Here is a 69,472-nt window from a genome sequence, read left to right as displayed (position 1 = left end):
AGCATACGAAGGGAAGGCAACTGTCACTAGTTCTGCTACTAGCTTTCATAGGCAACCAGCTGCAAATATTTCTAAGCCATCTGTCGTGCTCAATCTTGAGGCTCCTGTTCCTTCAAAATTGGAGGATACAGTTTCAACTACCATTCCTGGGGAAAAGGTTAGGATGAAAGAGTTGTTGGGTCGTGGTTCAACAACCTCACTTTTGCTGAAGATGTCAGTGATACCGGAGTATGAATATATATGGCAGTAAGATTCTCATTTGAGTTTCCTCATTGATTTTGGTTGATTTGTTTCAGTCTCTTTCTTTAAAAGCATACTACTATAGATTTTATCATCTACTGCGAATCATTGAAACTACCTTTTGTTGTTTTCTTGAAGGGGTGGTTTTGAGTTGCATAGGGGTGGGAAACTTCCAGATTTTTGTGATGGAATTCAGGCTCATCTGTCAACTTGTGCATCATCAAAAGTTATTGAAGTGGCAAACAGACTTCCCCACAATATTTCTTTGAAAGAAGTACCTCGCTTGAGCACATGGCCCTCCCAATTTCATGACTGTGGTGTGAAAGAAGATAATATTGCTCTGTACTTCTTTGCAAGCGATATTCACAGGTGTCACTTTCAACATTTTCCATTCATAATCTTTCCTTTGGCTTTCATGCAAGTCTCTGATCTTTCTTTTGACCGTATTTTTTGTGATTCTAGTTATGAGAGAAATTACAGAAATGTACTGGATCATATGATCAAGAATGATTTAGCACTCAAAGGAAACCTTGATGGTGTCGAGCTCTTGATATTCCCTTCAAATCAGCTCCCTGAAAATTCACAACGTAAGAATTCATTGAGTTCTTTATCATTTCAAAATAAGTGGCTACTTATCAAATTGGTATTTGAAATTGTGTGTCAGATTGTCCCCAAGTTGTCCTTCTTACATGATGTTTGAAGATATCTAGAAAAGGTCTTCTACTTATTATATGAATCCTCATAGATGTGTATAAATTAGAGAGGGAATGTTTGGTTTATTATTTTGTGTATTATGTTTTCTTCAATTGCTTGTGGGTGACATTTTGTTTATCTTTAACATCTCATGGTGTGCCTTCTTCCTCCTATGGAGCCTTCTTGTTCAATGCCCAGGTTTATACAGAGTGAGAACTTTAAGGTGTAGGTCTGTTTTTGTATTTTATAATTTGGGAAAAATAGGAGTTGATGTAGTGCTGTGTAAGTTTGATACCTAAACCAGCTTTTTTAAGATTAGAGAACAGAAAAAGACGCTACAGGATAGAATATGGTAACCTAAGAAGAATATGGTATCTTGAGCAAATCGGAGACTTCCTCCCAATCACATTCTGTTTCATTTCAGGTTTGATAGTTCCTCTCTATCCATATTTCCCAAGCCAAAGCCTCTATTGCATTGATCAATTAAATCCCCACCTTCCCCCTGCACCCGAGTGGCTAGGGCATTTTCCATTTGAATCATTTTAAGTGAATATGGGCAAGTAAAACTCAACTCTAATGAACAGGACATTAATTTGACGAGACGATTTGGATTGGAAGATTGGTTAGGACATTTTACCTTTGTTTTTGTTTTTGTTTTTTTATTTTTTATTTTTATAAGAAAACCGAGCTTTCTCAATGAGCTTTTTCAATAAAAGAATGTACAAAGGTAAACAAAAAGCGAGCTCACCAAAGGAGACCATTGGATTGAACATGGCCTTATTCTTCTTCTTTTGTCCTTCAACTTTATAATCTTTCTTTGGTTAAATTTGTCAGTATTGTCTTTGTGCTTTACTTTGGGGAGATTTCATAACTTTCAGGATGCAAGAATCTTGATCCAAGGGAGATTATTAATATGCTCTTCCTTCTCTTTCTTATCATGGACTTTGCCTTTTTATGGACATAAGAATAGATGTTTGTCTCTTGAGTCCTTAGGAACTTTCTCATGTAATTGTTTTTCTGTCACTTTCGAGCTTCCCTCACTCACTTTTTTACCCCTTTCTTTGTCAGGCTTTGAAGTTCAAAATCCGTAAGAATAGGGTAGATATTTCTTTTAGCTTGTTATTATGCTAGTATTGACATCATCAACTTCATCGAGAGGTCTTCTCTCTGTAATTATTGGACCATAGTGGTGTATCATCTATGTGAAAGCAGGTCTAGAAGAGTTTGCATCTCATTCTTTCGAGTTCTCTTTCATTGAGATGTCTGGAGGAGCTTTTCCCAGATTATTTGGTTGTTACTGAAGTCCTCGGGCACTTTTTTGGTGATAAACCCTAAACCCTTCCCTGCTCCCTCAAAACAAGAATTCTTAATCCTTAAATTAACTAGAGGCTTCTAACCCTTTAGAATTTTTATAATGATTGTATATTTGGTTCTCGAGGCTCTTTTATTCATTTTTTTGCCTTTGTTTCTGTATGTCTTCCTTGCTCTTTCATTCATTTTAATACAAGTTTGATTTTGTTTTAAGAAAAATGTTGCAGAGTATCTATATCTATATATATATATATTTTATCATGAGTATTTAAACCACACACAACATGACTAACTTCATGTATCAATCAATTTGATTGTATCACATTTAGGAATAACTTATTAACATCCTAGGTGGTCAGTGGTCACCCTGAAGTTTGAACAATTTCTCTTCCATAAACTTCTTTTCTTTTTCCTTGAAAAGAGACAATTTCATTGATATTATGAACCAGAGCCAGAGGGGAAGGACCCCAATCCAAGCGAGGTATAAAAAAGTTCTTCAACCAGATAATGAAGAGGATAAGTTATAAATTTAATGATGAAATATGGAAGAATATTTGCACCAAGAAGCCGTAGTGCAGACTGCAGCATCAATTTTTATTCTTTCTATAAAATATAGCAAAAAGAACTTTATTAACTTGCTTCAATCATCAGTAGGTCAAACCACTATGGTTCTATTGCCTAAATATTCAAGAATTCTTGGGAAAAATAACCCTTTTGGTTCTGGAATCTTGAGTTTAGTATCCTTTTGGTTTCTAAGTTTCTAAATCATATACTTCCCCACTATGGTTCCAGTGAGGCTTCCTTTTAGTTCCTGAGTTAACAAGACCATTAGTTACCAAAAAAAAAATACTAATTATGATGCTGATGCGGCAGAAAAGAAAAAAAAAATCTCTCTATTATTGAGAATGTGTGAGAATGTGTATTATTTACCAAAAACGTATACAATGTAACCCGCCTTAGAGTGGAACACAAACAATATACATATGGATAAATTTTGATTAGCTGAAACTGCACTAACACAATGGCAGAGAAGCAAGTCGTTTGGATTTAAGATAACAGGGAGTAGGAGATCTGAAGTCAGAGATTGAAAGCCATAGGAATATGGTCAGGTGGGAAATGGAGAGAAGAATTGCCGAAGGAAAGTCCTAATGGAGTTCTCTGAAATGTATTCACTTAGCACAGTGCAGTTATGACTCTGGTGAAAATGCAGCAAACAGCAATGCGCATAGGAAGCACCTTGATGAAGAGTAGATGAACGAGTAGATGAAGTAAGGAGGCTGAGAGAAGAGGAGAAACCCTAGAAACATCTATCTATTCTTCTTCTCTAGAATTTGAAATTGGAAAAGCAGAGAGCAAGTAAGTGGGTCTGAAAGGGTTTCTTACACCGAATTAGCGAGCCTCTTCTTGAGGTGATGGAACCTTTTACTGCTAGTCAAGTACAATATCTTGAAATGTGAGGCAAAGCTGAGTTTTTGAAATTCCACCTAGCATCACTCCTAGGTTACTTATAGGTCAATCTCTTTTCTTGCCATTCCACATTTGAGCAATTGTCAGATGGCCAAAATCCTTAATAGAGTGAAGTAACAAAACTAGTTTTAGTGGAGTTGAACTGATCCTTAATTTGAAAACGTTTAGAAAAAGGTAACGTCAATTGTAATATAAAATGAAGAGGATCATTATATAATATAGCTTAACATTATTATCTCTAGAAAGCTCACCGTATATACAAACCAGCTTAACTCGATTTGATCTATATGGTCCATGGTTTATAATTCTATTTGGAATGTTTAAAACAATGAAAGGATGGAGTTGTGTTTTACTGGTTTCTTTATTTTCCTAGTATTGTCTTAGATGCACACTTCATGTTTTGGTAGTTATCTATGTGTATACTTCTACTTGGTTGTTTAGAAATTATCGTTTTCGTTGCATGTTTGTAATTTTTTAACTTCTTTGTATGAGCTTGTATATTGATAATATGTTTCAATCTCTCTCTCCTTATGCCCCCTCTTCCTGCAGATTGGAATATGCTGTTTTTCCTATGGGGTGTGTTTAGGGGGAAGAAAGTAAATTGTTCAGATGCATTGAAGACTTCAAATATCCATAGTACAGAAGCCGTGCCTTTAGACAAGAACTTCCCTGATACGACAGCAACAAAGACTGATGATGTTTGTTTGGCCAAGTATGTAGATGAAGAAATATTTGCTTGTAATAGTCCCAAATCAGGCAAAGCATCCAGTTTGGCCGGCCAAACTTCTGACGCAACTCGCGCTGATGGTCACAAATGTGAAACTTCTGTTCACCAGACACAATTAAATTCCCTAGAAAATTCAGGCCATCAGGTTGATCAGTTCGTCGTACCAAAAGCATCGCCATTGTTATCTACTAGTATGGAATTTTGTCAAGGATCCACTAGCTCTGCCCCCATGGTAATGTTTCTTTTTGGATATTTTTTCATATAGCTTTGTGCAAGTGAAATGTTTCTCTCTCTCAAGTATATGGATAGTCATGCACACACAAACTTAGCATAGCAGTCAACAATCATGCAATGATGCCACACACCTGCTATGGTCGTCATTACCCTTGTCTCCCTTCCTTTTTTCTGTTTAACTATTGTTCTTGATGGTATTTTTAATCTACAATCATTACCAATGCTTGCATACACACACGTAGGCTGTTGAATTTGTCAATTGGATGTTCTTCTTAAATGCATGACTACCAACTTACTTTTTATTACACTTTTAGTCATGGAGTTTTTCTGTATTGCATCTATTTGGACATCAGTAGGTTGAAAAAATGGACATTTAGCCTCGAGTTTGTAGAAGTAGCTTAAAGTAGTCCATTTCGTTAATGTGTCACCTACAGTAACATATAGTTTATTTTAAATATATATATATATATATACACACACACACTACTTGTAGAGCTAATGCTTGGTTGCCACGGTAATAGTTAGTTGATTAGGATATTATTTTTAGTCTTGTCTTATAATATTAATTATGCCGATGTTACAAAAAAATATCTATTAATTGTATATGTTATTACGGCTTACCAGTCAGGCATTTCTATTATTTCAATTGAATTCGATTGTTACTTTATTAAAGAAAATTTAATATTAATTACAAAAGTCCAAAGTAAACAAACAGAAACCTCCCAAAATTAATCAGGTTCCTCCAAGGAGTTTTCTGACAACCAGATTTTCATTTGTTAAGAAACCAATACGTTGGTTTCTCTATTTAATGATTTGGTACCACTTTTCTTCTCTTTAGAACTTCCTAATCCATCTTGTGAGCTACGGATCTTTCATCTTTCGTCTTTTTTACATTCCTTTCACCTAAACCACCAATTTCAACTTGCAACAAAGTTGTTTCCCAGTTCACTAAATGGCTCAATGGTGTTTCCTTCCCATACAAAGGATCGCATCTTCCTCTTCCTGTTTTGAGCAATCTCTCTTGGTGTAGGAAAATCGGCATCATCTAGGCTGCTAGGCTGGAAATTCTGGCATGGTTCAAAATTGGTTTGGACAAGCATAACCTTTTCCATAACTCCCATCTTCTTAGCATCCTTCCCTCTACTTCCTTCTAGGTTTTCTCTCATGAGGTACACCTAAATATGTAGGATAAAGGAATTTTGCAAGCTTCACATCCCCTTTCTTCAACAACTTTTTGACTCTGTCAAAAGGATCGAGGATATATTGATGGCAAATTGAAAATGAAATAAAATGAGCTTTTTCTTCACCTTGAACCTCTTGAGGTTACGTTTCTCAATTGCCCAATTGATCATTTGACACGGCCCCTGCTAACACAAAAAGGAAGGGTGATAAAGGGTGACAAAGGATCTTCTTTCCTTCCTCAAGACCCTAGATGCTCAAATCACCCTCTAGGCTTCTCGTTTATGAAACCCGAGAATCTGGTATTCATTGTCTATCCTCTTATGCATTTAAAGCCATCTACTCATGAATCCATACCTTTTCATCACTGCCAACAGAAAACTCCCAATTGACCATATTACGTCTTTTCCCAAATCAATCTCTATGGAATCACCCTCAATTCTTATAAAATCTTCTATTGCCTTATCAGAACTTGAGATTGGATGTAAAATCTAGTTCCCCTTGACAAAAGGTCATTTAGAAATCAGAAATACTACAGAAAGCACCATTTCATTGTCTTTGCAAATTGGAAGCATTTTATGCTTAGTTGTTATCAAACTGATAGGATGAGATTTTCCGACTGGTCTTTCATTGGGATTTAAATGAAGTTTTCTTTAATACAAGAGTTGNAAAAACGAAAAAAAAAAAAAAAAAAGTCCTGGAACATCTCTAAGAAAGCATATTTAAACATGTTTTAGAATTTTCTAAGGCAATCACCCAAACATCCATCTGGACCTGGAACTTTAGAGTTCCCAAGTGCCTGCACTGAAGTACAAGTGAACAATCCTGCTTCTTTGAACCCAGTATATACTGCTTGTGAAAGCTTTGATTATATTGTCTTTCTCCAACTGCATCATTAGATTACTTTCCTTTTTTGGCAAATCTTACACGTTTCTCTTTAATATCCAGGTCCACGGTGCTGCTTTACCACCCTTTTATCCCCTAGATTCTCAACTGCTTTGCTTTAACATCTAATATTCTCCTTCACAAGTTTGAATGTTTTCAATAATTTGAAGCCAAAGCCTTTCATTTTCCCCACACCATTTCACCAATCCTTACAAGTACAGGCTAAAATTAGGATAGTGAATTCCCCCAGTCCCAAAATGAAATGGACAAAATTTTCATTTTATCTTTAAATTTCGAGTAGCAAGGTGAGTGATTGGAAAACTCCCACTTTTGTTTATCTATGAATTATTTTTATTTTTTCCTGTGTGGTTAATTTTTTTTTTAGTTTGTAAATTAATAATTTTGGGTTTAATTAATGATTTTTTTCACAAAAGCAACAAGAATATATGAAAGTTCTCTCTTTTAGTAATTTTTTGTTTTGTTTTTGCAGAATCTTTATTTTTATAATGTTGATATAATTGATATTATGTGCCATTTCCATTTTGTTACTTGTGGTGTTGGAAACTAACAGTAGATATTATTTTGAACTATTTCATGGAACTGAGTCGAGATTAAAATTTTTGGGACTTGCCTCTCTAAATTTTTATGAGTCTTTTGTTGTATAATGATTAACGTGGGATGTTTGTCTTTTGCTCATGTGTCAAGTTTTCTAATTTGTTGTTAGTATTTATAAATTACCTTATGTTTCACCCGTTCTTCATTTTATAATCCTAGTTCCTCCTAACAGATTAGATCGCTATTTTCCATGTTGTTGTTTTGTTTCTTTTGACTAGACCTTGGTTTAGCCTGCCAGAACCAGCAAACTGTGAAGGCTTTCTAGCAGAAGTTTTGGAGGTGCTTGGATGAACTGAAAATCTAATGTGATCCTAAGTTTGCCCATCAGTTATGTGGGTGAATTGATTGATGATTAGGTGGGCTTATTTCGGAGATGAATACAATGTGGATTAGAATGTGTTTTATTGTTGTCCATTGGATATCTGGCTACAACTTGTTGTGAATTGGAATCTCTTTTCTGATTGTAGAAAATATAACTGAATACTGGATTATTTTTTTTTCGTTCCCTTTTCTTTCCTCCAGCCTATTCCTGGTATCACTATTCCTTTTTATTTCTTTGTCATTTCCTTTTTTTTTTGTTGTTGTTGTTGTGGTATACATCTCTATTTCCCATTCCTTTTTTCAATTGGTGTAGTTGTTCCTTTTAGATTCTTAACACGCCTTTTCCCGTTTGATTAATAGATGCACTGATGTTCTACTATGCAGAAGGAATCTGGTCGTTCAGAGAGCATACAAGGCGAGCAATTTGAACCATCCATTCAAGTTAAAGAAATTGTAGGAGTTAATGATACTAAGAACGTGAAGCTGGACTTCGGTGCAGCGGAAGATATGCCAACATTAATCAAGACCATTGATGACGTGAAAAAGACTAGTACTGGAGAGAAATTCTTAGATAGATTGGTTTGTGAAGGAGAGAAAGTTACACTCCAGACAGTAGAAGGGAATTCAGTCTCCGAAGGTCTTTTGAAAAGAGATTTAAATACCGAAGGAATCCATTGTCTAGACTCCCATCTCAGAAAACGCCAACATATCGAAATATTTGAGTCGAGAGCTCCAGTTTCTAGTGGTGCTAGTCAATGTACTTCTTGGGATGAGGTGGATTGTATAGTGCTGGATGAAGAGCATGTAAGCAAAAAGACGAAGACGGGCTTTGGTAAATCGTATGACAATAGTTGTAGTTCAGGTGGTATAATTTCACAATCGGATGCATACGTCTCACCACGGAATGATATTGGTCCCATGTTTCTATTTCAGAAAAAGGGAGGTGATAAAGTTTGTGATATGAATGTTATTCCAGAAGATTTTGAAACTGCTGAAAAGCACTTCTTCCCTGTGGAATCACATCAAATAGAGGATCACCACCTAGATCTTCCATCCAAACCCGAGGACCGATATCACGATGCAGTGCCGAACCTTGAGCTTGCATTGGGGGCAGAAACTAAACTACAAAAGAAGAGTATGATCCCTTTCTTTATGGATTTAGTAGATGAGAAACATAACCACTGCGAGTCCTCGGAAAAGATGATTGATGGTGAAGAAGAAGAAGAAGACGACTCTGCATCCCTAACATTGTCTTTGTCATTCCCATTCCCAGAGAAGCAACAATCGACAAAAAACGTTATGAAATCAGAACAGCTCCTACCCGATCGGCGGCATGTGAACACTTCACTGATTCTCTTCGGGGGTTTGTCAGAGAAATAGGCATATGATGTTGTAGTTACGCTCGTGTTTGTGTTGTCGAATTTGGATTCGATCGACAAAATGTATACCAGGTTAGTTGATCTTTCAAGGGCTTTCTTATGCAAGAACCCGCTTTCCCATCTGTTCATATTCCTCTCCTCAAAAGTATATACCAGTAATTATTTCACCTTGTTCTGTTTCTGGGTTATGCTGTTAGTTATTCACATCATACTTGAGCACTTTTGAGTTTAAGATCAGAATTGCGGCCGTTTGTATATATAAGTAGAATACAAACAGAAATAATATTTGCTTGTTAACAGTCGCGGGTGTCAGAGACCCATATATTCACCTTAACACTACTCTGGTTTCCATCTTTTTCTAATGGATTTGACATGTCTAAGCTTTTGTTCATATGCTTTGATCATATTAAGGACCAATCTTCTCAAGTTTACTGGGAAAATATCGCGATGGGTTCGTGAAGCTTCGAATTTAATACAATTCATGGTAAGGGTAGATCGTCTAGATCACCGACCGTAATCTCTCTATTCCCATGATTTAGAAGCTTATATTTGAATCTTAAGCTTTATTCATATTCGAGTTTGATGACAACCATTCTATTTATTTAAGAGTGTTTACCTTTTTAAAAAATCGTATATGGTCGAGCAAAGTTTGAAGAAACGCTTTTCAAATCGTGAAGTTAGATGTTATTAAAGCCTATTAGTAAGACTTTTACGATTTGTGAAGTTTATTAATAAGAAAGTTGTGCAAAACATTCTTCAAAGTTGAAGAAAATTTTTTCCTTGAACTTATGAAGTCTCGTTTCGGTAGTAGACCAATTTGTTAACATCCCCCGAGCTGTTTTTTATTAACATAATGACACCGAGCTCTTGTTGCAGTCCGGGCTACTGAATCTGCTGCTTTATTTTTGGTACCAATAATTAAGAATTGTTTGCCCCTACTTAACTTAACTAAATCACAAATTTCTGATAAAAAAAAGTGCAAAATTCTCAATTTTGTAGAAATTTTTATAAAAACATCGATCTTAAAGGTAATATCGAAAAATATTTTTTTAAAAATAAAATAAGTATTGTAATTAATATATAAATGTTTTTTTTTTAATTTGTTTTTATTCTTTTATGTTATAATAGAAACGCCAATTTTAAATTTTAAATTCTGTATTGAAAGAAAATCACTATAATATTAGGTTTAACATTGGCATAAGGCATTTAAAAAGTATAAATTATCTATTTATTAATGTAAATAATTTTAATTTGTTTTTTTCTAGAAATTGCATAATATTTACATAAAATTCATCGACAATTTAACTCAGAAAAAATTGGAAGGAAAAGTCAAATATTATATAAATTGTAATTGAGGCGAACAATGAGGCGATTATCTCCAACACACTCTCCTGTTCCTTCTTCTTCCTCTCTCTCTCTCTAGATCTCTACCCTTCTTCTTCCAACCACATGGCTGCCTGCTTTGCTCCCTCGCTGTCCCTGTCTGGTAAATTTTTTCTTTTCTCTTTATCATAGTAGTTCCATGATTTGTTTCCGCATGCGTATTCACATGATTGTGTGTTTGTGTTCAGTGATTGAGTAGATCGAAATTTTTTTCCTAGTAATTATCGCCTGTTAGGTTGCATTGAAAAGCTCTGGAAACGGACGGTTTTTATGAAGCAAAATACTTCGTATTCAATGTCTCTGGAAACTTTATTAGGCATGCCCCCCGGTGATGGCTTTTGCATTTAACTTAAAACTTTGAGTTCGATAACGGTTGCTGTGTAGACGTTTCGTAGTCTCGAGGTGGTTTGTTGAATGTTTGATTGTTGGTTTTTTTGTCGCTCGAGAAAATTATGGACTTTTCGGATTTGTTGTGTGAATTTCTGGACGAAAATTGGAGGTGGTTATCTCGATTGGTTTATGAAATTCGATCGTTTCAAATTTTAGTTCTGTTTCTCTTTGCTTAGCTCGTTTCTGTTCACAGGGTATCAGTTGTATTTGGGCTTAGTTCTTTTTATCGTTTTTTTCTTCTGTGGTTAGGGGGATTGATCAAGGCCTCAGATCTCTCCTCTAAGTCCATTTCCTTTGGGCATGCACCAAAACTCTCAGTTCAGAAGTGCTTCAAAACCAACCACAAGTTATCCGTACGTGCTGAATACAAGTACGTTATGTTGCTTTATGCAATGAACGAAGTTATTAACATCATTTTGTTTAAATGTTTTTCTCTTATTGAAGTCTCACGTCAGATATATTTTATCATGAATTATAACTGAGGTAGATATGAAAGGATTTGTTCTTATAATGTTGTACTTATATTGTTACATGATTCTGAAATTGTTTAAGATATAGCTGACTTTTTGGAGCGATTTTATTTACTAAAAATTTAAGTTAGCAAAAGAATCGTATTATACAGTTGCAATACTAATCATGTATCCTTATCAGGAAAGGGGGTGCTGGGTGAGTATAGGATTGAGCGGGCAGGGAATATATAAAATAGGAAAGGAAGGAAGAGTCTGAAAACTTCATTGCTTGATTGCTTGCTTGGATTGTTTTGTGGGTGGATTCATTGCTTGAGGATTTTTACTCTAATGCATTCATAGTAGTTTGTTATAAGTCATACCTATCTATAGTTCTAATGAGAATACAGTTTTCAAATTGAACTCTACTGCGTACCTTGAGGGATCCATCTCTAGTGAAGCATGCCTCATTTATTTCTGAGGCAAGAGCCACCTTTCTTTTCCATAGATACTCCAGCACAAGACCACCCATTTGCTTACTTTAAAGAGATTATGTTGCAGTTCTTATAAAAAAAATAAAAATAAATAAATAAAGAAATAAAGAAAGAAAAGAAATTATGTTGCAGTTGAAAATATGAACTCCTTCCTCCTTTACCTTACCAGCGGCCCAAATTAGATGGTTGAAAAAGAGAAGTAAATTGGAAAGATTTTATTTTTTCTCCCCATCTACAAATCCTTTGTTTCAAACATGCACTATTTTATTATGTTTTAGGGAGAAAACTGTACTTTCCATTAAGAGATAGAAGGAACAATATGGAAAGAACACAAGGCACCTTGAGATGTTAAAGGAGATTTCCAGAATCTACTCTGCATTTGAGATATTCCACTACATATATAGATGTACTTTATGTTTTCAATTGTCTACAACACATAGAAATAATGGTTCATTTTATTCATTTTTTGCTCCTTGTAGTAGTTCTTCCCTCCGGATACTTGAAAGTTCAAGCTTTGGATGTTGTTTGACCTGGTTGCTCTTGCTACTAGTTTCTTAGTGTTTCACATGAATAGCAAAACTCTACTGATGAGAATAGCATCAAATTAAGAACCTAACAAGACATCCTCAAGCCATAAAGAAAATAATTTCATGAAATATCTCGATGTATATTGCGAGTTAACAAAGAGAGAAACGAGAATGGTAGTCCACTCCCAATATTTCAGGATTAACTGGTATGCCTATGGGTTAGTCTTATATATATTGACTTTGACATCTCTCTTGGATTGGTATTCTGGGGAAAAAATGGTTAACACGTCCACTTTACTTCGTCATTCTAACAATATCAAACTTCTTTGTAAATCTTTATTGTTTCTTCCCTATAGTTCTACTAGATTTTTGGACAGACAAATTCCATTCTTAAAATTTTAATTTTGTTACTTAGATGAAGATGCGTTTAATGACCCATTTGATACATTATAAAAGCAGCACATTTCTATTTACGCCAGGAATGAATTTCCAATGGTTCCTTTATTTTTTTCCGTAAGGACAGTTGGACTAATAGATACAAGTTTGTTTTTCTGTTACAGTGATGGTGGTAGAAGTGGAGGTGGGGATTTTGTTGCTGGGTTTCTTCTTGGGGGTGCCGTATTTGGAACCTTAGCTTACGTTTTCGCACCGCAGGTGAAGTCAATGTTTTGTTGTTTTGTTCTAATATCTTACATATCATCTCTGGCAAATAAGATTTTAACATTAAACATTTGGATTTCATATCATCATTGTTGTTCTGATTCAGCTAGGGTATATTTTAAATATTCACATAAACATGCATCTGTTTAGATGATTTCATGAAGTTAAAATGAAAATGGATAGGGGACGAATGCACTTACACTCCTTTATAGTTCTTCTAATCTTTATATGCAAATTCAGAAGGCTTATTTTTTATTTGCCCCGCATATGTCATTGTTACATACGAATTTCAGAATGTGTGTCAAGTGGTTTTAATAGTTTGGAAATTCTATTTATTGCCTTTCTGCTTGTATGCACGTAATGCAGATCAGGAGATCTCTTCTAAATGAAAATGAGTACGGTTTTAAGAGGGCAAAGCGTCCAATCTACTACGATGAAGGTTTAGAGGTAATTATGATGATATACTCTTTTTGTAGATTATTTTTTTTTTTTTTAGTACAATTTGGTTTCCTTTATACAAGTTAAGTTATGGCTTGGAAATCCAGTCCTTGAACTCTGATAGTTCTGTCTGTTCTATCTTTAGATTTCCAAAAATTCAATTAGATCTCTACTTAACTTAGTTCATGGTCTGTAAAAGAGAGTATGACATAGTGTTATATATTAAGTTCAGTGGCTTGCTTTTTGTTTCTTCGTCTCAAATCAGCCTAGATTTGTTGAATAGGAATAAGCATATCACAGTATCATTTAGTTACAGTAGAGACTATAGTCTTACCATTCAAAATTTAGGGACATAACAAATTGAGAAGTGTGTCGCCAAGGTGATGGCTAACAGATTGAGAAGGGTGCTTCCTTTGGTAATAGCATATTCTCAGGATGCTTTTATTGCTGGTACACAAATTTTAGGTCTGGCCCTTATTGAATTTTAGTCTGGCCCTTATTGCGAATGAGATTATTAAGTACAGATTTCACAATTAGGAAGGGGTCATCTTCAAGATTGACTTTGAAGAGGCATATAGCCACGTGGGTTAGAATTTCTTGTATGAAGTCCTAGCCAAGAAGGTTTCTAGGTATAAATAGAAATCTTGGATTTGGAGTTGTGTTAGATCGGTTAAGTACTCAATCCTTCCGAATGGGAGACCGAAGGGTAGGATTTGTGCTTCAAGAGGGTTTCAGCAGGAATCCTCTTTCATGTTCTCGTGGTGGATGTTTTGAGTAGGATCTTTTTGTGAGAGGTTGAATATAATGCTATCGAGGGTTTTAAAGTCGGGAAGGATAAGTCGCCCCTCTCTCATCTCTAGTTTGCTGATGATACTACCTTTTTTTGCTCAGGTAATGAAGAGTCGTTCTTCAATCTGAATAAGTTTTTAGCTTTCTTTGAACCCATTTATGGTTGAAGATTAATAGAGGTAAGTGTCAATGGTTGGGTTTGAATTGTGAGCCGCGGAAGATGAGTAGGTGGGCTGCCTTGGTTGGATGTGAAGTTGGTTCGTTTCCTTTTGAGTAGGTGGGATTTCCTTTTGAGTGGACCTTGTATGGAGGTTGAGGCACATATAGAAACCCCTGGAAAGACATTACTGAGGAGTACACCTTTTCCTGCTTTGTTCATTGTTCTGTGGGGATGGAAGAGAGTTTTTGGTCAGAAGATAAGTGGTTCGGAGATAGATCCCACTGCTTTGTGTTTCCTCATCTTTATCATTTATTTATGATGAATAATCATTTGATAGCCGATTTTCTATCACATCCTAGGTATTTTCCCTCGCCTTTGTTGGGCTTCCAGCATCCTTTGTCCAATATGGGGGAAACGTTGGACATTGTCGACCTCCCTTCTTTGTAGGGGGAATTCCGTTGTTTTTTGAGGAGGGATGCTTATTGTTGGAGACCTAGCCCGACCTGAGGTTTTTCGTGTAGGTCCTTTGTTAATTTGCATGGTTAATCCCTCTTCCTCCTCTCCTTCGGGGATTTTGTTTTTGCCTCATTGTGGAAGGTGAAAATCTCAAAGAAGGTTAAGTATTTTGCTTGGTATGTTATTCACGGTAGAGTTAATACCTTAGATAGGATGGTGAGGAAGTTTCCTACCTTGGTAGGACATTCCTTATAAGAGATTTATTAGGGTCTTGATCACATGCTTTGGAGCTGCGATGTAGCTTATGATGTTTGGGGTCGGTTCTTTGTAGAGTTTGGTCTCGCTCTTGCAACACAGAGTTATTGTAGAACGATGATCAAGGAGTTTATCCTTCATCCTCCCTCTCGCGAGAGGAAAGTTTCTGACAAGCTGGGGTGTGTAAAATAACATGTGGAGGCTGTGGGGACAATAGAATCTTTTGAGGGCTTGAGAGGTCTCCTTGTGACCTTTGACCCCCTTAAGATTTTATGTTTCTGTTTGAGCTTTGGTGACAAAACTTCTTCATAACTTATCTTTTATGTCTTATTTTGTTTGATTGGAGGCCTTTCATGTAGGTTCCCTCATTTTGTATGCTCTTGTATTCTTTTATTCTTTCTGAATAAAATCTCGGTTTCTTATTAAAAAGATAAGGAACATAACTGATTTTGTGACTTATCAATGTTTAATATCTTAATGAACCCTAATTTTTCTGAGAAGCAGAAAACCAGAGAGACGTTGAATGCAAAAATAGGGCAATTGAATTCTGCCATTGACAATGTATCTTCACGTCTGAGAGGTGGAAAGAACACTCCAAATGTGCCAGTTGAAGCTGATCCTGAGGTTGAAGCTACCTTTTAAATTCCTGCTTAAACATGGACTGCTCAAGGTTTGAAGTTTGTACATCTTAGACACCATATCATCTCATCTGACAATTTGCCTCAATTTTTATTCCAAAGTTTTTTGGATTTGATCAAAATGAGAATTGGATGTTGCAGTTTCATTGTTGGAATGTTCTTTAAGGTTATTACCACTTTTAGAACTTTTTAAATCACTACTGAATTCCAATGTAGTTTTTGTTGTCCATATTAATATAAGAACATAGTCTAAATAGCCAAATTTTGTCATACATTTTGAAAAATGGCCATTAGTTTCATAAATTGTAAATTTGTCTACTCAAGGAAGATTTCAAGTAAGTGGCAACCAAGGAATTGACTATTTTAAATAGTATAGAATGTGTGTGTGTGTTTTTTTTTTAAAAACTTAATCTTCAAAATTGTCTAAGATCATGGATAATGTAAAAATAATGAATAAAAATAAATAAAAAAAAGTAAATAGGAGTGACGATAGACTCACATAAACACGTTCACTACCGAGCCTTGACATTGGTTGCAATTTGAACATTGATCTATCTTTATGCCTCCTAGCTGTTAGCCTTGACACTGAGTTGCAATTTGAAGAGTGATCTATATTTATGCTTTCTAAACGAAAGACCAATTGGGGAGGGGCACCCCGTAATTTGAACAGTGATCTATCTTTCTGCTTCCTAACAGTTATACTTCCTAACATTTGAACATTGATCTATCTTTATGCCTCCTAGCTGTTAGCCTTGACACTGAGTTGCAATTTGAAGAGTGATCTATATTTATGCTTTCTAAACGAAAGACCAATTGGGGAGGGGCACCCCGTAATTTGAACAGTGATCTATCTTTCTGCTTCCTAACAGTTATACTTCCTAACATTTGAACATTGATCTATCTTTATGCCTCCTAGCTGTTAGCCTTGACACTGAGTTGCAATTTGAAGAGTGATCTATATTTATGCTTTCTAAACGAAAGACCAATTGGGGAGGGGCACCCCGTAATTTGAACAGTGATCTATCTTTCTGCTTCCTAACGGTTATACTTCCTAACAGTTATACCCTGTGTAATTGAACAATCTTTATGCTTCCTAACAGTTATACAACTATAAATACCAATTGGGGAGGGGCACTCCTAGTGCTAGGATTTCTAACTATATTAAGAGAGGAAGGTGATCATCAATTAAAAACTAAATATTTATAACAAAATAATCTCGGGAAGAAATACATAATAAAATAAATGAAATTTGAATCCGTCCTGTGCTATTGATGACTTTTTAGGTTAAATATTGAGAATACCTAATATGTAACTTTCTGTTGAGGGTTACGACCTTTTTTGAAAAGGTTGAATATTAAGAATACCTCATATGTAACTTTCGGGTGAAGATTAAATGTATATATACAATTCAAAACCTAAAACGTATAAATGTGCTAATTTTTTTAAGGTACACATGTAGGAGTCTTTGGTAGGCTTTGCCCCAACTAGGAATTGACTTTGTAAACTCGAGGCACTATGAAAGTGCCAATTCCATGAGGTACATGTGTGTGAAGAGACTTGGTGGGCCTTACTTCAATTAATGGGAATTGACACCGAGCTAGAGAAGTCAAGCCATTTCGACACACGATAAAAATACAATACAGGTAATTGCCACAATCATATCATTTCACATGTCAAATAGTACATACATGAGGTCCCATAACTAGCTTTTTAATAACATAACACGCATGGTCAATTATCATTTAAAATCCATACAACACGATATATAATAGTTATATACAGCTAATCTATGCTTAAGGTCGTCCTACTTACATCAATTACAAAAATCTGTAATGAAAAGTCTCTTTCACCCGTCCCTTGTTGGCTCACATATTTTTTGTTCATTTCCTAGAAACACCCCAAATCAATACTAGTTAGAATAGACTCAAATGAAAGGATAGAAAACCAAAACCAAACGGAACTAGATGAACTGAACTGAATCGAGTTGAACCAAACTGATTGAACCATTATAACTAATTTCAACACACAATCAATGTGCAAACTCGAAGGATGTGATTGGAAGGGTACTTCCTTCTTGCATGTACTGCCTTCTTACATGTACCAAAATCGATCTTGGTCGGGATAGTATCTTAAGACTACTATTACCTTTTATCCTTTCGTTATATTGTTATATGCTTCACTATTTGTTTCCCGAAGCTTATTTAATGTAGTGGTCTTATTATCGTTTCGAAGCTGTGTTTAACTCTTTACTTAAGGCCATATCATTAGCTCTATGAGCTTAACCCTATATTTAAGTTCGTATTATTACTATTAGGACATTATCTTAATCAAATCAAGTCCTATACATGCAAGGAGTAACCTTTCGACTATTAAGACACTATCCTAATCAACGCACGTATGGTGCAAAGAGTGACCTTGCAATTATTAGGACACCCCTGAACAAAAGTTCTAATTAACTACTTATCTCGATTCAAACTCAGTATAAGCGAAATCAGTATCTCAAAATCTCTAAGTTTGAAAAACGATAAAAAGGTGAAACTGGCCAAACTAAGATAAATCGGTCCAAATGGATTGGTCCAACCGAGTCCGTTCATCCCTACACTTACGCATGTCTCCAGCTCGACATCTTATCCATTGGAGATAAATTTTTTTTTCCTATTTTGTACTCATGAAGACGATTTTAATGAAAAGATAAGTTTTTTTTTTTGTTCTTCATATTTTTAAGCCAAAAACTGACTTCATACTCCGACGAGTTTAATCGATATCTACCGTGGTTCTTCTCCAAAATTGTCTCCACAATTCTATTATCAAATGTTTATGAACGAAAACCCTTAATTAGTTCTCACAAACTCCGTCCAAATCTTCACGAAAATCCTTCGATTTCCCTTCAATTTTTCCTCCTAAGTCATCCTAAAACATAGAAAACACGCACCTCATCTTCATTTTACCACATTCTTTTTCATCGATGGTCCAATCCAGTGAGTGATCGTCGAAGGTGGAAGGGGCACGATCGACCGTAAAGAGCGAGACCGAATGTTAGGGAGGCCACAATCAGGTCTCGCTATTTGCCCAAATGTTATTTTAAATGGACGATAAAATTAAAAGTAAAAAATGAGATAGACCATAAGTTTTAATGTAATAACCACCACCAATATCACAAGTCAAGTTCTACTTAATTATTTTATTCGAGTTTTTTTTCTCGATCAAATGGTAAAGATTTGAACCTCAAACACTATTTCTTCTTCAAAATCCACTTGAGTGCTCTTATGCTCGTTGTCCGTGGATTTCTCCTGAATAAGACGTGTGAGGTGCCCTATGCATGTGGCCAAGCTATCATAAACATGATAGAACCCTATTGAATATGTGGTACTTCGCATACAACTTGCAACACACGAAAGTTTCTAGCATTCAACTTCCAGACGTTTAAAATTCTCACTATCTTTCAAGTGTTTCAACACTTTCATCATTAAATTAATTGTTAGGGTGTTTAAAAAATTCAATGACCTGAAAAAATCAATCAACCTAACCCAAATCGTACCGTTTGAATTGGGTTACGAACATTTTTAAATCGTCCCTTCAATTTCAACACACTATTAATACAACTTTATTTTAATTTTCAAAATTAAAAATAAGTTCACACAAGATCCACGAAAATTGGGCCAAAGTTGGTTTCACATTTATGAGTTTGGAAAGTACAATAATAATAATAATAATAATAATAATAATAATAATAAATAATAATTGAGTATATAATGGAAAGAAAAAAGAATAAGCAGGGCTACTGTTTTAGCAGGTCACCTTTGTGGTTGATAAATGTCTTTTTCTCCCTTTTATTAATACCGGTATTTACCGGTTGAGTTTGTATATTATGACGACATAATCACGTGTCACATCTACAGAGCATTCATATCCATCCACTAGCTTTCTCATTTTTCATATTTATTAATTAAAATAAGAGAAAATAGTACCATTTAATTTCACCTTATTAATACATAAAATAATCTTAAATTAAGCCTCAATTGGTTTATTATCCTGCAATTTATTTTTAAAATTGTATCTATCATTTTTTAATTATTTCTCTATAATGGGTTTGGAAAACATTTCAATTCTCAATCAAATTATTATTATTTTTTTAATTTTCAAAACTTCATTAATTTTTGAAAATTTAAGTTAAGAAAAACAAAATGATTAGGGAACGGAGTTTAAATAAAAAGGAAATAATTATGTTTTAAATTTTAAACATGTTTATTAGAACGGAGTTTAAATAAAAAGGAAATAATTATGTTTTAAATTTTAAACATGTTTATCAGATAAATGTGAGTTAATTTAGCACAAAGAAAAATATAAATGGCTAAAGAAAGTAATTTAAATGTAATGCTACTTTAATTATTTCAATTAAATTCTTACAAATCAGATAAACATTTAACATTGAATATACACAACCATATCATTATTCTTTTATTTTGCCCACCTCTATTTTTCTCTCTTAATTTAATTTGTGTTTAATTATTAAATTACAATAAAAATACTTTTTTTTTTTATTTTTAATTTTTATTTTTTATGCACTCTACATCACAGAGCTGTAACTTTCACAGCAACGGCCTCCGTTGACCGTTGGAGGCCAAACTCCAAAGGCTCAGATGGCTGCAATGATAGAAATAATCTGGGTTTCTGTGTCGGTGGCTGTAGGGGGGTATTTTCGTCATTTTAAGTGTTTTAATTTAATGCTTTTCTTTTTTGAAAAAATAAATATTTAGAATTCTAAGAGGAGTCCTCCCATCGGAGACCTGTGTGGAGTTCCCTTCCTTCTCTTGGCGGTTCTGTGAATCGCCGCCGTTGGCGGTGGCGTCGACGGCGAGAAGCTTTGGATTTTGCTCCTAAGTCTTCTTCTGTTGTTGCTCTTTGTAGTCTTTGATTTCTCTGTGTCAGAGCTTTCGTTTTCCACCACTTGGACCCTTTTGTCCAAACTCTTTGATGTGCCAATTAACTGTATTTATGACAAATAAATTCCGTTAAAATTGTCAAACCAATATACTTCAATCCTTCCAATAATCATACGTTAGATCATCTACCACAGTTAAAAGCTACTAAATATTTTTGTTTTATAATTAAAATTATTTTTCCTTCATTGACCAACTTAATTAATCTTTAATTACACCATGATTTTGATATCAAAATTATATTTTTATTATATCTCTATAGATTTATAAGTTTTTACTTCATAGAGATCCGATTAAAGGGTAGATTTTGTAATTTTCTTCAACACATTTAAGCATGTCGTAATCTTTTTTTAAAAAAAATTAGTTTCTTCGTAATGGTTACGGCTAAACACATAATAAAAACATCATTTTAGACAATTGGAAAGTAATTCCATTAGTTAAGACACATATCATCCACTAAATCTTAGCAATTTAGATGCTACCCAATATTAAACTAAAAGAAAATCACACTATTTATAAATAGATTATGAAACGAATTAGAACCTGACCTAAAATTCAAATTATAAGATTGAAGAGGATGCTTAAATTTCAGAAATGAGGAGCATAAAGAGAGATGATTTTGCAGAGTAGATGAACCATAACTTGCAATTAAATAAGGAAAGGTGGAAAGAAAAACCTTGCAACCAAGAGAGCAGAAATGGAAAGAATCAAGGAGGGCACGGCGGCAGACATGGCAGGTATTGGTGAGAGCTTTGGCAGGGCGTGGCTGAGGGCGCTCGTTCAAGAACACAATCCTGGCACTGTTAATGATGTAAGTCTGAACTCCTGTTATGTCCACAAATCTCTGTATCTCAGACACTCTTATCACATCATGGTAGGATGATCTTCTTATCTATATATAATACATAATGATTCTATTTTAGCTCATATTAGAACAACATTAACAAAATGAGCAAAGTTCTAACTCAATGTACTTGTTAGATCCAATTTGATATCCAAATGAAAACTTAAACGTGTTTTTTACGAGACATTGAAGTTGTTTGGTCTCCTGAAAACATTTTTTTATTTTTTCAATCAAAAGTAATTTTCTAAAATCTACCAACCATACCAAACTTGGCTTTTAGCATTTGAAAGGGAAAAATAAAACAATAAAATAGCGAAATAAAGATAAAGATAGAGAGAGTCTTCACAGTTTATATAGTTATGATTTGGCATCTTGTTGCTTTTAGTAGGTAACAAACAGTAATTTCCAAATTTGCTTCATCCAAAAATTAAGAAAACTAAATGAGTATTTCCAATAATTAGAAGTTTAAACATAAATTTCAGCCAATCCAATAATGAACAAGTTCTTCATGATGACGAAGATGAACAGAATTCGATCGAAGAATCAAAGAATCTAGAGAAAAGAAGAACAGGAAGTACCTGAATGGCTCTGTGATCTTTATGAGAATTAAGGCAGAGCGAACAGAGAGCTCCGTTCACGCAATCCAAGCAATACATATTGCATTCGCTTTTGTGCGAATCGGCGTGGTGATTGCATTGGACGAAGAAGCTCGTGCTGAGAAGAGGTTCCAGCCATGGCGGCCATTCGATTTCTCCTTCTCCTTCTCCTTCTCCTTCTTCTTCTTCTTCTTCCTCTTCTCCTTTCTCCTCGTTCTCACCGTCTTCACCGATTCGCTCCTAATTCAACACAGAACCACAAGAAATTTCAGAAAAGGAAACAGAAAGAGCGGAATCGATCAGAGAATCCGGAAACGGAATCGATTTCATTCAATCGAATGCTCACCATGATTTTTCTCTATTGCGGCTGGATTTTTGTAGTCGATCACATCTACGGCCGGTGGAACTGCGGCCGTTAGCAAATCGGAGATTGGAGGTTGTTTTCTGGCTCTCCGATCACTTTTCCTCTCTGTGGAATTTTCAGGGAGAAAGTGAGAGAGAATATGGAGAAGAGAAAAAGGTAGGGCTATGGAGAAAAATGCCTTTCAGCTTTGGTTGGTGCTGCCGAATCTCCATCTATCTTTTTGCTTCAAAGCCTAACCCCGAACCTCACTCCGACCCCAAACCAAAACGGGACCCGTTTACTTCAAGCAACTCACCACTATTTATTATTATTATTATTATTTTCATCAAAATTAGAAGAATTCGTATAACTAGATTTTTTTTTTTTTTTNTAAATATCATTTGATATAATTTAATTTGAGTATTCGTTTTTGGTCTGGTAGCCTAACTTAGTAATATGTTGTGACTTTTAAATATTTGATATTTGAATTTTATGAGATTTTAATTATCACTGTATGGTTGATGAATAGAATTTTTTAAATAATTTAAAAAAAAAACAACCCGACAACCTAACTCAATCCAACTCGAAAATAGAGGGTTGGTTTGGGTTAGAAATTTTATTTCGGTTGCATGTTAACTCGACCATTTCCAGCCCAACCCATATACATCCTAATCAAAGTTTTAGTAAACCATTATATTATAGAATTTTATTAAAAACATATCAAAATTATCACTTCCAAAATAACCTAAGGAAGTAATTTAATTAGCTTACTTCTCAAGTAAGAAATATTAATTTTTTTGGACAACGTGTTCGAGTTAATCTCATTTAAGTATAATTAACTAAATAAAACGTTATTAAGAAATTTAATCCCATTTTTACGTTCTATCTTGATTGATCGGGAATCACTTTATAATTTATAATCATTTTTAAATTGGTTTACGAGAATGATTATTAATGAATAACTTATAATTTAACCTTCTCTATTCCACAAAAAGCTTGTTTGAGATAGAAGAACTTAGTTTATGATTAGATTATTAAAAATTTATTAATTCGAGAATCAATAAATAAAAAATTAAATATCGGTTGTCTGAGGTCTCTTTCTTTGGTCACGTGGTGTCAAGAGATGGGGTTCGTAGACCCATCTAAGAAAATTTGTTACACTACTATTACTAAAGTACACAATATCTTGGGATTGACAAGATATTTTAGATATTTCATGCAAGACTTTTTTCAAGATAGACTCGTTATTACCACAGTTGATTCGAAATGGAAATCCGTTTGTGTGGAACGAGTCATGTGAGGTGAGTTTTCAAGATCTCAAACGTAGGCTTGTTTCAGCCCTAGTGCTCATACCAATCCTTGGAGAAGTCAGTTCATGGTCTATAGTGATGTTAGTACACATTTCGAGAAGCAAAAGGTATGAAATGTTTAAAATATTTGTGCATCATATTTCTGAAACTGATAACTTAAACGTGGGACATCATGCATGTCGTATGCTTGCATAGTCATAGATTACTTATTCAGGTATGTATCGTACACATGTGTATGCTCACAATATATTATTTTTGTCTCCCTTTTTGCCTAATTTCATCTGCATGAGTGTGCGTTGATCCATAGTTAATGCATACATATCTAGTAATTGAAAAGCATTTAAAGTCATGGATGGAATGGTTAAGTCAGACTAGTTAGACTAGTTCAATTGAACCGAATCGTTGGCGGTTGATCGAAGGGTTGCCTATTGACCAAGTCGAGTTGAGCTAAGCCATACGCGATCGAGCTAAGCTGCACGCACAGACGCGAGCCACACGACTGACCTGCCGGGCTGGGTGAACTGAATGGGCTGAGTTGAGTTTTAGAGTTGGGCTGACTAGGCTTGGGCTGAAGCTGAAGGCTACTGAGTTAGATGAATTAGACCGTGGGTTTGGACGTTTGTCTATTTGAATTGATTTTTAGTACAATATATATGATTTCATGCACTATGGAAAAAGATATTTGCATATAAAGTAGGGCAAAAATCTAGAAATTTATCGATCGAGGTCGAACGAAACTCCATCTTTTGAATGGTTTCTCTCCTAGACCTCTTCATGAAACTCATTCAAAATAGCCTTTTAGCTCATATCGAACCATTTACAAAAACTATTATTCTTCAGAAACCACAAATTTAAAGCTAGACTTATATCGTTCGACATCCTTAGGACTTCCATGAAGGATGCTCAACCAGAAAACATCTCCAGGTCATCGGGTCGGAAGCCCCTAGGAGGTTATTTATTATTATTTTTCGAACTCACTCCTTTTTTTTTTTCTTTTCTTCATCCTAATCTCTTTAGTTAGTCAAATGTCTAAAATACCCCTTGTGTTGACTTTTGACTTTTTTTTCCCTCTCGGAATATTTTAAACATTTTTCTCTTTCTAGTAGGAGAATTCGTACTTGTTACAATATTTTAGTCTTAATTATTAGTATTTTTAGAAAAAAAATTATTCTTCCTTTAAACATTTATATTTAAAATATTTTAAAATATTGAAAGTCGGGTAAAAGTTAAATTAAATTTATGGATAAAATTGGAACGCTATAAGTTTGTGCCTTATGATTTGTTCGAATAATCGGTATCATGTGGACTAGATTATTTAACTACATGGGCAAGAAATGGGTTAGCACTATGTTAAATGTTCTATGAAAGAACCAAAATAGTTTGCTTATAAAAAATTGAAATACTAAAATAAAACAATAAATATTTCACGCTTTAGTAGTTGGAAAACGCTAAATGAGAGGAGGAACAATGACTTAAGAATTGACTCGATACGTGCAACCTCATGGAGCTGTTGCTTGAGTTATTATAGAATGAGAGGCGACTTTGTTAGGATTGCACAACAACGTACCACACACGATTTAGATGAAAACAAAAAGAAATATATAGAAAATGCGAGGAATATTGGCTAAAGATTTATATTTATGACTCAAGAATGTACGAGAGAATTCATAGAATATCTTCACAGCGCTGACTAAGGATATATATCCCTACTGGCTCTTCTGTGTTTTATCTTTGAATGATCACCAATTGTATTGACATTCTGAGTATTTGTAGAAAGAATATTTTCGTGTTACTTATTGCCCAATTCTTCTAGATAGTTTGTCATCCATATCATCTTCTTTTCAACTTCAGCTATGGACAGATACTCAACCTAAGTAGATGAAAGAGCGACACATTTCTGAAGCCTAGACATCCCATCCTCCATGGCTTGCTCTCACTTAGTTGAATCCTCTAACTGTAGGGCCTCATCAAAAGGCTCTGGTTCCCTTCATCAGTCAGCAACAAATAATGTAATGAAGGTACATACCTATCTAGTACTCTAGTAGTTCTGGATGATCTTTTCAACACCTGCTCAGGTGTCATTTGCTCCACCTTTGGTACCTCACCAACCGTCTCATGAGTTTCTTGAATATTTGCTACAATATCACTAAATGAATTTTTTCGCAACTCAACCTCAACTTTCACTTTCTTCGTTGTCCCAGAACCTTTATTCTTTATGTTCTTGTATAGGATATTTTCATTAAAAGTCACGTCATAATGTCTCAGGATTCTCTTGTTCTTAACATCCCAAAACTTATACTTGAACATGTCAGAATCATAGCCTATGAGGTAGCACTTCACAGGCTCGACGTCAAGCTTGTCACTCTTCTCTAAATCAACACAAACACACATAGTACAACCAAAATTTCTCAAGCGAGAGTACTTGAGTTCTATTCTTGTCCATGCTTCTTTTGGTAACATGAACTCTAAGGGTACTAACGACCCTCTATTGATCAAGTAGACTGTTGTATTTACAACATCAGCCCAAAATATCTTTTGGCAATCAAGAATGAATCCTCATACTTCTTGCCCACTCATTCAATGTTCTGTTTATCCTTTCAGCAACACCATTTTGCTTTGAATACTGACTTGTCATACTCTCCTTCTTTGTCACACCTCAAATATTTGATTTTCAAGTCTGTATGATTTTCAACTTTAGCTTTACACTTCTTGAAGATGGCAAACACATCTGACTTGTGTTTCAGGAAATAAATCCACACATTTCTACTGAAATCATCGATGAATGCGACATAGAACTTTGATCTGCCAAGTGATGGAACTGGAGATGGTCTCCAAATGTCTATATGAACCATTTTCAACCGCACTTTTTTCAATTCTCTTACAGCCTTTGTGAAGCTAACTCGTTTCTATTTGATCATAACGCATTTCTCATAAAGACCCATATCAACAGATTTCAGACCTTCTAAAACTCTTTTCGCAACCAACATCTTCATTCCTTTGCTCATATGTCCAAGTTTATTATGCCATAGACTTGAATTTGAAACACTCTCAGCAACAACAATTATATTCATACACCCTCCAGTGATGTATAAGGTTCCAAATTCATATTCAGATATTTGTAGATTGAACAATCTTCAGATCAAATACACCTTGTTCATAATCGACGTTTTTTGTACATATTCGACAACGCCTTCAATAGGTCCGACGTCGTCTTCTCCTTGACGATGTTTAACGCCACATTTCTGGATAGCGTCAATCGGATCAATCCTAAAGCTTGACGATCCTTTAACTTCCACTACTTTGGTGTCATGGTATCCGACTTCATCACCAACAAGGGTTCGTGAAGATCTTTCTGGTACAAATAATCTTCAATCTACATTTTCTAGAAACTAAAATTGGATCCATTGAACTTCTCAATTCCAATCTTTGAGCTTTCCATTTTCACAGATCGTGGTGAATCTAGCCTAGCTCTTATACCAGTTGTTAGGATCGCACAACAATGCACACACTTAATCTCGATGAACACAAAAATCTAGATGAACACAAAGAACAAGAGAGAGAAATTACAAGGAGGAATATTTAGGAATGTACAATATGAGAGAATACAGAGAATGCACAAAATAATCTTCAAAGCCGTGCCTAATAGTATATATATATATATAGTTTCAATTTACTATCTATAACAGATATAACTACTGCTATATATAAATATGTACTATAATATCTCCATCAATTGATTAAGACATAAGTAGGCAGTAGACTCCATATCCCAACGGACTTTTCGAAAACCACTCACCTTGAGGGTGGGAGTTACTTGGTTGAAGTCCGCAAATATCTCTAGGTTCACGTTGATTGGCTACAAGACGGATAAAACTATGTCTCGACAGAAAGGCACCTCTACCCTTCTTATCTTATCCTTTTTAATAATGTAAAAAATCTTCTAAGGTCAACGATAAACAAATAATGAGATAACGTGTAAGATCATTAATATTTTCATATAATTGAGTAATAAAATAGTACCATTTTCCTTGGGGAAGTTGAAACTTTAGATATAAGCATTTTAAAATTAAATTAAAAATTAAAATCTTTGAATCTATACTTGAAAAACAATTTAGTTTCTTTGATATATTTAGGGATAAGCTCTTGATGTTTTCTGTCCTCAAGCCAGAGCCCACATGGCTACTTCCTCGCATGTGTTTTCAATGTCATGTCGTCTCCTTTTGGTTGTCGTTCTTCTTCTTTACTTTCTTGTTGGCTCTATCGACTCGGTTTCTTTCAAAATCGATCGGTTTAAAACCAATGAAACTGATACTCTTTACCAAGGAGATGCTATGCCATCGGTTGGAGCTGTTGAATTCAACGATGTTGAGTATCTTTGTCATGTTGGTTGGGCTATCTATGAAGACATTGTCCCAATTTGGGACTCAAAAACAGGACAAGCCACTGATTTCTCCACCCATTTTAGCTTCATTATTGATACCACAATTGTGCAAAATTATGGCAATGGATTAGCTTTCTTTTTAGCTCCACCAGGGTTTCAAATCCCTCCAAACTCAGCTGGTGGGTTTCTTGGCCTTTACAACACAACAAATAGTGATTCAACCCTCAACCAAATTGTTCATGTTGAATTTGATTCTTTCTCCAATGAAGAATGGGATCCTCCATTTGAACATGTGGGTATCAACGTTAACTCCATTCATTCTTCGAATTCCACGCGTTGGAATGCTAGTTTGCATAGTGGGGATATGGCTGATGTGTGGATCTCCTACAATTCAACCACCAAGAACTTGAGCGTGTCCTGGAAATACCAAAATTCTTCGTCTACTTCCTTTGAAAATACCACCTTGAGCTACCATATTGATCTTACGAAGGTTCTTCCTCAATGGGCTACCGTGGGGTTTTCAGCTGCAACGGGCTTGAATGTAGAGAGACACACATTATTCTCTTGGGAGTTCAATTCAAGCTTGGATTTAGAGAAAGGAAGTGAAGATAACGGGAATAAAGTCGATATAATTGTCGGTGTAACCGTGTCGATAGGAGTATCAATCATCATGGGAATTGTAGCATTTGTTGTAGTTTGGAGATTGAAACAAAAGAAACGAAAATTAGAAGAAGAAAATGGGAACGAGGTGAACTTGACATCGATTAACGATGATTTGGAGAGAGGAGCTGGACCGAGGCGGTTTTCTCGCAAGCTTCTCGCCATGGCTACCAACAATTTCTCGAACGAAAGGAAGTTGGGTGAGGGAGGGTTTGGTGCAGTGTATAGAGGATATATTCCTGATCTTGGTTTGACGATCGCGGTGAAGAAGATCTCGAGGGGTTCGAGACAGGGACGAAAAGAATACATAACGGAGGTGAAGATCATTAGTAGGCTTCGCCATCGAAATTTAGTGCAACTTATTGGTTGGTGTCATGATAAAGGTGAGTTCTTGTTAGTTTATGAGTTCATGCATAATGGTAGCCTTGATTCTCACCTCTTTGGAAGGAAAAGCCCTCTTGTATGGGGTGTGAGGTATAAAATTGCATTGGGTTTAGCCTCCGCGTTGCTATATCTTCATGAAGAATGGGAGCAATGCGTAGTTCATAGAGATATTAAGTCGAGCAATGTCATGTTGGATTCGAACTTCAATGTTAAGCTTGGAGATTTCGGGTTGGCTCGATTGATGGACCATGAGATGGGTGCGCAGACTACGGGATTGGTAGGGACTTTGGGGTACTTGGCTCCGGAATACATAAGCACGGGTCGAGCGAGTAAAGAATCAGATGTGTTTAGTTTTGGGGTCGTTGCTTTGGAGATAGCAACGGGAAGGATGTCGAGGAACGCCATGGAAACGGGTTCTCATAAGGGTTTGGTGGAATGGGTTTGGGATCTTTATGGGAATGGAAAGGTTCTTATGGGTGTGGATGAGAAATTGCAAAGTGATTACGATAGAAAACAAATGGAGTGTTTGATGATTGTTGGGCTTTGGAGTGCTTATCCGGACCCTAATCTTAGACCTTCAATACGACAAGTGATTCAAGCTCTTAACTTTGAGACGACAATGCCAAGTCTTCCAGATAAAATGCCAGTTGCTGTGTATTATGCTCCTTCCACATCGATGAGCTCAAATGAGCCTCCAATTACATCGAGTCTTGACATGGGTCGTTGAACAACGATGATTCCATTGTAGTTGGATTCTAGTATATTATTGTCCTTGTGTGTATTCTGTGTGTATTCTGTGTGTAAAACGAGGTCTAAGATACTATCATATAGAGTATCTTGTAATCTCTTCTCGATTGGTGTTAATAAAAAGGTATGAGTGTTTCCCAGAATGAAGTTGGTGTCGGTTGTCGATCTCTTGGAACTCTTTGTATACTTTATAGTTAAGATCATTAGTGAGTGAGTTAAGAATCAAAGTAGACAAAGCATTGGTTGCCTTGAAGACCACAATTGAATAAGAGATGTTAGAACACATTTGGGATGACAAGACACCAAAAGAAGCATGAGACGTATTCATGACGTTGTTCTCAAAGAAGCACGATACAAGGCTACAACTTATGGAGAACGAGTTGTTATCAATTTCACAACGTGACATGATAATTGCTTAGTACTTCCACAAGGTCAAGTCGATCTGCTGGGAGATTACTAAACTAGACTTGAAGTCCACCATTGGAGAAGCTCGAATGAAGAGGATCATTATCCATGGATTTTGTTAAAGATCACGTATTTGTTTAGATTCCTGTCATTAGTATCTAACTAAATCTATGAATTAGATTTAGTTTTTGATTTGATTTAGTTTTGATTAGATTAGATTTTGTTTTGATTTGTTGACTGGTTTGTTATCAGATTCTCTGCACATTTTTAGGTAGATTTTCTAAATATCTTTTTGTATTCCCAGTATATATATAGAGCATTCTTGCTCTTCATAATTCAATCTTCTCATCAATTATTCAATCAATCCGTCTTTCACTAACAATTGGTATCAGAGCTATCTTCTTAAGGGATATGTGAGATCAAAATGGGAGGAGAATCCAGTTTTTCCGCTGTTGCACCACCAGTTTTCGATGGAGACAATTATCAAATGTGGGCAGTTCGTATGGAGACTTATTGGAAATCAAAGGCGAAAGCTTGCCTATTTGCCGCTGTATCACAAATGATCTTCATGCGAATAATGTCCCTCAAAACAGCAAAGGAAATCTGGGATTATCTCAAGGCCGAATATGAAGGAGATGAGAGGATTCGTGGAATGAAAGCCCTAAATTTGATTAGGGATTTCGAGTTGCAGAAGATGAAGGAGTCAGAGTCGGTGAAAGAGTACTCTGACAGACTTCTCAGCATTGCCAACAAGGTGAGATTGCTTGGTTCTGTTTTAAATGATTCAAGGATCGTTGAAAAGCTGCTAGTCACTGTTCCAGAGAAGTTTGAAGCCACCATTACTACTCTGGAGAACACCAAAGACTTGTCAAAGATTTCTCTTACAGAGCTCTTGAATGCTTTACAAGCACAAGAGCAAAAGAGGTCTATGAGGCAAGAAGGGGTGATTGAAGGTGCCTTACGTGTTAAGCATCAAGACAGCAGCAGGTATAAAAACAATAAAAATTTCAAAAATCAATTGACGTATGGAGATTCATCTGCCAATTATCAGAAGATAAAAGGAGGAGGTTTCAAAAAATCCGATCCACCTTGCCGCCATTGTGAGAAGAAAGGTCATCCACCATACAAGTGTTGGAGAAGACCTGACACCTTCTGCTCCAAATGCAATCAACTTGGACATGAAGCTGTGATCTACAAAGCCAAAGATCTGGTGAAAGAAGTAGATGCACAGGTAGTTGATCAAGAAGAAGAAGAAGAAGAAGATCAATTGTGTATGGTCACTTCTTCCTCAAGCAAAGAATCAAGATGTCACCCGAAATAAGAATTCATCTGCCAAGAATTCAAACTATCCCTACAGACCAACACCGATCCTTTCAAAATACTTCGTTCTCACTCACATATTTTTTAGTAAAATTCTCGAGAAGTCACCACGAAATAAGAATTCAAACTCTCTCACATGCTTTCTTTGTTCTCCTTCACACCCTTCCTAAGAAAGTTCATATGTTAAACCACCTAAAAGATATATGCATCTTGCTAGCATAGGTAGTAACTTTCAATTCTTTTAAGTCTTTCTTAGTCATACTATCTTTAGGATCGCTTTCATTCATTATGATCTCGATTCATTCATGTACCTTACTCAGACTTCATATATAAATTAAAATTAGAATATATAATTACTATAAGTTCAACTAGTAACATGTCTTGTTTGAGACTAACAACACTTTAGAGAGACAACCTAACAAAAACATACATTAACTAAAACAAAACAACATAATTGAACCATAAACATGTTCATAGGACAATAATGTACTAGAATCCAGCTACAACGATCATCGTTGTTCAACGACCCATGTCAAGACTCGATGTAATTGGAGGCTCATTTGAGCTCATCGATGTGGAAGGAGCATAATACACAGCAACTGGCATTTTATCTGGAAGACTTGGCATTGTCGTCTCAAAGTTAAGAGCTTGAATCACTTGTCGTATTGAAGGTCTAAGATTAGGGTCCGGATAAGCACTCCAAAGCCCAACAATCATCAAACACTCCATTTGTTTTCTATCGTAATCACTTTGCAATTTCTCATCCACACCCATAAGAACCTTTCCATTCCCATAAAGATCCCAAACCCATTCCACCAAACCCTTATGAGAACCCGTTTCCATGGCGTTCCTCGACATCCTTCCCGTTGCTATCTCCAAAGCAACGACCCCAAAACTAAACACATCTGATTCTTTACTCGCTCGACCCGTGCTTATGTATTCCGGAGCCAAGTACCCCAAAGTCCCTACCAATCCCGTAGTCTGCGCACCCATCTCATGGTCCATCAATCGAGCCAACCCGAAATCTCCAAGCTTAACATTGAAGTTCGAATCCAACATGACATTGCTCGACTTAATATCTCTATGAACTACGCATTGCTCCCATTCTTCATGAAGATATAGCAACGCGGAGGCTAAACCCAATGCAATTTTATACCTCACACCCCATACAAGAGGGCTTTTCCTTCCAAAGAGGTGAGAATCAAGGCTACCATTATGCATGAACTCATAAACTAACAAGAACTCACCTTTATCATGACACCAACCAATAAGTTGCACTAAATTTCGATGGCGAAGCCTACTAATGATCTTCACCTCCGTTATGTATTCTTTTCGTCCCTGTCTCGAACCCCTCGAGATCTTCTTCACCGCGATCGTCAAACCAAGATCAGGAATATATCCTCTATACACTGCACCAAACCCTCCCTCACCCAACTTCCTTTCGTTCGAGAAATTGTTGGTAGCCATGGCGAGAAGCTTGCGAGAAAACCGCCTCGGTCCAGCTCCTCTCTCCAAATCATCGTTAATCGATGTCAAGTTCACCTCGTTCCCATTTTCTTCTTCTAATTTTCGTTTCTTTTGTTTCAATCTCCAAACTACAACAAATGCTACAATTCCCATGATGATTGATACTCCTATCGACACGGTTACACCGACAATTATATCGACTTTATTCCCGTTATCTTCACTTCCTTTCTCTAAATCCAAGCTTGAATTGAACTCCCAAGAGAATAATGTGTGTCTCTCTACATTCAAGCCCGTTGCAGCTGAAAACCCCACGGTAGCCCATTGAGGAAGAACCTTCGTAAGATCAATATGGTAGCTCAAGGTGGTATTTTCAAAGGAAGTAGACGAAGAATTTTGGTATTTCCAGGACACGCTCAAGTTCTTGGTGGTTGAATTGTAGGAGATCCACACATCAGCCATATCCCCACTATGCAAACTAGCATTCCAACGCGTGGAATTCGAAGAATGAATGGAGTTAACGTTGATACCCACATGTTCAAATGGAGGATCCCATTCTTCATTGGAGAAAGAATCAAATTCAACATGAACAATTTGGTTGAGGGTTGAATCACTATTTGTTGTGTTGTAAAGGCCAAGAAACCCACCAGCTGAGTTTGGAGGGATTTGAAACCCTGGTGGAGCTAAAAAGAAAGCTAATCCATTGCCATAATTTTGCACAATTGTGGTATCAATAATGAAGCTAAAATGGGTGGAGAAATCAGTGGCTTGTCCTGTTTTTGAGTCCCAAATTGGGACAATGTCTTCATAGATAACCCAACCAACGCGACAAAGATACTTAACATTGTTGAATTCAACAGCTCCAACAGATGGCATAGCATCTCCTTGGTAAAGAGTATCACTTTCATTGGTTTTAAACCGATCGATTTTGAAAGAAACCGAGTCAATAGAGCCAACAAGAAAGTAAAGAAGAAGAACGACAACAAAAAGGAAACGACATGACATTGAAAACACATGCGAGGAAGTAGCCATGTGGGCTCTGGCTTGAGGACAGAAAACATCAAGAGCTTATCCCTAATTATATCGAAACTCTTATCAATAATTTTCACGATAGAGACAAAATCGTTGCATATTTTAAAATCAACTTAGAAAAATATTTGGTAGCGTGGTCATGGCCGGACATACAATTGATAGTATAATGTTACCAAATGTTGAAGTACGATATAGTATACTATAATCTTTTCATTAAACAAATTATATGAAAATAATTATTGTCTCAAACGTTATCTCATTAGTTGTAAATCGTTGACTTTGGAAGATTTTTGCATTATTATAAAGATTATTTGCCTTAATTTTTCATATTTGTTGTGATTAGTTTAAGATAATTATATGGTTAGTCTATTCTCATCTTGTTTATGAGCTTAATTATAAAATTTAAGCTGACCTGTCCCATGTGTTACTCTATTGACTAATTAAGCTCGACATATTTTATGTTGTTTTTATAGAATTTATCGATCATTTGAATTCGGTCAAAGGCTTGATTTGTTTTACCTAAGTGCTACACCTCCAAGCGTAATCCGATCTAAAACAAACTCAAAACTAGAAAAGTAATTTCTTGCGTCCCAGCGACCGTCTTTAAAGTGAAGTTATTTCGTAAGCTAAGAGAGACAAACCTTCATATTTTACGATAATCCAAGCTACATTTTCATGAGTCCGCTCGAAATAAGTCAATTCTTGAGTCATTTGTTCTTCCCTCTTATTTGACGTTTTTTAGCACTAGAGCATGAAATATTTATTATGAGCGTTAAAAGAAACCTGATGACCTGAAAAACGACAATCCAGAAAACCTGATCAACCTAACCCAATCTGTATGATTTGGGTTGAATTATGAACTTATTTGAGTCGGATTGAGAATTCAAATGAGTAAATTTTTTACGGATTTGGTTGATTCATAGGTTCTCTAAAATTAGATTGAGTTGAATCGAACCAATATAAATATATATATATATATATATATATATATATATATATATACTTATTATTATTGTTATTTATTATATATATAATCTTTATCTTCATTTATATATATTCTAAGATGTATTTGAATTTTAAATGGTTTTCAACTCCTCTTTCAAGATAGTATTATTTAATTTACAATTGACTTTTGCAAATTTATTTATAAAACTTTTTATTATATAACTTTGTAATCTAAAATTAAAAAATAAAAGCTATTGTTAAAATAAAATATTTGTATAACGACCCAAATTTCTAAAGCTCTAGTTTGATTCGGACTAGTTATCATATGTATTTTTAACCTAATTTATAGTGAAAAAACAAAAAACAAACTCGAGGTAGTAAACTAATACTGAAAATTGAACTTACCTAAATATCGTTTTGAAAATCAAACATAAACATATTTTATTCTATTAAAAATCAACCAGGCTCGAATCATATAATTTCTTACACCTTGTCGTGTGTATATATATATATATATTTATTTTTAAAACTATACATCGTCACACCAAGTTCCAGGTGCAACTCAAATCTTACAACTTCTAATTCTCGAAGTTCTTACACGTTTTAAGACTATTTCAAGTGCAAGTCAGAATTTGATATCTTTCTACGTGACTTAAGCATTAGAGTACACTGGACAAACATCACACGTCTCCGTAGCTTTCTTTACGTGTTGGCTCAAATCCTTTCCATTAGAGAAGCAGTCGGTTTAGCTTGACTAACGAGGCAAAGAAACTTGTAAAGTGGATCAAATGTTTGGGTGTAGAATTATTCAAAACGTCCAATAACCCAGAAAATTTGATCTAACTCAAAAACTTTATGAACTTGATTGGTTCATGGTTCTTATTGAATATAATCCATCCAAGTTTATTGTTAATTTTAAAAAAAGAAATATTTGTGCATATAGTACAATTATATATACTTTTTTTAACTCTATAATTATTTTTTATTATTTGTTCTTTCACCACTCTTAAAAATAATTTTTAACTATTTAGAAAGTAATTTTCAAGAGTATATATTGAAATTGTGAGATCCCACGTCGGTTGGGGAGGAGAATGAAACATCCTTTATAACGGTATGAAAACTTTTCCCTAGCAGACACGTTTTAAAAATTTTGAGGGGAAGCCTGAGAGGGAAAGCCTAGAGAGAACAATATTTGTTAGCGGTGGGCTTGGGCTATTACAAATGGTATCAGAACTAGACACCGGGTGATGTGTCAGTAAGGACTCTAGGCCCCAAAGCGAGATAGATTTGGTAGGAGTCCCACATCGATTGGAGAAATGAACGAGTGCCGGCAAGTACCATGTGTCCCGAAGGGAGTGGATTGTGAGATCAATCCACAAATATTCATAGTAAAATTTAAACGATGAAAACAAGAAAGAATCCAATGTCCCATCCAACGCTCACATTGACTATTGAAGGCAATGATGTCACCTTGCGAAGACATTGTTAGATTTTAGGAATAGATAATATATGCTTTTCTTAATATCAAAAGCTCCTATAGCTTTAGCTATCAATATAATATTTATGCAATTGATCGGTGGTGACATCCGAATAAAAAAAAAGGTACATAAATAAACTGAGACTACATCCGAACAAATTTAGTGACTAAGAAATATATTATCTATATGGATAATGTGCACCTTTCTTTTCTGTTTTGCTTGAAGCAATTTTATTTAGTGATTTCATACAATTTTTTCTTGAAAGCATGTGAGTGAGAACAAAGTACGTTCAAGTGACTTTTTTTTTAGGATGGTCTTCTTTCTTAGAACCGATGAGTACAAATGCTGTAAACAGATGATATAAGAGAATGTCGAAGTCATTAGGTGATGAATCCAACAAGAAGTAACGAGATCATGTTACAGGTGATATAAAAGAATGTCGGGGCCATTAGATGACGAATCCAAATACCAAATTTTGGGCACGATATGTTACAAAAATTTTAAATCTCCACAAAAGATAATAAGAGTATGATCTAGAGAATCGAATCTTTGACCTCTTAATTCAGACCTAAATATATACGTAAACTCGAATTTTTTTTTACTTAAAATGATTTATAAAATGTATTTAAAGTGGTTCTAGAAGACTTATTAGAAAATGTGGAATGTTTTGGATATCTAATAATACAATTTTCAGAAAATGGTATGATTTTCCACAACGACTTAGGAACTTGAGGAAATTTGTTTGACTGTCTTTGTAATGTCCAAAATCTATTTGATCTCTCTTCATTTAATTTATTTAAATTTCTAAATGATTTGGTATCTATCAATTTTCTTCATCTCCACCAAACAATAATGTTAAGCCATCTCTTGCAATGCAAGTAAAACAATAATAGCAACAATTTCTTTTAAAGAGAAGTACTGATATGAACCAAGAGACATCAATCATACAATATACTTTAATGAAGATCTGAAGAAAATATTGTTGAAATTATCAAAAGATGTTTCAATTCATGCCACATTGAAGAAGAATGAAGTTTGATTGTTACAAATTTTGGGTGGGTTACAGAGTAATTTAGAGTTATTGTATTTTAAGACATTTTATTTACTTTAGGTTATATTTACATAAGGGCTAATTATGATCCTTAAGTATGAATGTTACAACTCTTGGAATGCCTTTAATAGTTTCATTTTGAGGCTTTTATATAAAGTGATGTATGTTGTATTTGTAAGCACGGAAAATATAGTAAAAGAAGCATTTGTGCTATTCTTTAGCCAATGACTAAGTTTCTTTGCAATTCTACATAGTTTAGGTTGCATGTAGAATTATTCAAGCTCGACATGATCAATCTTGCTTGTGGAGTGATTCGAATCTCAAACAATGTTCTTGTCTTGAGATATTCGATCAACAAGGTAATCCGAATGTTATTCCCCTTGTAGTTGATTCCTTATCTTATCAAGTACATTAACTCGTTTTTTTAAAAAGAAACAAACCCTAATTCTACATTCGAGGTGTTTATATAACCCGATAACTCAATCAACCTGCACTAACTCAACCTAAACCATAAAAATTGGGTTAAATTTGGTTCAGTGTACAGGTTGACATTTTTTTAGTCAGGTCAACTTAATCAACTCGATCAACTCGAAAATAGTTGAAAAAACGTTTGTAGGAATATTCTACGTTTGTAAGAAATGTTAGTGATGCATTGTGACTTTTATTAGTTATTAATGTAATATGTTGTGATATCCCACATGGTCGGGGAGGAAAACGAAACACCCTTTATAAGGGCGTGGAAACCTTTCATTAGCAGACGCGTTTTAAAACCTTGAGGAGAAGCCCGAAAGGAAAAACTTAAAGATGGCAATATCTGCTAGCGGTGGGCTTGAGCTTGGGCTTGGGCCGTTACATATTTATTATGAATAAGTAAGATCTTTTTAAAATAATTAAAAAAAAACAACCCGACAATCCAACCTAACCCAAGTTGAATATAGAGGGTTGGATTGTGTTGAATTGTGAACCATTTTTCTGTTGTTCGTGTCACACAATATCATGTTATATTAAAAAATTAGAATAATGAGGTAAGTGTTAGATTAAATTTACATCATATGCATAAGATTGCTTGAGAAGTAATTGTGAACTTATGAGATTATTGTAAGAACAAAAATAAAAATGAAGCATATAATATATATATATATATATATATTATATAATAAAGTTCGTATTAAAGTGTGTGAGAATTAGGTAGGCTCCGACCAAAGAAAAATATTAGTAATTTTATGCGTGTACAAATCACTAATCATCAATTCATAAACTAACCTACCCCATATGCTTTTCAATAATATCATAATTTTCTTTTTCTTCAAATTATAAAATATATATATGGGAAAAAAATGGCTCTTAGAAATTAAATTAGAAAACTATACCCTTTTACTTCATTATATAACAAAAGTATCCCGTTTCAGAAGTATTTTCGATCGAGTTGAGGCTAGAAAATGTTAGTATAACTATTGTTTTGAACAATTTATAATATCTAGCACGTTTTAGGATTAATTTTAAGATAATTAAGTGATGTTGGCTCATTGATAGACCGTAAGCTCGATTTTATGAACTAATGAAATATCGAAGGTGAAATTAGATCACGTGAAACTGAATCTAGGAACATTCGGCCTAGCAAGCTTAGATACACCAAGTTGAGCCTGAAATTATAAGTGAGATTATTGTTGGAGTGCATCTTGGTTAGGTTGGATGAGTTGATTAATGCATAAATAATATGTAACTTGATATTCTAATGAATTGTCGTGATGTATGTACTTTCTATTTGTCGATTCATGTTTGTTATGTTAACACGATCACGTTATGCTCTGCGGGACACTATGATATACTATGCATGAATTAAATATCACAAATATAATGCATACGTCTTCTAAAAAGATTGTGTTATGAAAAGTAAGGAAATATTATGTGCATCATATCATTGAATCATGATTTCTTAATACTAGACCTCATGCATGTTCTATGTCACACGAGCATGAACTACTCCTCTAGTATATTACATATGAACATGTACGCGACGATAGTATACATGCTCCTTTCTTTTATATTAGTTTACAGCAACGTAAGCATGCACTAGCTCATAGTCAGGTCTAGAGGATACATATATACGTCCACCTCATGTGCTTACGTGAACCAATTTACACCATTAGTGTAAATGAGAATAGAGATTAAAAGTGAGATAATTTCCAAAATGATAAACAAATCCCATAATTAGAAACAATTAGTCAAAACAAAAAGGACAAAATTAATCAAAAACATCAAATGTCAAACCACTTTTTCCCTTCTACACTATAAAAACAGGCACTTTCCTAGTCATTTTTCTAACATATAGTCAATTTCTAATCTTCCAAAGCTCAAAATCATTCAAAGGGTCATGATGTCGAGGTCGCCAACGCTCGAGAATGGTGTAAAGAAGGGGCCATGGACGCCAGAAGAAGATCGAAAACTAGTGGATTACATTGAGAAACATGGACACGGGAGCTGGAGATCTCTTCCAAACCTTGCGGGTTTGAACAGGTGTGGTAAGAGTTGTAGATTAAGATGGACGAACTATCTTAGACCTGATATCATTAGAGGAAACTTCTCTGATCAAGAAGAACAAATTATCATCAATCTTCATGGAGCTCTCGGAAACAAGTAAGCTTTTTTTTTAAAATCGGATCTTGAAATGTATATATGAACTCCTATTGATTTCGAGATCAAAAGAACTTTCCGTTTCTGTTTTTGTTTTGTGTTGCATAGATGGTCGATAATAGCAAGACATCTCCCGGGACGAACGGATAACGAGATTAAGAACTTTTGGAACACTAACTTAAAGAAGAAGCTTCAACGAATGGGCATTGATCCTATCACCCACATGCCAAGAACTAACCCTTATCTCAACAATCTCTCAAATCTTCATCACTTGCTTTCTTTTTCCACAGCTCCTTGGGACAATCCATTAGGGCTACACGCACAAATCACTCAACTAGCAAGGGCTCAGCTCCTACAAAATCTATGGCAACTTCCAAGCCCTTCTTCTCCCTCCCTTTACAATAGCCTCTTCAATGCACAACAAATCTCTTCTTTACAAACCTTACCGATTAGCGTTGAGCCCTCTGAGAAGCCGCTATCGTGTGAAGACTACGACGGGGCGATGGATGACACGTTAGGGTTCCGAAACGATAGTAATCAATCGGAGACTCCTTATGGCATGAGTCAAAGTTCAAGCTCACTTCCAAACTTGATTCCAATTTCTCTTGAATGCTCGAAAATACCGACCGTGGTAGAAGATAAATGGGAAGATAAATGGGAAGATCTTATAAACGGTGAAGAGTCAAATTCTTACTGGAAACATGTGGTCAAGTAAGTTTTAAGATTATGAATAAATAATTAATTTTTGAGTTCTATAGTAATTTGACCGTACGTACTTTAACTTATATTGAGTTTAAAGCCATATTTGCTAAGTTGACGTTTTCTGTTTTCGCGCTTCCGCCATGAACGGTGCCATGGAAGATGCCTCTCGTGAGATGATTCCATCTTTTTATTTAATATTCACTCTCAATGCCTAAGATTTTGATCAAGATTTAGAATTTAGATTGAGTGTCTGATAATCCTAAAATTTCTGTATCTCCATCACCACATGATCACATTATCTACTTGTCTTAAGTGTTCTAAAAATGAAAACTATACGTGCACGCCAATACAAATTCTTAGCTTTTAACATGTTTTGTTAAGTATTTTTTAGGAAAATTCATAAAATGTCACATTGCTCTAACCTAACCACAATTAATTTTAAAATTTCTATGATTGAGTAACAAAAAACTAAATTGTACTTTGTTAGTATAGAGAGTGTAACAGTCCAAGTCCACAACTAACCGATATTATCCACTTTGACCCATTACGTATCAGCCTCATGATTCTAAAACGTGTCTACTAGGGAGAGGTTTCTACACTCTTATAAGGAATGCTTCGTTCTCCTCTCCAACCGATGTGGGATCTCACAATCCACCGCCCTTGAAAGGCCAACTTCCTCACTGACACAACGCTCGATGTCTGGCTCCGATACCATTTGTAACAATCCAAGTCCATCACTAGCAGATATTGTCCGCTTTGGCCCGTTACGTATCGCCATTAGCCTCACGATTTTAAAACGCGTCTAGTAGAGAGAGGTTTCCACACCCTTATAAGAAATGCTTCGTTTCCCTCTCCAACCGGTATAGGATCTCACAGATAGCAACTATCAATTATTTGAAGTCTTTCTTAACCACAATTTCATATCATCGATATTACTCTCATCTAAATGTGGTCTCATTTACTCATACGTCATATGGTAGCTCGTTTAAGGCATCACACGAACAATGAAGATAGCTCATAATGTATTGGCCTTATTTTTAAAGCATTCAAAGAATTGATGATACCCATGTGTTGAACAATATGAAATTATTGATTCTTGTACTCCTAACAATGGTAAAGAGTGAAATGAGCTTCCATTATTACAAAATTGACAAGTTTATTGAGGCAGCTTCATTAAAGGACTCCATGAATTGAATCAGTAGGTAGCTTGTTGACCTTTAAATCTAACTAATCCACCTACTTTCCCAAGTTTGATGTTGTTTAATATATGATGTTTTCCCAAATCTAGCCTACCTATCAATTTCAATATATGTCTTTATCATTTGTTTTTCCTCGTTAAATTTATCGAAGAAATCAAAGTGTCCAACATATGCCTGATACGGTAGACGATTATCCCTACCCTCCATAGCTTTGGAGTTTACGTCCATTCCTAACCGGGTGCAATTTCCTTTTACTTTCCCACTTGTAGTTGTTACCCGAATTCATGCAACCATCCACACCCTCCAACTGACTTGAAGAGGAATCCAATGTGAGATCCCACATTGGTTGGAGAAGGAAACGAAGCATTTCTTATAAGGGTGTGGAAATCTCTCCCTAACAGACGCATTTTAAAAACGTGAGACTGACGACAATACATAATGAGCTAAAGTTGACAATATTTGCTAATGATGAGTTTGGACTGTTACAAATGATATCAGAGCCAGACACAAGACGTTGTGTCAGCGAGAATGTAGGGCCCTAAGGAGGGTGGATTGCGAGATCCCACACCAATTGAAGAGAAGAACGAAACATGTCTTATAAAGGTGTGGAACCCTCTCCCTAACAGACGCATTTTAAAAACGTAAGGCTGACGACAATACATAACGTGCTAAAGTGGACAATATTTGCTAATGATGGGTTTGGGCTGTTACAAATGGTATCAGACCCAGACACAAGACGGTGTGCCAGCGAGAATGTTGGGCCCTAAGGGGGTTGGATTGTGAGATCCCACATCAGTTGAAGAGAAGAACGAAGCATTTCTTATAAAGGTGAGGAAACCTCTCCCTAACAGAAGCGTTCTAAAAACGTGAGGCTGACGACAATACATAAAGAGCTAAAGTGGACAATATTTGCTAATGATGGGTTTGGACTGTTACAAATGGTATCAGAGCCAGACACAAAATAGTGTGCCAGCGAGAATGTTGGGCTCTAAGGAAGTGGATTGTGAGATCTCACATTAGTTGAAAAGAAGAACAAAACATTTCTTATAAAGGTGTGGAAACCTCTCCCTAACAAACGCGTTTTAAAAACAGTGAGGCTGACGACAATACATAACGAGCTAAAACAAACAATATCTACTAGCGATGGGTTTAAGCGGTTAGAAATGGTATCAGAGCCAGACACAAGACGGTGTGCCACTGAGAATGTTGGGCTCTAAGGGAGGTGGATTGTGAGATCCCACATCAGTTGAAGAGAAGAACCAAACATTTCTTATAAAATAAAGGTGTGGAAACCTCTCCCTAACAGACGCGTTTTAAAAACCGTGAGGCTAACGACAATACATAACGAGCTAAAACGAACAAGATCTACTAGCAATGAGTTTGAGCGGTTAGAAATGATATTAGAGCCACACACCAAACGTCAGCCTCACGGTTTAGGGTTAGAATGCTGGGCCCTAAGGGGGGTGGATTGTGAGATCCCACATCGATTGGAGAGGAAAACGAAACATTCCTTATAAGGGTGTGGAAATCTCTCCCTAACAGATACATTATAAGAACTGTGAAGCTGACGACAATATGTAACGAATTAAAGCGAACAGTATCTACTAACAATGAGTTTAGGCTGTTACATCCATTCTCATAAACAAACACGACCCATATAATTATTATATGAGAAGAAAGCAATGAAACTAAAGTGAGTTTAGAATGAAGCACTACAACTTTCAAGAATCAATGATAGTGGTAAGCTTCCCTAGATTTGGAAATGGCAATCAAATCTGTAATAAAGGGTAGGCACAGATTCCACGCATTTTTCCATAAACAAACAATCATCATCATTCATTTCTGAAAAATTAATGTTATTTGTACATATGAATAAGGTAAAGGGAATTTGTCAAACTTACAGTAAGTGATATCTGATCTCATCCTCCAGCTCATCCTCTCCTTGCTGATCTGGCATGAATATTGGAAACCACACAACTATGCTTTAGTTCTATCAGTCATCTCCATGTTGTCACCTATCTTTTCTTTGTAAATGATTTCTTTCTGCCAGAGTGGCAAGATTTTGATGCCCACTAATCTGTCTGCTTCTTTTGTACATTTACTTGAACAAACGAAGATGCTGGTATTTCTAGGGAACTAACAACTTCCCGTTAGGGAGCGGTTTTGGTCGATCGAAGAAATAAACAAAAATGTGGGTAATATTCTCGACAGGAAAGAATGAACCGGGTAAACAGCATGGTGAGCACATTCTGGATTAAGGATTTCATTTTCGACTAATCTTATTGAACAACAGTCGTCTGATCCTACTATATTTGATTGTGAGAAAACACATCAGATATTAAATGTTAGGTAGGTGGCCACACCATGGATTGACCGATAGATTATGACTGACCACGAGGCTAACCTATGCTGGTTGATAAGGAGGTAAATTCGTGGAAGAGGATATGTTATGGGCTGCCAAAAGCATTTTTCCCTTGAAATCATCCGGTTTGGGAGTGGGATAAAAAGTTCTACTTAGAGAAGTCAAAAGACGGTTTTTGGGAAAGGCACTTGTAATTTGCTTATGAGAGCACAAACAGTGAGATCCCACGTTGGTTGGAGGAGGTCTTAAGGACGTGGAAACCTCTCTCCCTACTAGAAGCATTTTAAAACTGTGAGACTGACGACGATACGTAACGAGCTAAAGCGGACAATATCTACCGGTGGTGGGCTTGAGCTGTTATAAATGATATTAGAGCCAGACACTGGGCCATAGTTTTAAAGTGCGTCTACTAGGGAGAGGTTTTCACACCCTTATAAGACCTGTCTCCAACCGATATGAGATCTCACAATCCACCCCCTTGGGGCCAGCGTTCTCGCTAGCACACCGTCCGGTGTCTGGCTCTGATACCATTTGTAACAGTTCAAGCCCACTACTAGTAGATATTGTCTGTTTTAGCCCGTTATGTATTGTCGTCAGCAAGCGAGGTGGATTGTGAAATCTCACATTGGTTGGAGAGGGGTCTCATAAGAGTGTGGAAACTTCTCCTTAGTAGGAGTGTTTTAAAACCGTAAGGCTAACGACAATACATAACAGGCTAAAGCAAACAATATCTACTAACAGTGGACTTGAACCGTTACAAATGGTATCAGAACTAGACACCAAGCGGTGTGCCTACGAGGACACTAGTCCCAAGGGGGGTGGATTGTGAGATCTCACATCAGTTGGAGAAGGGCGTTATAAGGGTGTGGAAACCTCTCCCTTTTAAAACCGTGAGGCTAATAATGATACGTAACAAGTTAAAGCAGACAATATCTACTGGCGGTGGGCTTGGGCATACAAACACACAGTCGAAAATTTCGTAGAATGTTACAGCTACTATAATATTATATATTGCAGTCAGCTAACAAGATTCACTAGAAAATTTCAGAACACTAAATGAAATGAAAGCAAAAGTGATACTTTTATTTTGGTTACTGCATTCATTCCCATTCAACAGAACATGACCACATTTTCATTTACATTGGAAGAACTAAAGGCTACCCCATCACTCGGTTTATGAACAATATCCAAGAAAAATTTGGTCAAGAAAGGCTCATAGTTAGGCATTTTGGCATACCCAGGTAAGTAATTAATATCAATCACAAGATATCTATTCAGATCATTACTATCTCTAATCATATCAAAGTTAAAAAGCCTAAGCCCTGTTGCTTCCCTTAACCCAGCAGCCACATGCATCACAAAATCCAAAGATGGCATTACAACATTACCCTCGTCGTCCCCTTGAGCCCCTGAATTTGATATCTGCGAGAACCTCGAAACCGCTTCCAATTTCTCCACCTCCTCCGCCGAAATGTCCTGCAAAGATTTCCTCGTTACGCACACCACGCACTCCCCGACGACATACACTTTGAAAACAACACCGCCGTGATTGACGAATTCTTGCAGCACGATTGGTGTGTTTAATCCCTTTAATCCGTTATCGTTCGACACCAAGCTCAATTGATGCGATTTTGCAGAGCCATCGGACTCCAAGGGCTTGGCGATTACAGGGTATTTGAGCCCCAAATCGCGAAATGCATTCAACCCATCTTTGATTATGATATCCAAATCATTCACCACGACTTGTCTGGGTGTCTCAATTCGCTCAACCCCTTTAGGGATTTTGACGTCATTGACAACTTGAAGCATGGAGTCACGATTGAGGAGGCGGGAGATTAGCTCAGGTGGGTCGATGATGATGACATCAGGGAAGTGGGAAGTGAAATCGTGTAATTTTTGAACCCAGGAGGGGTCGTAGAGCTTGTGGATGATGCAGTGAAAGGGGGGCTGATGAACAAGAGGGAGAAGAGGGTCGATGCGGACAAGGTCTACGCCATGGAGTTTGGCGTAGTCGATGAGTGAAGGGAGGATGAATGAACGCTCCTTTTTGGGGGAAAAGGCGTAGCCGATTCGGAAGCGAGGTGAAGACATGGAGGGAGGGAGGGAGGGATTGAAGAAAGGGGAAAAGGGTGTTTGGGAATTGGGAAAATGGAGGGAAAAGTTGAAAGAAATTGGCGGAGGGAGGAAGAGCGAAGTGGAGGTTTATATTGTGAAAGTTGGAAGACAAGTGTATGGCAGTGGCAGTGTCGATTAGTGATCGGTTTCTCCGTTTACGTCATCCACGATGTCATAATCGATGATATGATTATGCTCCGAGAAAGTTATCGAGGACAATAGTAGGTTTAGTGGGAGAGAGTGTCACAACATCACTGAGTGGAGAGAAAGTAGATTGTGACCACACATGCAAGATAGACCAAGGGGGCAAAAATTAAGGAGTGTCATGTTGCGATCCAACGGGACTGTCCATCATCCAACACACCAAGAGTGTGCATTAAGTTAAGTCGAGTCATATACAAGGTTTGAAAGAACGAGGTCACGCGAGTGTTGAAGACAAGCTCGAAGAGGGCTGGGTAGAGTCTTGGGCCATAACCTCGAGTTTTGATATGAGTTTCAACATGCAGTTCTGGAGTTAAGTCCGTCTGTATAAAAGATGAAAGCTCACCAAATTTCGTATCAATTAGATACTCGACAAATGATATACGAGGACGTATGACCGCTAGCCAAAATGACGTTTATTGTAGGAGGATTGGAAATTGCTCAAAATGTACCATAGTAAGAGATATGGTGTTAACTCTCTACAACTCCTGGACCCTATGGCCTAAGTGAGCTACTAAAAGAATATCATATTAGCATAATTTTTTTTATTAAATATACATTTTTACTAGATTATATGAAATTGAAGAATGAAAATAATAATAATAATAATTAGACTATCCAAACCCGTGCTACACGTACCCAAACATAAGCTATAAAGCTCGGGCTACAAATCCAAGCTACATTATGCTCTCAAGTCTTGTAAGGACCCGATTTTTCTATTAAAAATAAGGTTGTCACTGATTCACTACATGCATGGCATGATTGTTAGGTGTGGAATCGGTCAGTATTTAAAAAACAATTTCATAGACTTAAATGTCCATAATAAAAGGTTTAAAACAAAACAATGAAAAATAAATAAAGTAAAATTTAAATAAAACAATGTTGTGACGGACAAAATGCAACTACTCTAACCTTGGTTTCATGGCTTTCATCACGACGCCGTTGTCATCCGTACGAGGGTAGGGTGTGGGTGTTTTACATTTATCTGAAATATAATAACTTGACTTGAATATTTTAAGAAATAATCAGTAAATAACCCGGGTTAGGAAATGCAAACACGACCACATGGGACCATTTTTATTTTATTTTATTTTAAAATTTAATTTTGAATTATTACAAGTCTACTCTACCGATATAGAAATTCAAGCTTTAAATACTGAACGTACGTGCCATCTAATCTCTAAGTTACAGTAATGCAAGCTTTAAATATTGAACGTGCGTGTCATTTACTCTCGAGTCTATAGAAACTCGGGCTTTAAATATTAAACCTACGTGCCAAACAAACCCTAAACGATATAGTCACCATACGTGATACAAAAAACTTCTTTGACCTCTAGTACACAAACCAAAAGACCACAATATGAAATCAGAATCAGATAAAGACGGGAGCTAGATGAAGGATTACGCTATGGCAAAAGTCAAAGAGATAAGAGAAATTGTTCATACCTCACGTTCGAAACACGCTACAAATATTGATTAAGACTACGATAACACAATAAAGTTTTATTCATCGTTTCTTAAACTAAAATACAAAATATTGTAGAGGATCAAAATAAATTTTTTTGATATGAATGAGGAATCTTGTTTGTATTGGATTTAGTCTCAATTTTCCAAACAAGGAAAAGGTTGGGGTTTGGTCTATGATTCCCTCCATTTTTGTTCCATCTCATCTCTTGGAAATCCTCCTTGTGTTGTGCCAAATATTTTGTGTCGATCGAGTTAATAGCTTTAGGATGCCTTTCATACTTATCTCTCGTAAAGTGATATCAACGTCGGTTGGGTGAATGATGATCGTGGATTAAATTGAGTTGGATTTAAAGATTAGGTTGTAGATCAACTTAAACGACTCAACCCAACTCAATCATAAGAATCCATGAACCAACTAAATTCATAAACTACCTCTCCTGTATACTCACGTGCTTCCTTAGAAAATTTTCAAGAGGTCACCTAACTTAAACTTATTCAAACCAAAGCACGTTTCACGTAGGAGTTCCTATGATTGAACCACAAAAAATGAAGGTTCACTTTATTGATATACGTAATAATTTTCAATTCTTATGAGTCTTTGTTAGTTATCATATTCTCAAGATTGCTTACGGGACGATTCTACGTCATAATGACTAAGCCATTTGAAGTGTATATGGCCTTGGGTGTGCCTTAGCCGCAAAGAAGCGGCCTGCTCCATCTCTGCGAATGGACGACCCAAAGGCCCAAGCCCAACTCCAGACGCATGCGACCCACGCCTCGACCAACCAACAACCCACGAACCGCACGCTAACCCAAGCCGCGACCTGCCTCGTGTGTCCTACAATAGCGCACGCATGCCCGAACACTCCCCAAATTGCGGCTCGCATTCCGGCTTGAATTCTTGCACTCGACTTGTAGTCGCCTTTGCATGCTCTGGCGGCCCCAAACTGCTTATCAGGCTTGGGTGGACTATTTGGACTCATTTTCTATATTTTCAATCGGATCCATATGCCCGTGCCTAGTATATAAGAAAGTACTACACATCAAACTCTGTACCAACTAGAAAGCCACCTAAAGTTATGCCATATTATTTTCAAAATGATAGGTCCTCACCATATTGCATGTGTTTTTTTTTTTTTTTTTTTTTTTTTACTCCTACCATGCTGTTTGAAATACTCAAACTACCTGTTATTTTTTATTTTTTAGATAAAAGCAAGACACAGGTGATGACTTCGCGACAAAGGTCATGAAACGAGAGTTTACATCAGTGTCGTCTAGGCAAGATTTGGCACATCATCTTTGGCGCGTTTATGTGTATTTAAGGTGACCTCTAGTCTTTCTACCTCGTAAAACGAACCTAATTTACCTTTGATATTGTAAAGCTTGATGGATGGTGGCTCTAAGGTTAAACTATTCCATCAAGCTTTTGTCCATACTTGGATTGCTAATTCAGCACACGTGAACAAAAGTCGTTTTCAAACGTGGAAGCTTGACTTTCACGTTCATGGAAACAGCAGCACCGTGGTTTTGCTTTCTCCTCTTCAATGGCGGAATTCTCCTCTTCCTCCACCTTCTTCTGCATAACTTCGTTGAAGAATTTCGTCAGAAATGCCTCGTAATCCGGCAGCACTGCAAATCCTGGTAAGTAATTTATGTCGATCACGTAGTACGTTCCATTCCGATCCCTAATCATGTCGAAATTGAACAGCCTAATCCCCATGGCTTCCCTCAGCCCTCTCGACACCTCCGTCACTACCTTCTCCGGCGGCATTTCGATCTCCTCCTCCGCCGCCGCCTCCTCCTTCTTTCCGCTGCAATTGCATTTTTCTCTCTTCTCCTCTGCCCTAGATATCTGCGAAAACTTCATCGCGCCGTCTGTTTTCTTCTCCAATTCCTCCTCTGTTTCCACCACATCCGGCAGCGATTTCCTCTTCACGCACACCGATTGCTCTCCAGCAACATAAACCTTGAACATTACCCCGCCGTGGTTCACAAATTCCTGCAGAAGCACTGGCGTTTCCAAATCCTTGAATCCGCGTCGATCGTAAACCAGAGACATTTCGTGCGATTTCGCGCTTCCATTCGATTCCAACGGCTTCGCAATCACTGGAAATTTCACCTCCAAATCCCTAATCAAATCGATTACTCCATCCTTCCGATTCAAAACGACCTGTTTCGGCACCTCGATCTTCACGCCGCTGTCTGAAACCTTCACCTGACTCACCACATCCAGCATCGATACTCTGTTGTAGAGTCGCTCGATCCGGTCCGGCCGATCCACAACAACAACGTCCGGATTCTTCAAGGCGAAATCCTGAAGTTTCTCCACCCAAGCATCGTCGTACATCTTGTGTATGATACAATGAAACGGACCTTGGTGGAGAATCGGCGTTTGGAGGTCGATGCGGACCAGGTCGACACCATGGAGCTTTGCGTAGTCAATCAGAGATGGACGAATCACATTACGCTCTTTGTTTGGGGGAAAAGCGTAGCCTACACGAAAGCCATCCGAAGAAGACGACGACGACGAGGAAGAAGAAGAAGACGAAGAAGAAGAAGAAGCCATGGCTGCTGCTGCTGCTGCTGCTGCTGCAGATATGCTGTTTGGAAGTCGAGAAAATGAACAACTCCGGTGATAAAAAACGCTCCGAGTTTGCGTAATTTATACGGTAGAGCGCGGGTGCATGGAGTCTGTTTGGATGCTCAGTTGGAAAATATTTTAAAATTTCAATTATTTTTTATTTTCAATTATTTATATATATATCTTAAAGTCAATAAAAATGAAATGGGAATAAAAAATGGGATCCCTATCCACTCGTGGTATTTTTAGATTCCTTCGAATATAATTAATTTTCAACGTTCAATTGTATAAATAATATTATTTTTTATCGACCTGTTCGTGAGATAATAAGATCAAATCATTAATTTTTTGTAACGATATCGAGTGATTTAGTGTATTATGAAAATATAAAATCATATAAAAAATTAATTTTTTTTCCACCACTAAAATTCAAAAAGTAAATAATTAAATAGTGAAACCACTAAAAATTGTTGAAGTAATTGGCTTTTAACTTAAAACATGAATGTTATTTTTTGAATGGGTTTTGTGGTCATTATTTCAACTTTTTCGTACAACCAAATAATTCTTTTTCCGACTTCATTTTATCTTAATTGTAATAATTTTCTCGGGATATTTCACACCTTTAAAAATTTTCCGTCCCTAATTTTAAATCATTTTTAATAAATTTCTAAACTTTCCATTGTATCTAATAATTACGTCCTTACATATTAAAAATATGGAAACTAAAACAGAATGAAATTGTCTTTGATTGAGACTGCAGATATATAGAAAGTGTTTCGTGATTGTAGAAGGTTTAAGGAAACGTTCATTCTCCTTCACTCTCGAACCTCCTCCTTTCTTTGGGGATTTCTTGAACGAGGGTTGAACCATCTTTTTTCTTTCACGAGGGAAATAGGTTAAAGTTTCTTTCTCCTTCACCCAATTGAACTCTAAAGTGGTTTCGCTCCTCTCCCTATTGAATGAGTGGTTTCGTTCCGTCTCTTTCCTTTCGATTTTGATGATGTGATTTCATTAATGGATGAACGATTTTTTTATGAGAAGAGAACAATACTTGACAGTGTCTAATTACTGTTCAACAAAATCAGGCAAATGAGTATACCGTTGATTCTTTTGACCGTTTTTTCAATTTCGATTATTATAGGAATCGAACAAGAGCGGCTAGAATTTACTTTTGAAATAAAGGTTTTTTTGATGCAGTTGTGCACGTTCTTACTTGTATTTGGTTCTTAGAGCTTTTTAAACTTTTATCTAAAATATGTTAAAAGTATAAAATTTGTCAAAATTGTGAAAAAAGGCTAAATAAAAGTGACCATCTCTTTACCAAAATGTTATTCTTGAGTTACGTAAAATGTTATTCTTGAGATACGTGTGTGGTGAACTAGCTCGAGTATGATCGAGTATGATCATATTAATACTTATCATCTTTATTCGCTATCCACGTCTAGCATAATATTTAAGTAGAGGTTATTTCAAGTAGATTCCTCGTATAGTCTCACTATTTCGACATGTGGTGTTCAACGTAAGTTTAATGTCTTATTTGATGCATGAAACCGTTTGAATAGATTGTTTTATAACATATCGGATGTGAAATGGATTGGTATGACCCAGAAGAGATTGATACAGAAGGACGATAGTCTTTTAATAATCTAGCTACTCATATTCATCACTTTCTTATTGAACCACATACTTTTAGAGTATGAATTGATGTATCCAAAAAATCCAATGCCTATTTGTGAACGGTAACTACCTACCTCGAAAATGACACGTATCGAAAAAGCTACCCAATTGCTTGCCACTAACAAATTGAATACTATAAACTACAAGAAAGGAATGCGATGGTCACCTTCAGAAGGAAAAATCCTCAGGCAATTGTTGATATTTTTCACTTACAAAGCTTTTGTACCTTCTCTTAAGTTCACCACCTGAAAATATGAAATAGCATAACTTAGACGACGACGACGACGCCACAACGGACGAGGTAAAGTATTGGTGAGCTACCTTCAGTTTGAAAGGGTGGGATGTTCATGGATAGAGCTGACTCCACTAGAGTGACAAGATCCTTTCCTGCTTCAAGAATGTCAAGTTTTTTCTGGTAAATTCAGAGTGATATCCAATAAAATTATGAACAGAAAGAACAAGAGAAAATATATAAGGTTTCTCCATACCACTTTCCATTCCTTTGGCATTGACTAGAAAGGATGGGATTTGCTGCTCTTTTAACTGCACCGTAGTAATGTAGGCAGATGAAATCGTTGTGTAAAAAAAGAGAATCAAGAAATTACTAATTGATTTCAATTTTTACCATGCACAGTAAAGCCTTGGCCAGTTCCAATGGGTCAATAGATGAAGGGCCTTTGTGGAATGCTGCCACAAATTTACCATTCTGATACCCAGCCAGAAAGTGATATGCAGCCTGACCAGGACAGAGCTTTGAAGCAGAAGGAATAGTTCTAGAGCTGCTAACACAAACCACTGCATCATTTTCATTTTGTATGCCTTACTTAACTAACCAAACTAATAGACACCATGAATGTTCTGATTTGCAACACAGTCAATATCAAAAGGAATGAAATATAAGGAATGTTCCGTTCCTCTCTCAGTTGGAGATGGGATCTCACAATCCACCCCCTTGGGGACCCAGCATCCTTGCTGACACATTGTCTTTTGTCTAGCTATGATACCATTTGTAATGGCCCAAGCCCNGTTTTTTTTTTTTTTTTTTTTTTTTTACTCCTACCATGCTGTTTGAAATACTCAAACTACCTGTTATTTTTTATTTTTTAGATAAAAGCAAGACACAGGTGATGACTTCGCGACAAAGGTCATGAAACGAGAGTTTACATCAGTGTCGTCTAGGCAAGATTTGGCACATCATCTTTGGCGCGTTTATGTGTATTTAAGGTGACCTCTAGTCTTTCTACCTCGTAAAACGAACCTAATTTACCTTTGATATTGTAAAGCTTGATGGATGGTGGCTCTAAGGTTAAACTATTCCATCAAGCTTTTGTCCATACTTGGATTGCTAATTCAGCACACGTGAACAAAAGTCGTTTTCAAACGTGGAAGCTTGACTTTCACGTTCATGGAAACAGCAGCACCGTGGTTTTGCTTTCTCCTCTTCAATGGCGGAATTCTCCTCTTCCTCCACCTTCTTCTGCATAACTTCGTTGAAGAATTTCGTCAGAAATGCCTCGTAATCCGGCAGCACTGCAAATCCTGGTAAGTAATTTATGTCGATCACGTAGTACGTTCCATTCCGATCCCTAATCATGTCGAAATTGAACAGCCTAATCCCCATGGCTTCCCTCAGCCCTCTCGACACCTCCGTCACTACCTTCTCCGGCGGCATTTCGATCTCCTCCTCCGCCGCCGCCTCCTCCTTCTTTCCGCTGCAATTGCATTTTTCTCTCTTCTCCTCTGCCCTAGATATCTGCGAAAACTTCATCGCGCCGTCTGTTTTCTTCTCCAATTCCTCCTCTGTTTCCACCACATCCGGCAGCGATTTCCTCTTCACGCACACCGATTGCTCTCCAGCAACATAAACCTTGAACATTACCCCGCCGTGGTTCACAAATTCCTGCAGAAGCACTGGCGTTTCCAAATCCTTGAATCCGCGTCGATCGTAAACCAGAGACATTTCGTGCGATTTCGCGCTTCCATTCGATTCCAACGGCTTCGCAATCACTGGAAATTTCACCTCCAAATCCCTAATCAAATCGATTACTCCATCCTTCCGATTCAAAACGACCTGTTTCGGCACCTCGATCTTCACGCCGCTGTCTGAAACCTTCACCTGACTCACCACATCCAGCATCGATACTCTGTTGTAGAGTCGCTCGATCCGGTCCGGCCGATCCACAACAACAACGTCCGGATTCTTCAAGGCGAAATCCTGAAGTTTCTCCACCCAAGCATCGTCGTACATCTTGTGTATGATACAATGAAACGGACCTTGGTGGAGAATCGGCGTTTGGAGGTCGATGCGGACCAGGTCGACACCATGGAGCTTTGCGTAGTCAATCAGAGATGGACGAATCACATTACGCTCTTTGTTTGGGGGAAAAGCGTAGCCTACACGAAAGCCATCCGAAGAAGACGACGACGACGAGGAAGAAGAAGAAGACGAAGAAGAAGAAGAAGCCATGGCTGCTGCTGCTGCTGCTGCTGCTGCAGATATGCTGTTTGGAAGTCGAGAAAATGAACAACTCCGGTGATAAAAAACGCTCCGAGTTTGCGTAATTTATACGGTAGAGCGCGGGTGCATGGAGTCTGTTTGGATGCTCAGTTGGAAAATATTTTAAAATTTCAATTATTTTTTATTTTCAATTATTTATATATATATCTTAAAGTCAATAAAAATGAAATGGGAATAAAAAATGGGATCCCTATCCACTCGTGGTATTTTTAGATTCCTTCGAATATAATTAATTTTCAACGTTCAATTGTATAAATAATATTATTTTTTATCGACCTGTTCGTGAGATAATAAGATCAAATCATTAATTTTTTGTAACGATATCGAGTGATTTAGTGTATTATGAAAATATAAAATCATATAAAAAATTAATTTTTTTTCCACCACTAAAATTCAAAAAGTAAATAATTAAATAGTGAAACCACTAAAAATTGTTGAAGTAATTGGCTTTTAACTTAAAACATGAATGTTATTTTTTGAATGGGTTTTGTGGTCATTATTTCAACTTTTTCGTACAACCAAATAATTCTTTTTCCGACTTCATTTTATCTTAATTGTAATAATTTTCTCGGGATATTTCACACCTTTAAAAATTTTCCGTCCCTAATTTTAAATCATTTTTAATAAATTTCTAAACTTTCCATTGTATCTAATAATTACGTCCTTACATATTAAAAATATGGAAACTAAAACAGAATGAAATTGTCTTTGATTGAGACTGCAGATATATAGAAAGTGTTTCGTGATTGTAGAAGGTTTAAGGAAACGTTCATTCTCCTTCACTCTCGAACCTCCTCCTTTCTTTGGGGATTTCTTGAACGAGGGTTGAACCATCTTTTTTCTTTCACGAGGGAAATAGGTTAAAGTTTCTTTCTCCTTCACCCAATTGAACTCTAAAGTGGTTTCGCTCCTCTCCCTATTGAATGAGTGGTTTCGTTCCGTCTCTTTCCTTTCGATTTTGATGATGTGATTTCATTAATGGATGAACGATTTTTTTATGAGAAGAGAACAATACTTGACAGTGTCTAATTACTGTTCAACAAAATCAGGCAAATGAGTATACCGTTGATTCTTTTGACCGTTTTTTCAATTTCGATTATTATAGGAATCGAACAAGAGCGGCTAGAATTTACTTTTGAAATAAAGGTTTTTTTGATGCAGTTGTGCACGTTCTTACTTGTATTTGGTTCTTAGAGCTTTTTAAACTTTTATCTAAAATATGTTAAAAGTATAAAATTTGTCAAAATTGTGAAAAAAGGCTAAATAAAAGTGACCATCTCTTTACCAAAATGTTATTCTTGAGTTACGTAAAATGTTATTCTTGAGATACGTGTGTGGTGAACTAGCTCGAGTATGATCGAGTATGATCATATTAATACTTATCATCTTTATTCGCTATCCACGTCTAGCATAATATTTAAGTAGAGGTTATTTCAAGTAGATTCCTCGTATAGTCTCACTATTTCGACATGTGGTGTTCAACGTAAGTTTAATGTCTTATTTGATGCATGAAACCGTTTGAATAGATTGTTTTATAACATATCGGATGTGAAATGGATTGGTATGACCCAGAAGAGATTGATACAGAAGGACGATAGTCTTTTAATAATCTAGCTACTCATATTCATCACTTTCTTATTGAACCACATACTTTTAGAGTATGAATTGATGTATCCAAAAAATCCAATGCCTATTTGTGAACGGTAACTACCTACCTCGAAAATGACACGTATCGAAAAAGCTACCCAATTGCTTGCCACTAACAAATTGAATACTATAAACTACAAGAAAGGAATGCGATGGTCACCTTCAGAAGGAAAAATCCTCAGGCAATTGTTGATATTTTTCACTTACAAAGCTTTTGTACCTTCTCTTAAGTTCACCACCTGAAAATATGAAATAGCATAACTTAGACGACGACGACGACGCCACAACGGACGAGGTAAAGTATTGGTGAGCTACCTTCAGTTTGAAAGGGTGGGATGTTCATGGATAGAGCTGACTCCACTAGAGTGACAAGATCCTTTCCTGCTTCAAGAATGTCAAGTTTTTTCTGGTAAATTCAGAGTGATATCCAATAAAATTATGAACAGAAAGAACAAGAGAAAATATATAAGGTTTCTCCATACCACTTTCCATTCCTTTGGCATTGACTAGAAAGGATGGGATTTGCTGCTCTTTTAACTGCACCGTAGTAATGTAGGCAGATGAAATCGTTGTGTAAAAAAAGAGAATCAAGAAATTACTAATTGATTTCAATTTTTACCATGCACAGTAAAGCCTTGGCCAGTTCCAATGGGTCAATAGATGAAGGGCCTTTGTGGAATGCTGCCACAAATTTACCATTCTGATACCCAGCCAGAAAGTGATATGCAGCCTGACCAGGACAGAGCTTTGAAGCAGAAGGAATAGTTCTAGAGCTGCTAACACAAACCACTGCATCATTTTCATTTTGTATGCCTTACTTAACTAACCAAACTAATAGACACCATGAATGTTCTGATTTGCAACACAGTCAATATCAAAAGGAATGAAATATAAGGAATGTTCCGTTCCTCTCTCAGTTGGAGATGGGATCTCACAATCCACCCCCTTGGGGACCCAGCATCCTTGCTGACACATTGTCTTTTGTCTAGCTATGATACCATTTGTAATGGCCCAAGCCCACCGTTAGCAGATTTTGTCCTCTTTGAGCTTTCCCTTTCGGGCTTCCCCTCAAGGTTTTAAAATGCGTCCACTAAGGAGAGGTTTCCACACCCTTATAAGGAATGTTTCGTTCCCCACTCCAACTGATGTGGGATCTCACATACTTGGTCTAAGTTGAGTGTCGATTCTACCACTCTATCGTTTTGACAGGTTTCTTCACTCTACGGGTTCGATGAACCTCTATCAGGGGTTAGATAGGCATATGTCCTAAACTTACATCTAACCATTGGCCTATTAGTTCGTGCTTTGGACTCCTAAGTTGGATCCTTGCCCTTTCAAGTTTGAGATCACCAGGTTTCTACATCCTCCTTTAAAATCCTTTTTGCCCTTACCTGTGGTGCTCTAGCATAGAAAGGGCGGTGGCAGTGTATCAAAAATGGCATGTCAATCATCATGAGCCAATAAATGAAAGATACTGTACTCTATGGTGTCATGGTGCAACAAATTTCAAATGAAACTTACTCATCAGAAGTTACAAGAACAATAGCTGAAGGCGATTTGAAGAGACGTGGGCCATTGGCATTCGTATTCCCTATTTGGAAGAATGGCACGACACCTTCGGAGGAAAGAATGACACCAGCATCTTTAGATACCAGAAAAGCAGCACAGTTCTGAATAACGTCTTCAGGTGCGAACAACAAAACCACAGAATCACCAGAAACTAAAAGCCTGAAATTTACAATCTCTATGAGAAAGGGTATGGAACACAAGTAAAAATTGAACCAATAAGGCTCGAGAAGCTCGTCGTCAATTTGAGTGCAAGTATCGATTCTCAATTACCGGGTTGTGAGGCAGGGAAAAAAAAGAATCACCCAAAAAGTATACCTTACCTTGCAGGAAGAGGAAGTCCTCCGCGTGCAAATATCACGGGTTCGGATAAAGCAACAAGTGTTTCTTTAGTTCCATTTGTATCTGAGAAAGCTTTTCCACATAATATCAGCATTGAACGCTCAATATCAGCAGCTATGAATCCATTATCTCCTCCAGCTCCAAGACCAATTGTATTTCCCACCCCTGGGCTACATGGTAAAAGTGAAACTCAACGGCTATAAATGAAGAACTCTTCATCCTTTGTATCATTCCTCTTCATTCATAAACATTAAAAAGAGATTTTTTGTTATTTAACTTCTTGTTACTTATCAAAAAAGGAAAGAAAAATGTACCTTATAGATTCGGCAGCATAAACTGTCAGAGGACAAGAATCGTGAGAAATCGCCCGGGTTGTAGTCTCCCATACAATATTTGAAAATGCTAATATCGAAGAAGGACCATCACTTATCATTCGAATTTTCACATTACATTTTGATCTTGATCCAATTGCACCATCATGAACATAAATATTTGAGATGGAAGAAATGTGACTCGTTACCTAACACGACAAATAAATCAAATTTGAATGAGAGTTGAATATGCTGACAGATCAAAATGAGGTTTCATTGATGTTTATGATTATTTATACAAATTGTATAATAACTATTGCTACATCAATGGAACCATCACTCAATCATGGAGAATCATCCTTCTAAAACAAGGAAAATAACTAAAAATAGAAATAAAGGTGGACTCCTTGCAATACGGGAACTGAATAAAACTGCATAAAGAAAAATTTAACTAATGAGTTCCATACGTGACTGCTTCTTTTTGCCACGAGCGTAACGTGTGTACACTTGTAGTGGCATTGTATCACATACATTCTAAAATAGCAGAGCTTCTGACAAACCAAAGACCATGGTATACCAAAATCACTTCAACCTTCAAAGCAAGATTACTGGCCATAAAGCTCAAACTGAAACTAAAGCACCAATTTAACCAAAGACTCTTAATTCTCTTAAGCTATGATCGAGATAGAAGCTTCGGCCTTCCTACCATAACATGGAAACCCCATAGCAGGATAGATGAACAAAGCTAACAGCCAACCCTCCAATGGCACTCTTCTTCAAAGAGGCACTCCTACTAAAAACACATCTTCAAAGAACAACCAAGCAAAAAGACCCCCATTTAACACAAGATCACCAAAATTAGAGACAAAAGGAAATTCTGAAAGAAAATTCAAAGAGGCATTCCTAATTGTGTTGCTATTTGTAACCATACTAATTCAATCATCTCATCAAAACTATGGTTCTTAAGATGTCTATTATTGTAACGATCCAAGCTCACCGGTAGCAGATATTGTCCTCTTTGGACTTCCTCTTTCGGGCTTCCCCTCAAAGTTTTTAAAACGCGCCTAATAGGGAGAGGTTTCCACACCCTTAGAAAGGGTGTTTCGTTCTCCTCCCCAACCGATGTGGGATATCATTATTATCGTCATATCTCACCTAAAAAAAACAGCCAGCTGATAAGAAAAAGACACAAAGATTGGTAAAAGCAATAGGGCATGCCTGCTTTAAAAGTTTAGTGAATTGTGGCTTGGATATTTCTGAAGACCCTCGAAGTGCATGGCCTCTAACATAAATGGGAAGCCCTGATAAGGATTCTAAAAGAGAAAGAAACAATATAAGAAACAGAAAGGAAATAAAATGAAAGTATCAAGAGCACAACACTTAAGAAGCTACCTGCGAGAGTTGCACCCTTCTGGAATAGTTCAGTGGACTTCAAATTTGGAAAAGCCTGGTCCTGAACCAACACCCCTTTCCCAGCTAGAGCAGAATTAAGACCATAGGAGCTCCAGGACCGACTCTGCACAAAGAAAACGAACGAGCATGAACAGATTTCTTCGAAGAAATTTAGTTTTAGCCAATTGGAAGTGTTCCCAACCAATGCAAGTGATGAATAATCAAAGAGAGATTATCAAACGATTTCTATTAACAAGATATGAGTGCAGAATTCAGATGAGAGCGAGAGAGAGAAACTTACATGTCGTGAAAGCCGGAAAAAGGGGTGTGAAGAATTGGGGCTGGAAAATGCAGAGCGAGCTAGAGAGATTGCAATCATCCGCTCAAGAACAGGGGTTTCTCGCTGTTCTGATAATCAGTCGCTCCGCTCAATTTTGAAGCTCCTAACTATGATTTTGTGAAAGAAATGAAACCTTCCCAGAAAAATCGTAGAGCGCCGAATTCAAGTTTTTTTTTTTTTTTTGAGCCAAAAACCATCTCAGCACATTCCCTCTTCTTATAAGTCTCGGTTCTATGTTTGAGTCATAATCGAAAAGATCTTGTAAAGAAAATTTTAGATCTTATAGAGTAAGTTTCATTCACGTAGAAAAAACGTTAAAATCCACTTTCATTTTAGTTTTAATCATCTCTAGACTCAAACACAAGATCAAGACTCGTAAAAGTCTCTGGAAAGAAAATTTCAAAGAGATTGGAGATAATTTGTTTATAAAATTCAACTATAAACTAAGTCTCTCACGAGTCATAATACTCATAGTCATATTGTATACGTTTGTATTTATCAATTTCAATTGTGGAGTCACTTACTGAGTATTTTAAATATTGAATCTTTTTCAAATGATTTTTTTTTTCAAGCAAGCGCAAGGGCGATCAGGGTCGGTGAATAATCAATCATAGTATAATTTTTAAATTTAATTAATTTTTTCCACATGTACGTATAGTAACGATTTGGTCTTATGTTAAAACGCGGGATTTTATGCATGTTGTAATAGTTTCTCAAATTATTACTCACCATCACGGGAACACGGTGACTAAATTTATAATTTAATTTTAAAAAAATTACCTAAAAAGGATTAAAGTCAAATAATGGAAAGAAAATAAATTAATGGGATAAGTAAGTAGCATCTAAAACTTTTAGATAAAATAAATAAATAAAAAAAAAAAAAGAATTTATGAATTATCATATATTATTTATTGAAAAAAGCAATGTCGGAGACGGAAGGATAAGGGCTTTTGGGACCGGCGGCGCACCAATGAGCGTTTAAAAAGCGATGCCTTGAGATTGAAGCCTCACTTTTTATTTTCTCTTTCTCAATTTTTTATTTTTTTTTTTATTTTTTTTATGTTATTTAAATTTTTTTTTGGCGCTCAGTGAATTTAAAATTGATTATGATAAATTTGTAGAAATTTTGAGTTTTTTTTTTTTTTTTTCTAAGATATTTATAACAACCACATTCTCCTACATCTCTTGCAACATGGTCACGTTGCTTACTCCTTATTAAAAGTGAAGAGTATCCCTACATGCAATATTAGTACTTCCAACATGTTTTGTCTNTTTTTTTTTTTTTTTTTTTTTTTTTTTTTTTTTTTAGGTTAAAATTTTTATATTTATTATATACTAAATTAATAAAATTATCTCAAAAATATTTTTACATTTTAAAAATTCTAATAATATTAAATATTTAAATATTTAAATATAAAAAGAGAAAATATAGTTAATTTGTGGAGTTTAAGTTAATATTTTGTACAATATATTTTAAATATAAAATAAAAAATATATTTATTGTAATTGATATATTAAATATCGAGCCAAAAACCATCTCAGCACATTCCCTCTTCTTATAAGTCTCGGTTCTATGTTTGAGTCATAATCGAAAAGATCTTGTAAAGAAAATTTTAGATCTTATAGAGTAAGTTTCATTCACGTAGAAAAAACGTTAAAATCCACTTTCATTTTAGTTTTAATCATCTCTAGACTCAAACACAAGATCAAGACTCGTAAAAGTCTCTGGAAAGAAAATTTCAAAGAGATTGGAGATAATTTGTTTATAAAATTCAACTATAAACTAAGTCTCTCACGAGTCATAATACTCATAGTCATATTGTATACGTTTGTATTTATCAATTTCAATTGTGGAGTCACTTACTGAGTATTTTAAATATTGAATCTTTTTCAAATGATTTTTTTTTTCAAGCAAGCGCAAGGGCGATCAGGGTCGGTGAATAATCAATCATAGTATAATTTTTAAATTTAATTAATTTTTTCCACATGTACGTATAGTAACGATTTGGTCTTATGTTAAAACGCGGGATTTTATGCATGTTGTAATAGTTTCTCAAATTATTACTCACCATCACGGGAACACGGTGACTAAATTTATAATTTAATTTTAAAAAAATTACCTAAAAAGGATTAAAGTCAAATAATGGAAAGAAAATAAATTAATGGGATAAGTAAGTAGCATCTAAAACTTTTAGATAAAATAAATAAATAAAAAAAAAAAAAGAATTTATGAATTATCATATATTATTTATTGAAAAAAGCAATGTCGGAGACGGAAGGATAAGGGCTTTTGGGACCGGCGGCGCACCAATGAGCGTTTAAAAAGCGATGCCTTGAGATTGAAGCCTCACTTTTTATTTTCTCTTTCTCAATTTTTTATTTTTTTTTTTATTTTTTTTATGTTATTTAAATTTTTTTTTGGCGCTCAGTGAATTTAAAATTGATTATGATAAATTTGTAGAAATTTTGAGTTTTTTTTTTTTTTTTTCTAAGATATTTATAACAACCACATTCTCCTACATCTCTTGCAACATGGTCACGTTGCTTACTCCTTATTAAAAGTGAAGAGTATCCCTACATGCAATATTAGTACTTCCAACATGTTTTGTCTTTATGCACATGCATTCTAGTAAAATTCCTAGGAGACCTAGCATAAAATTGCTCAGANTTTTTTTTTTTTTTTTTTTTTTTTTTTTTTTTTTTTTCTAAGATATTTATAACAACCACATTCTCCTACATCTCTTGCAACATGGTCACGTTGCTTACTCCTTATTAAAAGTGAAGAGTATCCCTACATGCAATATTAGTACTTCCAACATGTTTTGTCTTTATGCACATGCATTCTAGTAAAATTCCTAGGAGACCTAGCATAAAATTGCTCAGAGTACAACATATTTAACGAGAAAAATGCACTTTGTTGATATAAATAGTGACTATCAACCAAATTTTTAGTTTACCCGATCAAAAAAAAGATACTCTAACCAAAATTTATTATTCTAATTATTGTTAGGGGGACTAGTTTTTCTTTTGTTAGATGTTTTTCTTTTGTTAGACGAACACGACTCTCCACAATGGTATCCACTTTGAGCATAAGCTCTCATGGTTTTGCTTTGAGCTTACCCAAGAGGTCTCATATCAATGGAGAGAATATTCTTCGTTATAAATNTCAAAAATATTTTTACATTTTAAAAATTCTAATAATATTAAATATTTAAATATTTAAATATAAAAAGAGAAAATATAGTTAATTTGTGGAGTTTAAGTTAATATTTTGTACAATATATTTTAAATATAAAATAAAAAATATATTTATTGTAATTGATATATTAAATATCGAGCCAAAAACCATCTCAGCACATTCCCTCTTCTTATAAGTCTCGGTTCTATGTTTGAGTCATAATCGAAAAGATCTTGTAAAGAAAATTTTAGATCTTATAGAGTAAGTTTCATTCACGTAGAAAAAACGTTAAAATCCACTTTCATTTTAGTTTTAATCATCTCTAGACTCAAACACAAGATCAAGACTCGTAAAAGTCTCTGGAAAGAAAATTTCAAAGAGATTGGAGATAATTTGTTTATAAAATTCAACTATAAACTAAGTCTCTCACGAGTCATAATACTCATAGTCATATTGTATACGTTTGTATTTATCAATTTCAATTGTGGAGTCACTTACTGAGTATTTTAAATATTGAATCTTTTTCAAATGATTTTTTTTTTCAAGCAAGCGCAAGGGCGATCAGGGTCGGTGAATAATCAATCATAGTATAATTTTTAAATTTAATTAATTTTTTCCACATGTACGTATAGTAACGATTTGGTCTTATGTTAAAACGCGGGATTTTATGCATGTTGTAATAGTTTCTCAAATTATTACTCACCATCACGGGAACACGGTGACTAAATTTATAATTTAATTTTAAAAAAATTACCTAAAAAGGATTAAAGTCAAATAATGGAAAGAAAATAAATTAATGGGATAAGTAAGTAGCATCTAAAACTTTTAGATAAAATAAATAAATAAAAAAAAAAAAAGAATTTATGAATTATCATATATTATTTATTGAAAAAAGCAATGTCGGAGACGGAAGGATAAGGGCTTTTGGGACCGGCGGCGCACCAATGAGCGTTTAAAAAGCGATGCCTTGAGATTGAAGCCTCACTTTTTATTTTCTCTTTCTCAATTTTTTATTTTTTTTTTTATTTTTTTTATGTTATTTAAATTTTTTTTTGGCGCTCAGTGAATTTAAAATTGATTATGATAAATTTGTAGAAATTTTGAGTTTTTTTTTTTTTTTTTCTAAGATATTTATAACAACCACATTCTCCTACATCTCTTGCAACATGGTCACGTTGCTTACTCCTTATTAAAAGTGAAGAGTATCCCTACATGCAATATTAGTACTTCCAACATGTTTTGTCTTTATGCACATGCATTCTAGTAAAATTCCTAGGAGACCTAGCATAAAATTGCTCAGAGTACAACATATTTAACGAGAAAAATGCACTTTGTTGATATAAATAGTGACTATCAACCAAATTTTTAGTTTACCCGATCAAAAAAAAGATACTCTAACCAAAATTTATTATTCTAATTATTGTTAGGGGGACTAGTTTTTCTTTTGTTAGATGTTTTTCTTTTGTTAGACGAACACGACTCTCCACAATGGTATCCACTTTGAGCATAAGCTCTCATGGTTTTGCTTTGAGCTTACCCAAGAGGTCTCATATCAATGGAGAGAATATTCTTCGTTATAAATTCATGATCATTCCCTAAATTAGTCGCGTCGGAGGACCAAATCTTACAACAACAACAAAAAAAAAAAAAAAAAAGTGAAAAGAAACTGTTTGGTTTCATAAACAATAAAATAAAAATTTACAGAGAAGTTCAGATTTGCATAATAAACAAACAAAAGAATGAATAATAGTAATACAAGTTGAAGTAATTACTCACTTTTTTTTCACGAGATTCTACATCAGTAGTAGTGATATGAAGGCAGCCATTAAACAATGAACAATGAACAAAGAACAAAGAACAAAACAAATATCCCAACAACATACAACAATCTGCCCAGCAGTGGAAGAACAAGAACAANGTGAATAATCAATCATAGTATAATTTTTAAATTTAATTAATTTTTTCCACATGTACGTATAGTAACGATTTGGTCTTATGTTAAAACGCGGGATTTTATGCATGTTGTAATAGTTTCTCAAATTATTACTCACCATCACGGGAACACGGTGACTAAATTTATAATTTAATTTTAAAAAAATTACCTAAAAAGGATTAAAGTCAAATAATGGAAAGAAAATAAATTAATGGGATAAGTAAGTAGCATCTAAAACTTTTAGATAAAATAAATAAATAAAAAAAAAAAAAGAATTTATGAATTATCATATATTATTTATTGAAAAAAGCAATGTCGGAGACGGAAGGATAAGGGCTTTTGGGACCGGCGGCGCACCAATGAGCGTTTAAAAAGCGATGCCTTGAGATTGAAGCCTCACTTTTTATTTTCTCTTTCTCAATTTTTTATTTTTTTTTTTATTTTTTTTATGTTATTTAAATTTTTTTTTGGCGCTCAGTGAATTTAAAATTGATTATGATAAATTTGTAGAAATTTTGAGTTTTTTTTTTTTTTTTTTCTAAGATATTTATAACAACCACATTCTCCTACATCTCTTGCAACATGGTCACGTTGCTTACTCCTTATTAAAAGTGAAGAGTATCCCTACATGCAATATTAGTACTTCCAACATGTTTTGTCTTTATGCACATGCATTCTAGTAAAATTCCTAGGAGACCTAGCATAAAATTGCTCAGAGTACAACATATTTAACGAGAAAAATGCACTTTGTTGATATAAATAGTGACTATCAACCAAATTTTTAGTTTACCCGATCAAAAAAAAGATACTCTAACCAAAATTTATTATTCTAATTATTGTTAGGGGGACTAGTTTTTCTTTTGTTAGATGTTTTTCTTTTGTTAGACGAACACGACTCTCCACAATGGTATCCACTTTGAGCATAAGCTCTCATGGTTTTGCTTTGAGCTTACCCAAGAGGTCTCATATCAATGGAGAGAATATTCTTCGTTATAAATTCATGATCATTCCCTAAATTAGTCGCGTCGGAGGACCAAATCTTACAACAACAACAAAACAAAAAAAAAAAAAGTGAAAAGAAACTGTTTGGTTTCATAAACAATAAAATAAAAATTTACAGAGAAGTTCAGATTTGCATAATAAACAAACAAAAGAATGAATAATAGTAATACAAGTTGAAGTAATTACTCACTTTTTTTTCACGAGATTCTACATCAGTAGTAGTGATATGAAGGCAGCCATTAAACAATGAACAATGAACAAAGAACAAAGAACAAAACAAATATCCCAACAACATACAACAATCTGCCCAGCAGTGGAAGAACAAGAACAAAAGAAAAACCAGAGCAAATCATTATATATAACCATATATTACTATCCATATACTTCCCACACTACTATATATATATATATCATCACTGTTTCTGATTCACATTGTTCTTCTTCTTCAGAAGATATCCAATTTTCTTAAACAATGCCTTCTTCTTCTTCTGTTGCTGCTGCTGCTTTAATGGCGAGTTTCCCCCCTCCTCTACGCTCTCCGCGCTTACACCATTCGTCGTCTGGTCGAAACTCTCCTTGCTCTCGACTTTCGAGTCGTTGTTCTCCTCCTTGTCCATGGATTTGTGTTCTGCTTCTCCTCCCTCTTGTGAGAACCACATTTTGTATTCGACCTTCACCGACTTGTCTTCCTTCTCGTTTTTCTCGTCTCCATTTTGAGGTGGTGTTGTTGTTGGTGGTGAGTCTGTTTTTTCATTCTCTACCAATGGAAACTCAAATTTGTGTTCTTCTTCTACAATGGGTACTGAGAGCTCCCCTTTCAGGTTATCGTCATCTCGTTTGCCGTTCTCTTCGGTGTACTCGACCACTTTCGGTAGTAAGTCGTAATCCTTCTCGCTATCCGTTGGCTCATCGTTCTTTTTGGTTGAAGCTTCCTCGAGCAACTTGGATAGCTCCTCAATCTTTCTAAGAGAAGCAGCTTCCCTTGCTAGAAGCTCCTCATTCTCTTGATGAATGCTTTGCAGCTCGTTTTCTTTGTCGAATAAGCTTTCCTTAAGTTTCATGCTTTCGGATTTCGCTTCTCCGAGCGATTCCTGCAAATAAATAACCTCGGCTTCGACTTCCTTCAAGCTATCCTTGAGCTGAGCTTCTTCTTCCTTCATCTTACAAGCATTGTCCTCTGTTTGTTTAAGCAAATTCACAAGCCTATCTATTTCCTTCTCCAATGAAGAGTTCTCTGCTTCTGATTTCTTCACAGCCTCCACCAGCTCAAGCTCCTTCTTCTCCCACTCAGCCTTGGATTTCTCGTGCTCGTTCTTCGATTTCTCAATCGTACTCGTTAAGATATCGATCTCGTGGTTCGAACTTTCAAGCGTGTTTTCATGTTTCTCATTGGTAGCTTTCAACACCATCTTTAGATTCTCTATCTGGGACTCGTAGTTTTCTTGCTCGGCTCGACTAGACAACAGTTTCTCCTTTGTTTCCCTGGCCTCGGAGGAGATTTCGTGCAATGCCGACACTAAGCTCTCCATTGCCTTTTTGCTCTTCTCCTCCTCGTCCTTGGACATTTCTAGCTCGTTTAAGAGTCGGGTTTTCTCTTCTAATAAGCTTTGTACATTGGAAGCTGCAAGTTTCTCATTGTTTAAAGCTTGAGTTTTCTCTTCCTTGAGAGTTTCCAATTGTGACGTTAATGACACAGTCAACTTCTCCATTTCAGATGCTTCTTCCTTACTTACATGAAGATTGTGTTCTAATTTTTCTAGATCCTCTTTTTGTCTTTTAACTGTCGTTTCCAGCAAACCAACTTTCTCTTTTAGAGCAGCAATCTCGATCTCCGTGTTATGCAGTAGATCGTTATTTCGCTCGAGTTGTTTCATCATCGATTGTAGAGACTCCGATGCTGCTCGTTCTAGCTTATTAGCATTCTCCAATTGTGTTTCTAGCTCCTCAGCTCTGTTCTTCCATTCTTCGACTAAACTGTGCGTGTACGTTTCAGCCATCTTTGCAGCTTCGAGATCAACATTAAGCTGTTCAATGGATGCGTCTTTCTCTGTGATCGTCTCCTCATAGGATGTTTTTGCCATCTTTGCGACGTTTAGTTCGTGATTAAGTCGCTCGATGGAGATCTCTTTGTCCTTCACTCTCTCAGCAATAGATTTAGCTTTCTCAAGCTCCAAATTCAGAGATGCTATATCTGACTTAAGCTTCTTTATCAATTCTCCACTCTCATTTGCCTGTGATTCAAGCTTTGAGTCTAACAATCCTTTTAATCTCGCAAGCTCAGCTGAGAGAATCTCGACCTTCCCGACATGAATCTCAGCGATCTTCGTCGCATCATCAGCATGGCTCAATGCTTGGTTCTTGGCGTCGGTAGTCATCGCTAGCTCCATCTTCACTTTTTGAAGCTCTTGACTAGTAGAGAGAAGAGCAGCAACATCCAATGCCTGTTGGCTCCTTACAGCTTCTATCTCTTTCTTCCATTCCTCGTCTTTCTTCAGAGCTTCCTCGAGTCCTACTTGCTCGATCTCAACAGCTCGGAACTTTTCAATCTCGGAACTCTCTTCGGCTTGCTTCCGTGCCATCAACGCGTCTCTGAGTTTCTCACTTGCCTCATCTGCTGCTCTTTGAGCATCTTTCAATTCATTGCTCAACTTTTCTTTCTCTTTTTCAACCAAATCTATTTGTTCCTTTGCCTTCTTCAGATTCTCCTGTGCATCATTT

The 69,472-nt window shown here is 35.9% G+C and overlaps 11 protein-coding genes and 1 long non-coding RNA gene across 24 annotated transcripts in view; 4 read left to right on the top strand and 8 right to left on the bottom strand.

The window, feature by feature from the left end:
* LOC111795829 overlaps positions 1-9,385 on the top strand; it is a 14,622-nt gene extending 5,237 nt beyond the window's left edge. For 9 of the 12 annotated variants that reach the window (XM_023678428.1, XM_023678424.1, XM_023678423.1 and 6 more), the window contains 5 exons: positions 1-246; positions 379-609; positions 703-827; positions 4,261-4,670; positions 8,057-9,385. The exon at positions 1-246 is cut by the window's left edge and continues 514 nt beyond it. In XM_023678428.1, coding sequence (XP_023534196.1) covers positions 1-246; positions 379-609; positions 703-827; positions 4,261-4,670; positions 8,057-9,052 — 2,008 coding nt within the window. In that variant the 3' untranslated portion in view covers positions 9,053-9,385. Of the gene's footprint in view, positions 247-378; positions 610-702; positions 828-4,260; positions 4,671-7,569; positions 7,708-8,032 lie in introns of all 12 variants that reach the window. The other 3 variants (XR_002815257.1, XR_002815258.1, XM_023678433.1) reach the window with 3 other exon arrangements.
* Positions 9,386-10,408: 1,023 nt separating this feature from the next.
* LOC111796133 lies at positions 10,409-15,914 on the top strand. Its single transcript, XM_023678842.1, has 5 exons — positions 10,409-10,537; positions 11,074-11,194; positions 12,852-12,945; positions 13,318-13,398; positions 15,554-15,914. The coding sequence occupies exons 1-5, from the start codon at positions 10,501-10,503 to the stop codon at positions 15,689-15,691; spliced, it is 471 nt and encodes a 156-aa protein (XP_023534610.1). The 5' UTR covers positions 10,409-10,500; the 3' UTR covers positions 15,692-15,914.
* Positions 15,915-20,082: 4,168 nt separating this feature from the next.
* Positions 20,083-22,649, bottom strand: LOC111794643. The gene is made up of 4 exons (XM_023676732.1): positions 22,414-22,649; positions 22,050-22,307; positions 21,304-21,519; positions 20,083-20,674 (listed from the first exon to the last, which is right to left on the bottom strand). Exons 1-4 carry the CDS (start codon positions 22,414-22,416, stop codon positions 20,441-20,443), a joined length of 711 nt encoding a protein of 236 aa, XP_023532500.1. The 5' UTR covers positions 22,417-22,649; the 3' UTR covers positions 20,083-20,440.
* Positions 22,650-27,895: 5,246 nt separating this feature from the next.
* LOC111794642 (L-type lectin-domain containing receptor kinase IX.1-like) lies at positions 27,896-29,921 on the top strand. The gene has a single exon (XM_023676731.1). The coding sequence runs from the start codon at positions 27,896-27,898 to the stop codon at positions 29,870-29,872; it is 1,977 nt and encodes a 658-aa protein (XP_023532499.1). The 3' UTR covers positions 29,873-29,921.
* A 2,215-nt stretch (positions 29,922-32,136) lies between these two features.
* LOC111795879 (L-type lectin-domain containing receptor kinase IX.1-like) lies at positions 32,137-34,113 on the bottom strand. The gene has a single exon (XM_023678506.1). The coding sequence runs from the start codon at positions 34,111-34,113 to the stop codon at positions 32,137-32,139; it is 1,977 nt and encodes a 658-aa protein (XP_023534274.1).
* Positions 34,114-39,937: 5,824 nt separating this feature from the next.
* Positions 39,938-40,936, top strand: LOC111795849 (transcription factor MYB16-like). The gene is made up of 2 exons (XM_023678455.1): positions 39,938-40,224; positions 40,330-40,936. The coding sequence occupies exons 1-2, from the start codon at positions 39,962-39,964 to the stop codon at positions 40,934-40,936; spliced, it is 870 nt and encodes a 289-aa protein (XP_023534223.1). The 5' UTR covers positions 39,938-39,961.
* A 4,605-nt stretch (positions 40,937-45,541) lies between these two features.
* On the bottom strand, positions 45,542-46,672 carry LOC111795408 (inositol-tetrakisphosphate 1-kinase 1-like). The gene has a single exon (XM_023677820.1). The coding sequence runs from the start codon at positions 46,573-46,575 to the stop codon at positions 45,595-45,597; it is 981 nt and encodes a 326-aa protein (XP_023533588.1). The 5' UTR covers positions 46,576-46,672; the 3' UTR covers positions 45,542-45,594.
* A 2,768-nt stretch (positions 46,673-49,440) lies between these two features.
* LOC111794755 (inositol-tetrakisphosphate 1-kinase 1-like) lies at positions 49,441-51,008 on the bottom strand. Its single transcript, XM_023676892.1, has one exon. It carries the CDS (start codon positions 50,831-50,833, stop codon positions 49,712-49,714), a length of 1,122 nt encoding a protein of 373 aa, XP_023532660.1. The 5' UTR covers positions 50,834-51,008; the 3' UTR covers positions 49,441-49,711.
* Positions 51,009-52,411: 1,403 nt separating this feature from the next.
* Positions 52,412-53,528, bottom strand: LOC111795723. The gene is made up of 4 exons (XR_002815236.1): positions 53,151-53,528; positions 53,014-53,068; positions 52,847-52,912; positions 52,412-52,770 (listed from the first exon to the last, which is right to left on the bottom strand). It is a non-coding gene; the product is annotated as an uncharacterized LOC111795723 (long non-coding RNA).
* Positions 53,529-53,599: 71 nt separating this feature from the next.
* Positions 53,600-55,167, bottom strand: LOC111795517 (inositol-tetrakisphosphate 1-kinase 1-like). The gene has a single exon (XM_023677995.1). The coding sequence runs from the start codon at positions 54,990-54,992 to the stop codon at positions 53,871-53,873; it is 1,122 nt and encodes a 373-aa protein (XP_023533763.1). The 5' UTR covers positions 54,993-55,167; the 3' UTR covers positions 53,600-53,870.
* Positions 55,168-56,570: 1,403 nt separating this feature from the next.
* On the bottom strand, positions 56,571-60,798 carry LOC111794671. Of its 2 annotated transcripts, none has more exons than XM_023676771.1 (10): positions 60,603-60,798; positions 60,302-60,425; positions 60,128-60,222; positions 58,913-59,118; positions 58,580-58,768; positions 58,212-58,418; positions 57,310-57,463; positions 57,173-57,227; positions 57,006-57,074; positions 56,571-56,929 (listed from the first exon to the last, which is right to left on the bottom strand). In XM_023676771.1, the coding sequence occupies exons 1-10, from the start codon at positions 60,678-60,680 to the stop codon at positions 56,853-56,855; spliced, it is 1,254 nt and encodes a 417-aa protein (XP_023532539.1). In that variant the 5' UTR covers positions 60,681-60,798; the 3' UTR covers positions 56,571-56,852. The 2 variants fall into 2 exon arrangements, with proteins under 2 accessions (XP_023532539.1, XP_023532541.1); XM_023676773.1 differs by having other exon boundaries at positions 57,006-57,071; positions 60,603-60,797.
* A 6,096-nt stretch (positions 60,799-66,894) lies between these two features.
* Positions 66,895-69,472, bottom strand: part of LOC111795326 (WEB family protein At3g02930, chloroplastic-like) — a 4,083-nt gene continuing 1,505 nt past the window's right edge. The window contains exon 3 of the mRNA XM_023677668.1: positions 66,895-69,472. This exon is cut by the window's right edge and continues 47 nt beyond it. Within this exon, the coding sequence (XP_023533436.1) occupies positions 67,168-69,472 (2,305 nt within the window). The 3' untranslated portion in view covers positions 66,895-67,167.

Source organism: Cucurbita pepo, chromosome LG05 (genome assembly GCF_002806865.2).
Source record: "Cucurbita pepo subsp. pepo cultivar mu-cu-16 chromosome LG05, ASM280686v2, whole genome shotgun sequence".
NCBI lineage: Eukaryota > Viridiplantae > Streptophyta > Magnoliopsida > Cucurbitales > Cucurbitaceae > Cucurbita > Cucurbita pepo.
Note: the sequence above shows the minus strand (reverse complement) of the source record. Positions and strands in the feature narration are given on the sequence as shown.

What these genes read in the sequence shown, in the direction of transcription:
- LOC111794671 (XM_023676771.1), bottom strand. Translation starts at nt 60,680, where the DNA reads ATGATTGCAATCTCTCTAGCTCGCTCTGCATTTTCCAGCCCCAATTCT. An exon ending in TCACTAAACTTTTAAAGCAG is followed by an intron (nt 59,119 to 60,127) that starts GCATGCCCTATT and finishes TTGTCGTGTTAG; the next exon opens with GTAACGAGTCACATTTCTTC. An exon ending in TGCCAAAGGAATGGAAAGTG is followed by an intron (nt 57,075 to 57,172) that starts GTATGGAGAAAC and finishes ACATTCTTGAAG; the next exon opens with CAGGAAAGGATCTTGTCACT.
- LOC111795517 (XM_023677995.1), bottom strand. Translation starts at nt 54,992, where the DNA reads ATGGCTTCTTCTTCTTCTTCGTCTTCTTCTTCTTCCTCGTCGTCGTCG.
- LOC111796133 (XM_023678842.1), top strand. Translation starts at nt 10,501, where the DNA reads ATGGCTGCCTGCTTTGCTCCCTCGCTGTCCCTGTCTG. An exon ending in TCCGTACGTGCTGAATACAA is followed by an intron (nt 11,195 to 12,851) that starts GTACGTTATGTT and finishes TTTCTGTTACAG; the next exon opens with TGATGGTGGTAGAAGTGGAG. An exon ending in CTTACGTTTTCGCACCGCAG is followed by an intron (nt 12,946 to 13,317) that starts GTGAAGTCAATG and finishes CACGTAATGCAG; the next exon opens with ATCAGGAGATCTCTTCTAAA.
- LOC111795849 (XM_023678455.1), top strand. Translation starts at nt 39,962, where the DNA reads ATGATGTCGAGGTCGCCAACGCTCGAGAATGGTGTAAAGAAGGGGCCA. An exon ending in CATGGAGCTCTCGGAAACAA is followed by an intron (nt 40,225 to 40,329) that starts GTAAGCTTTTTT and finishes TGTGTTGCATAG; the next exon opens with ATGGTCGATAATAGCAAGAC.
- LOC111795879 (XM_023678506.1), bottom strand. Translation starts at nt 34,113, where the DNA reads ATGGCTACTTCCTCGCATGTGTTTTCAATGTCATGTCGTTTCCTTTTT.
- LOC111794643 (XM_023676732.1), bottom strand. An exon ending in AAGATCACAGAGCCATTCAG is followed by an intron (nt 21,520 to 22,049) that starts GTACTTCCTGTT and finishes TATTATATATAG; the next exon opens with ATAAGAAGATCATCCTACCA. An exon ending in TCTGCTCTCTTGGTTGCAAG is followed by an intron (nt 20,675 to 21,303) that starts GTTTTTCTTTCC and finishes TCATAAATACAG; the next exon opens with TTAATTGGCACATCAAAGAG.
- LOC111794755 (XM_023676892.1), bottom strand. Translation starts at nt 50,833, where the DNA reads ATGGCTTCTTCTTCTTCTTCGTCTTCTTCTTCTTCCTCGTCGTCGTCG.
- LOC111795408 (XM_023677820.1), bottom strand. Translation starts at nt 46,575, where the DNA reads ATGTCTTCACCTCGCTTCCGAATCGGCTACGCCTTTTCCCCCAAAAAG.
- LOC111794642 (XM_023676731.1), top strand. Translation starts at nt 27,896, where the DNA reads ATGGCTACTTCCTCGCATGTGTTTTCAATGTCATGTCGTCTCCTTTTG.